The 72,089-nt window shown below is 30.4% G+C and overlaps 4 protein-coding genes and 1 long non-coding RNA gene across 8 annotated transcripts in view; 4 read left to right on the top strand and 1 right to left on the bottom strand.

Moving 5' to 3' along the window:
• Positions 1 to 33,006: 33,006 nt before the first annotated feature.
• Positions 33,007 to 42,445, top strand: LOC121124208 (facilitated trehalose transporter Tret1). Of its 4 annotated transcripts, none has more exons than XM_040719347.2 (7): positions 33,007 to 33,320; positions 35,976 to 36,141; positions 40,027 to 40,187; positions 40,247 to 40,558; positions 40,612 to 40,907; positions 41,256 to 41,555; positions 42,054 to 42,445. In XM_040719347.2, exons 1-7 carry the CDS (start codon positions 33,287 to 33,289, stop codon positions 42,381 to 42,383), a joined length of 1,599 nt encoding a protein of 532 aa, XP_040575281.1. In that variant the 5' UTR covers positions 33,007 to 33,286; the 3' UTR covers positions 42,384 to 42,445. The 4 variants fall into 4 exon arrangements, with proteins under 4 accessions (XP_040575281.1, XP_040575283.1, XP_040575282.1 ...); XM_040719349.2 differs by lacking the exon at positions 33,007 to 33,320 and adding an exon at positions 35,309 to 35,376; XM_040719348.2 differs by lacking the exon at positions 33,007 to 33,320 and adding an exon at positions 35,715 to 35,855.
• Positions 42,446 to 42,915: 470 nt separating this feature from the next.
• Positions 42,916 to 45,854, top strand: LOC121124207 (SET and MYND domain-containing protein 4). Its single transcript, XM_040719345.2, has 7 exons — positions 42,916 to 43,228; positions 43,288 to 43,551; positions 43,613 to 44,014; positions 44,072 to 44,320; positions 45,038 to 45,107; positions 45,171 to 45,370; positions 45,438 to 45,854. The coding sequence occupies exons 1-7, from the start codon at positions 42,998 to 43,000 to the stop codon at positions 45,747 to 45,749; spliced, it is 1,728 nt and encodes a 575-aa protein (XP_040575279.1). The 5' UTR covers positions 42,916 to 42,997; the 3' UTR covers positions 45,750 to 45,854.
• Positions 45,855 to 47,633: 1,779 nt separating this feature from the next.
• On the top strand, positions 47,634 to 50,688 carry ZnT86D (zinc transporter 86D). The gene is made up of 4 exons (XM_040718953.2): positions 47,634 to 48,060; positions 48,953 to 49,353; positions 49,439 to 49,663; positions 49,733 to 50,688. The coding sequence occupies exons 1-4, from the start codon at positions 47,877 to 47,879 to the stop codon at positions 49,964 to 49,966; spliced, it is 1,044 nt and encodes a 347-aa protein (XP_040574887.1). The 5' UTR covers positions 47,634 to 47,876; the 3' UTR covers positions 49,967 to 50,688.
• A 168-nt stretch (positions 50,689 to 50,856) lies between these two features.
• LOC121124397 (uncharacterized) lies at positions 50,857 to 58,493 on the bottom strand. The gene is made up of 5 exons (XM_071891173.1): positions 58,381 to 58,493; positions 54,380 to 54,825; positions 51,992 to 52,236; positions 51,186 to 51,339; positions 50,857 to 51,118 (listed from the first exon to the last, which is right to left on the bottom strand). The coding sequence occupies exons 1-5, from the start codon at positions 58,491 to 58,493 to the stop codon at positions 50,991 to 50,993; spliced, it is 1,086 nt and encodes a 361-aa protein (XP_071747274.1). The 3' UTR covers positions 50,857 to 50,990.
• Positions 58,494 to 63,331: 4,838 nt separating this feature from the next.
• The window catches only part of LOC139906429 (uncharacterized), a 17,912-nt gene continuing 9,154 nt past the window's right edge, over positions 63,332 to 72,089 (top strand). The window contains exon 1 of the long non-coding RNA XR_011781929.1: positions 63,332 to 63,505. This is a non-coding gene — a long non-coding RNA (uncharacterized lncRNA). The remainder of the gene's footprint in view (positions 63,506 to 72,089) is intronic.

Raw genomic sequence — 72,089 nt, 5'->3', positions numbered from 1 at the left:
GGCACTGGGCGATTAGGTTATCAAAATGATAGCGTACTTTTACCCCACCCATTATACGAGGGCCTCTTTTAATTTAAGACGAAATTAACAGGTTGAGGTTTCAACATAACCGAGGCCTACTGGGTCCAGAGAAGGTAGAAATTGGTGACTTGGTTAAAGCATGATGTGCGACAAGAAGTGATGCGGCGTCTTTACATCCAGGTTGGAGGCCCTAGTAGCAGTCAAGGGAAATCGTTTTCAAAAATGATACATATATCAATAAAGATGATACAGCCTCAAATTTGTACTCCTTTTCATTCTAGCAAAAGGTTACACAATTTGTTTGTTATCAAAAAGTCCATGATTTTACCTCGCAATCTGTAGAATTGAGTATCCATATTGGAGTAGTCCTGTCTATGTCCTCGCTAGATACAGAGTCGGGTTTGTAATAATTCACTTACTCCTATATTTTCTCGCTGTTCATCTTATAAAATGTCATGACAGCCAAGCTCTACTCCTCTCTAACATTCTTCAAATTGTGAGGGTTATTTTCGGGTTTTCTAATAAGTGCATATTTTATACAACTCTGACATTAAAAATAACGACTTCTTACTTATTATTCTTTATTATTCGTAAACCAGCGTAATTATAAAAAGTAGAATTATTTACATATCACACCACGCAATCGACTTCTCAATTATTTTACTCATCTAATTATAATTCCTAAACAAATTATGTTAATGACTAATAAACAAAAGAGGAAACGTAAGGTATTTATTAGTATATGAAAGTTATAGATTAGGGCGGTTTGACTGTCAACTTTTTAGTGTGGAAAAGTTGTCATATGCTATCAAAAATATTTATGGGAAAATACATTCCCCCATGAGGTCATTTTTAGGTCAAATGATCAAAAAAAGGCAAAACTCTTTATTTAATGAATATAGATACTAAGAAAATATTTTTAGTTTTTAATTTTAATAGATTTTATTTTAAAAGTTGTTTTTTTATGTTGAATTATGGAAGAAAAAAAGGGAGAAAAATCTATTTGATCTTATTCTCTCTTTTTTCTCCATAGGGTGCTTTAAAAAAACTATCTTAATATCTTGTATAGGTGAGAATAACGTCTATAAAAATTAATAAATCCAAAATAAAGATTATTATCGTATTTTAATCCTATTGGACGAAATAAATAACTTTTGTCTCCTTTTAAACTTTGAACTAGATGTGTTTTCTCAAGATTAAAGTTTCCATAGGTTATTTATTGACCACATGACAACTTTTCCTCAACATCCGTAATCAAAGTTTTTAAAAAGTTAAAAGACAAACCACCCTATTATGCATATATATAATCACAAATAACTTATAAGAGATACAAATCATTTTTATCTTCTATTCTCGTAGATTTGGAAGGAAAAAAAAAGTTTTTTTCTCTTATAGCTACGTTATGTATAAAGGGTTTTAATTTTTTAAACCCAATACACACAAAGATAAACACGGTTCATATATATTTTTTAAGGATAAAGAAATGTATCATAGATTGAATCTTAAATCCACATTAGTTTTCTTTTCCTTCTTTTCGTAAATGATTATTATAACAATTAATTCATTTTGAATCTTTCTCAAGAGGAGATTCATCCTCTTCAAATGTCTAAAAGCCTTCATGTCATTATACATCATCGTAAAAAGAATACCATAACAACGAAAAAAAAGCAAATGCGTCAAACTCTAAAGAAGAAGGTTATTATATATTTACACGTGTGCTTCACCTTGAAGATCTCTAATAAAATACAGATATATTCTATTAGTAGGACCTATAAAGTTGTATTAACATCTTCAATAAGACGGAAAGGATGACCCTATCACATTTATGTATGGTAGAATTTAATTTATGTTATCTATTGCTTCATAGAAAACCAATTAGAATGAAATAATATAATAAGAAAAGGAAGGATTCTTCCTTTTTTTCGGAATCACGCTGATAAAAATATATGAATTTGAGTTGTGTCAAATTTTGATTATTGAATTTAAGTTGTTCAACATTGAAAATGAACCTAGAATTTCAGCATTAATACAAAACAAAAATATTGAACGCTTGATAAAACCATTTGGTAGGGAAGACTAAGAGAGTTGCGACAGAGGACCATTTGATAAAAATAGTCTTAAATAATAAATTTAGCTAAATATATTGTTTTAACATATCATAGATTGGTTTTGAGTTGTCTGTTCCTGATGCTTTAAAAATTACACTTTTTTGCAAATTAATCATGCTACAAGTTTTGCTCCTCCCCCCTCCCCCTCCACTGTGTATAAAATGTCGTTGAGGTAAATCGGGACCATATTTAACTGCATCCTGATCCTTAAGGGAAACGAGTAGAGCTTTGAAATTTAATTTACAAGTTCTATTAAAAAATAAATTCATAAAGGGGCCTTCACAACGTCTGCAGGAGAGAATTTGGCTCGTACTTGATCATGGAGGCCTTTACGGATTCGATGCTGTTGTGTAAATTGGCAGATACCTTCCTCTCTAACTCCCCCTAAAAGAAGTAATCCGCGAGTTGTAAGTTTTTTCTTCAATGCCCCTGTCTCCTTCCAGCGGCTGTAGACATGGTAGACTATGCTATTTGGATACCCGAAAATCTTCTTGATATATGCTGTGCTATGTCACGTGCAAACCAATTCGATTATGGTGTACCCCTCCATCGTAAATACTTGTTTTGAATTCAAAGATGCGCAACAAACTTAAAGCTAACCTCTCACTTTAGTATTGAAATAACCGAGTTAAGGTCTTTACTTATTGTTGATGATGTAATTAAAGGTGGTCCGGATTTATCTGAACGACCCTGTATACGGTGTGGAATTTGTGTTATTTTCCTTCTCATTTAATGTAACGTCTTAATGACTAAGCTGTTCTCTTCCCAAACATTCTTCAAATTATCAGGGTTACCATGTTGATTTACGATTTCTTTTTTTAATAAGCCCCCAACAATTGCGATTTGCATCACTGAATCTGACTAATCTTATGGTTTATGGATATTTTTCCAATCTGCAGAAAGGCGATACTAAAATAACCCTCATAATTCCGCAAATATGGCTGACTTCTAACCTGCTTCCATGTGGTCCTCCTCCAGGCCTGACCTGGGAAACGAATGTCTGCCGCACCTCTATCTAAATATGTATTCACCCTGATCTGCTATCATGACAGCGTGGTACGTCATGGAAACGTCCTTCATCCTCAAGAACTGCCAAACAGAACTCTTTTCTTGAACATCAAAAAGAGACTCACACAAAGTATACTTTTAACAGTTGTATAATATTATGGAGATCAATTTTTCTTTGAGATATTGAGGAAGGACTGTTATAAAGGGCTATCGTTTTTCTTGTAAAAAATTATATCATTTGAGTTTTTGATTTTTTTCTTTTTAATTGTTATATTTAAATTCAAAACTCACTCAGTGGGGAGAAAATTGAAATATTCAATGTTTAGTACATAGGAGAGAGTTGCAATAATTTTCGCAATTTTATGATCCTATATGATAATTTAGTCTATTTTTCCAAATTTATAATTTAAATTCGACACTTTTGTATTTTGCAACCGTACCAAGCTACAAAGACAGTTTTAACATCTGACAAGCTGGATTCAAATCTGAATTAACCTTTAAATAGATTCATAGCAAAAATATATTGGCAATGTCTGAAAAAATTAGATGAATTAAAGTCATTCCAACTTAGAGTCATTGCAGCCAAAATAAAAAGTCTTTCAACTATCCCTGGCTTCCCTACCATGAAACGACCGTAAATTGATGGTTGAATACATAATATCCATTAGTTGGATTCCAAAAATATCTCAAATCAATCCTTTTTGTCTTTTAGGCATGCTAAATGGACTACAAAATCTTATAATGTAATAGTCAAATACTCATGAGGCAACAATCTGTGAAAAAAAAGGTGGCGGAAGAAATTAAAAAAAAAAAAAATATTGATTAGAGTCATAATTGTTCAATATTTATTTCCAAGGTTGATATCAATTAGTACATATAATATATATTTATATATTCTGACAGTTAATTATTATTTAACAAAGTAGGACATTCGATAATATTTTGAAATTTTTTTAACCAGTTTGAATACTCATATTTATTCAAAGATGAAAAATATTTAATGAGTCAACACTTGATGGAGTAATGTACACATTTGACCTTGGCTCAGAGTTGCATTGGGAATAGCCCTCATTTTAACAAACATATTTTGTGAGAAATTTAAGCGTTTTTTCACATACATATACGTATATTATGACCTTTGTCCAACTTATCCATTCAAAGGTAATAATTATGGAAGTCGTCTTCAAATAATTTTTGTACGGAGAGATCAGGGAATAATGTAAGAAATATATTTATAAAGAGAAATGGAAGTACTTCATTAAAAAAATAATAAACAATTGGATTATAGAAGATATTGAAAAAATGGGGGATCTGAGATAATTTATTATAAATAAAAGATACACGACTTAAAAGTGTATTTTTATTCGTTAATCGTTCACTTTTTTTGAATTCGTTCATTGTGTATCGTTCATGAACAATTGTTGGTTGAAGGATGGACAATTATCAACAAGCTTCCCAAAAAGTCACCACAGGCAACCTTCGTCATATAAAAATATTTGTAGAATTTGCCCGATTCTATCCACATATTTGGCATATAGAACTATATAATTCTTTGGACGAATATAAATTGTAAGAATATGTGTCTCTAGATATGATATGAATGAAGAACATAATATAATCTCACATTAAAGAATTTGGTATACGAAAAAATCTTCTTTGAACTGTAAAAATATCTTCTGGACATCATCCTACTTTGATTGATACACCTTTGCTTTCTACAATGATCTCCAACAAGTTTTCATTTAATCAAAGGGTTTATTATAACATTAACGGGAACATCAAATGTTTGACTGTTTGTTTATGACATTTATATATATTTATACATAAATTATGTGGGCATTAGAGACATGGTCGATATTGCAACTCTAATTAAAAGGTTATAAAAGAATATGTTAACATTTAATAAAAACTTTTGAATGATGATTTTTTTAGGTAGCCCATTTTTTGGGAATTGATAATTTACGGAATGAATTTTATTTTCCAAAGTTGTTGTTATTTTTATTTAACTCCTGAGTAGTGAACTTCCCTTTCTACCACATTCAATTATATTCAAAACCTGGCTAAACATTCATGTTTACTAATAAAAGACGGAGAGAGTAACCTTGAGGATTTGTAAAAGAGTTATAATTGTAAGTCCTTGTTGGACTCAGAATAGAATTGAGGATCGAGATCGGAGTCATTCTTGCCAATGGCATTGTTTATTTCCTCCTTCCCCTTCTTTTCTTGTCGCAGCTGATCTAAGTGAAACTAAGTGATACCTAAGCTCCTCTCCTCCAAAACATTCTTCAAATTGTTTTGGTTACAATGTTGATTTTTTTTTTAAAGAAATCTAAAAATTAATTTTTTTTGAAAAAATGATTTAAATTTCAAATATTAAGTTTTTTGCAAAAAAAAATCAAAAATCCACAGCTGTTGACAAAAAGTTAAATTTTTTGAAAAAACATAAACAAATATTAAATTTTTTGGTGAAAAATTTCAAAATCCAAAGCTATTCATAGGAAATTAAATTTGTTGGAGAATAATTTGTAATATTACATTTTTGGGTAAAACAATTTGATTACATTTCAAATATTAATTTAAAAAAATATATATATGTTAAATTTTCTAGTAAGAAGCAAAAAATGCTTAATTTTGGGCGGTCTACGGTTCCTCCGGACCACCCCCTGCGGACGCTCCTGTAGTTTGTTTGTAAGCCAGATTACAGAAAAAGTTACTAGACCGATTTTGATAATACTTTGTCTGAAGATTATATATGTTAACAGTAGGAGGCTTTAAAATTTTGAGATATTTAGGGGAAATAATTGTAGGCCGCTGTTTGCACTCACTTGAGTGCCCATTCTAATTCCCTCATAAAACAACTTGATCATAGCAACTATTCAACCCATGATTTTTATTAGGGTATTTTACAATTTGAATTTTTATTCACTCTGAAGTTATATGAATTTTCCTTAAATGAACCAGAATCTTGGTTAATATTTCTGATTGTGTCTCACTTTGTTTTATAATTTTTTAATAGATTTAAGCCAATATTTTGCAGAGATAAAAAAGTTTTGGGAAAAAAAATTATAATTTTAAATTTATCAGAAATTTTTTTTTTTAAATTTTGTAGCTATTCAGAGAAAATTAATTTTTTTGTAAAAAAAATTCAAAGCAAAATACAAAAAATTTAAAATATTAAATTTTCGGAAGAAAATTTCAAAAATCTATAGCTATTTTTTGCTCTGCTACTTATTGGGCCGAATGACCATTTTTTAAGAAAATAAATCTTAAAAAAAAAATTCTCCTATTTTAGCGTAATATTTTTTTATCATGACCAAAAAAAATCTTATAAAAAGAATTCCTTCATATGGGGAGCAATGTTTCAGCCCCTACACTCCACTCCACCCCCCTACAAACACCCCTGTAACGTTACGTTAGACTAGCTACAGTCAGCTGTGACAAGGGAGAAGGAAAGAAACAAGGACATTTGTAAGAATTACACCTATTTCGATCTTCAATTATATTCTAAGTCCAAAAAGGACAACTTCACAATACACCCTGAAGTTGACTCTCCGTCTTTTATGAAAATACAGGAAAGCTCATCAGGTTTTAAATGTAATTGAAGGTAGTAGGCAAGAATGTTCATTTCTTAGGAGTTAAATAATGATGACAACAGTTTAGTAAATTAAAATTCACTCTTGAGTATACCAACTCCAAAAAACTCCCGATTTGCATCACTAATTGTAACTATGGATTTGGAATACTTTCGAAATGAATCTGAGGACTCGAACTGGACTGTATTAAAATATTAGAGGGCTTGTAAGAAAAAACATGATGCTTAACTTCGACTTTTCCTCACATCAGACAAATACTATATCTACACGTATTAATTTGAAATAGTTCTTAGTTTTGAATATATTTTATCTCTAAGCCAATGAATTTCTGTTACAATGTACTTTTACATATACATAGTAAACAAAGGATTTTATCTTTTTAATATTTTGCAATTTATCACATCATCGTCCATTCAAATTTGAGATATAAGTACAATGCATGTCTGCAAAAGAAGCATAAATTAACAATGAATGAAACGATGACATATAATCATCATCCTTTAGTAATAAAGAATGTTGAATTTATGCTGCGTCATGGTGCGAAAAGATTTTTCTCTTATTTCAAAAGTTCATCAAATCAAAAATATTGTAGTGTCTCTAAACTAGATTAGATAGATAGACCTATTTATTCATATTTTTTTCAAAGTAACTGTCAGAAGGAATAAAATTTTTATGATAAATATAAACCTAAATTTTTCATAATAATGCTTGAGTAGTGTAGTACTATTTTAAGGATAGTTTAAACAATGAAATGTCAAAATGAATCGAATTATAAATACCTATTATTCTTTTTTTTCTTTTAACACTATAAAAATCACTATATGATCATATTTTTTTTTCATTTTTTGAAATTATAATCCTTGGTAATTTCTAAAAACAAAAGAGGTGGTTTTTTTTTGTTTTGTTCTGTTTTTTGAAAATTTGTCAAAATTAAAGATTTTTGATTTAATCAAGATTTTGAAGTTTAGGGTTTGAAAGTAAGAATTTTTTTAGTAATCGATGTAACTACTGATCTATAGAAGCCTTTATCTTTAAACAAAAAGAAACCAAGCTTTCAACTAGGTAGGAAAATACAATCCCAAGCATGCAAGACCCAAACCAATAATAAGTAGGAATGTAAAAATTCTCAAAATATTCGTGAGCTTACGTTTAAAAAAAAAAACACATAATATAAGGGCCCTTTGAAAAGTCCGTGCAAAAAATAAAACCTTTTTATTGTTTGGGATAAACCTTTTTCATCTTTCAACATAGTCTTCTTGTAGGCTCCCTCCATTTCCTCGTTTCAGAAATAGACTGATCTGGCAAAAATTGGGTGTGTGTTCTTCCAAGAGATGCTACTGATTAAACATAACCTCGATACGGGCCAGTAGTGCCATATCTCAGACTCCCCAAACGACCCTTGCATATGTTGGTAGCCTGCAAGTTATCTTGAAAATTTAAACATATTAGTGAGTAAGGAGTACTACAGTTTATATAGTGACGTGACTGAACAAATATGGAGTCTCTCAATGTTAGCTACATATAATTTTCTTTTTATTTACACTCAAAAGGATTTAAACAGTTCCCACATCTTTAATCATGATCTTTTTGAGTGTTTATCAGTAAGACTAGGGTGTAAGAATGAAAGACAATGATTAGATGAACCACAAATGATGTCAAATCTTCCTGGTCACAGGAACTCTTATTTGAACCCCTAAGATACTACTGTTTCCCTCCTTTTGGTGACATTATAACCAAGGTACTTAGAGTGGACCTAGCTAGGATTAAAGGAAATAGCGGACAGACAAAAATAAACACAACGACAAACATATAAGGGAAAGAAAAAAGTTTCTCATCTATGCATTCAGTGAGCACTTTTATAATTTATAATGAGTGATGTAAATCGTATAATTTTTTAGCTTGCTATTTTTTTCTTTAATTGGTAATCTGAAGCATGACTTTTCTTTTCCTTAGCAGGATGTATCACTATTTACAATAAAAAAAATGGAGAGTGGATGATTATACACTTAGTTGTATTTTTGAGATAGGAAAGATAAATTGAGAATCATTTTAAGATTTTTATCATTTAAACTTTCATCACCACTCTCAATCTTAGGCTCAAAAATTAACCTATCCATTTCTAATCAAGTATTTTAAGATCTATTGGAATCCTCATCATCAAATTTTGAGTGGCTTCCTTTCCCTAAATTATAAAATTATGTGTAGATTGTGAAAATCAAAAATAATGTCGATATCCTTCTCCATAATTTTTGGTAATATTATAAATGATTCAATAAATTTACTAAGTATAATTCAAGAGAATCTAAATCAAAAATGTTTTGAAATTTGCGAGAAATTATTACAACACTGATATTTCCTTACATTGGGCAAGGGATTAATGGTCTCTAATAGACATAGTATTCAGATTTCTTTAAGTTGTATGAAGAGAAAGTCTTGATAAATGTTCGTCTGTTGTCGTTGCCTTTATTTAGGAACCAAAAAGTAATCATTAAAAATCATCTTCATTTTTATGGGAATAAATGTTGGTCACTTTCCTGGAAACTCCTTGAAATGACTTAATGTCAAATTAAAAAAAAATCTTATTATAATTAAGACATGAGAAAATAAAAAATATATTTTATAATTTTTTTGAATTTGTCAGTAACTTTTTTGACTTTATTATTTAGGTTTTGTATATAAAAACTCATGAATAAATAATAATGGATTTTCTAATTATTCAGCTGTTTATATAATTAAATTTTTTCATGAACACGATACAAAAAATTCCATAAGCATATATAGTTTTTAAATTTTTGAATGATCAGGAAATTAATTAATGAAATTAGACTTTTGAAAGTTTTTATTCACTTTTGATCTTGAGTGATTTGTAACAATTAAATTATTTTTTTCTTTTCTCTTATGATATGTTTTCTAGGATTCGTTTGTTTTTGATGTTATTTTTTGATCCATGATAATTTTGAATTTGTGCAACTTTAAAAAATAGCGAACACTCTAATGGACTATATTCAGTCATATTCTTTTGAAAAATCCTGATCTATAACGATCTGAGCTCTTCGTTTTCTTTGTGAGTTATTCCCAAATAAATAGCTTCAGTTCACAAAAGCTTTGGTTTTTTAAATCTAATAATGTTGAAATAATACGATATAATTGTGTTATGTACCAAACTCCCCCGTTCATCTGGATACTTCTGCAGAAATATTGAGTCTTCAAAGTGAGCACAAATCAAATAATTAAAGTATTAATTATTAGAATAAGGAGCCCAGTGACATCCTTATAAAACAATCCATTAACTTAATTTTTACATCTCTTACATAGTAAAAAATAGTTATTTATTTTACTTGACAAACTCTTGAGCCTTTGGAAGTCCACAAAAAATAGTAAAATCTCTAAAATATAATATGTTTGCCACTATAGAGTGAAAAGGGTTTACCGTTATACAATGATTTAATCATTATCTGTCTAATTATTATATAATTCTATGTATTTCGAAATGAAGGAGGGTCAACTCTTAACACATTTTAAGTTGTCATGGTAATTAAGTCTGGAGAAGAAGTATGTTTGACCTTTAATTTTTAAAGTTATAGAAGGTTTAACACTTGCAATCCTTTGAAAAATATTGTACGTGCCATTAGAGATGTTACTTATAATGGGTACACGCTATAAGTTTTCCCGTACGTCCTACTTTTACTCTCTAAATTGGAGTTCGGCAGTAGAAAGTTGAAATTCAAATATCGAGACCTTTTAATAATAAAGAAATAACTTCGCTAAATGAAGCGACGCAAAAACTATATTATGGGAGGCGGAGGAGAGGAATTAGGAGTCAATCCGTGGACTAAGAATGAGGCCGGAGGAGATCACATTTCATTATGTAAAGTACCACTACGATGTGATCTTCTCTGGCCGGTTTCCTGAGTCTATGGATCGACTCCGAGTCCTACTTTTCCCTCCCCTCAACCCCTGTATACTCCCTAAGAGAGAAACTCATAACCTTCCCCATATAATGAGACCTTCCATCTACTTTCATGATCCTTCAAAGTACTAATAGTCCGAATATCTCGAAAAAAAGTCGAAGTCTCTCTTCTCCTACTCCAATGGCAATAATATATTCTTCAGTTCCCAAACTTATTTCCTTAGTATTTAAAGGTTGCGATTTCAAGATAGAAAGAGAAAATGTGACGTGTGGGCTCATGATTGCGTAGATAAAAAACTGATTTCCCTCATTGGAAGTAATAGATAAGAATTAGATGGTACTAGGATAACTGCCCTCGGGAAAATTGCCCGTGGAAGATTGCCCTGGAGGAAATTGCAACGAAGGAAAATTGCCCATATTTTGCTAAAACTTCATGATGAATAATAACACATTATAAATTTGTTTAATATTATTTATGACAAATATCTAAACATATTTGTTTGTTCCATCTCCCAATTGAGTACCTTGGGTGAGTAATATTATTGCAATACAATTTCCTTGAGAGGATTGGAAAGGAGGGGGGGATAAATAGCTGAGGGCCTCTTAAATTACGGATTGACTCGGGGATAATTTAGGATTGCTAAAAACCGCCACAAATTCATCCAATACCTCCGAGGAACACCCTATATTACAATAATATTACTCAAACTTGAAAGTACTCCCTTGGGGGATGGAACAAACAAATATGATGACGATTCTGTTCCCCGTCATTTTGATGCCAAAAACAGGGGCGTTCACATGGGATGGGCTGGAGTGGCTGGAGAATCCCCCCCAAAAAAAAAAAAAAAATAATAATAAGGGAATGTTGGCTTTTTACAAGAAAATTAAAATATTTGAAATTTAATTTAATTTTATAAATTGTTTTCCAAAATTTAATTTGAATTTCTTTTCTAAAAAATTTAATGTTTTATGAACTACTATGAATTTTTGAAATATTTCCGAAAAATTTTAATATTTGAAATTTCTTTTCCAAAATGTAATATTTGACTTTTTTTTTCTTTCTTTCCAAAAAATTTTAATCTTTCGATTTTTTTCAAAAACTTTCAAAAACAAAGCCCCCCCCCCCCTCTGATATATATTGTTGTAGACGCCCCTGAAAGGATGCATTACGCCCAGGAAAGCCAATTGTCGAAAATGGGGATAAAATAATGGAAATCGTTGTGTCCAACCGTCAAGTTAGCACTGTTTTGATTGCCAAGGAGATAAACATTACTGAAAAACAAATTAATAAATCCATTCAAAATAATGGATTTATTTGAACTACTTCCAATATAGTATCAAATATGTGGGTTTAGGGTTTCATAGATTAAGTTTATTGAGGATTTGCAAATGTGCAGTTCAATATATGCATATAGTTTTGAAAATTAACCCTTTTCTAATTTTATGGAAAGTGCATTTTAATACATGAAGAAGATCTTACCTTTTTATCAAAGATAAAAATAATTATAAACAAATACATTTGTATGTATGCACTGGGTGGAGACTTGAAACTGACACAATTGGAAAGAAAAAAGAAAAGACCTTGCCATTCTCGAATTATAGATTAAACAAAAATCATTATTCATCTTTTTCTGATACATAGCCAACGACAAATTGGGTTATTCTATTTTGCTGCTGATGGTGTCCCAAATGGCGACAAGTCTCTTGCGAAAAGAGTTGCAGGTATTGCGAATTAAGTTCGGGTCCCACTCCTCGTCGTTAGAGGCATGCATATCCTCAAGGTTCGGGTAACGGATGCTACATGCCCTCCTCTTGATGTGAGGCCAGAAAAAAAAATTGAGGGGATCGACATCCGGACTGTATGTTGGCCATCTTGTCCCAGAAAGCATTGTTTTTAGCTAAGAAGGTCTGAGTAATTTTGGCATTGTGAGCAGGAGGGTCCCACCTTGCTGAAAAACGACGTTTACTGTACCCAGAGGAGCATGTTGGTCTTGAAAATGTCGATATACAGGACTCCCTTGAGCCTGTTACCCTCTTAAGAGACATTCCCGTCAGGTTCCACCTCGATTGGAGTGTAACCTGCAGGAAGAAGAGTTCATGCCCTAAGCTTGCTGCGATGAGAATTCTCGTCCGATTTAAAAAAAAAAATCAAAAAGCAGCAGCTGTACGGCTACCTATACAATTACAGACAGTTCTAATTTCCTAACACAGAACCTCTTAAATTAATATAATACAATTCTGTAAGTTTTAAGTTTCCACCCGATAGGTATGTATATGTACAATTTCTTCTTCGCATGACCTTTCATACACTCGTTTATAAATTTAAGGGAAGAACCTTATGAAAGTCTTATGAAATCTAAATAAAGAAAGAGTTATAATTTATGCAAAAATCCTTACCCATTAAATTCTTGAATCTTATGCCTACAATTATTGTATTAGTATCATTACAAAAGCTTATCTGTACTTATCGAATAAGCGGGTGTATTTCTATAACTCTTTACTTTTATAGTATATTCAAAATTTAGTCCGAAAATGCATAACCATGGTGTGATAAAGGAGGTAAATTTCCAATTTCTAAGCATGTAGTTTGTATAAAAGGCAAATGTTGTAATCAGTCTTATAATAAATTTTTTAAGAAATTAATTTTCGTTGTTATTTTTTTTTAATGTTTTATTTTATAAAAAGAAAGAAATTTACATAATAAATGGTTGCAAAGTGAAATTATTTTGTCTAATTTTTCTTTTATTTGAAAATAAACAAATGAACAAAAAGTATACTTATAGAAAAAATGGTTCCAGGCTGTTTGCCCTGGGAACTTTTGCCGTCATATATATATATATTAAAGCAAAAATATATACAAGGGGAGTCTGAACCGATAGCAGATAAAAGCTAGTCACATCTGTCTAGCATCTATTTATAGTTACTTACCAAATTTTCAAGTCATTTTGGACGTGCAGTTGTTATGAGAGAGTTGATGTGGGTGTTTTTGTGAAAATGGACAAAATTGAGTATCAAGCTGGGATTAAATATATTTTTTTTTGAAAGGGTAACCTTTAAATAGATTCAAACAATAGCAGGCATATAAAGGGGGGTTGTGTTAAAATTTGACGCTTGTAAGTCTATCCAACTCGGAGTAATTGAGCCAAAAACAAAAATTTGTCTCGTTAACAATTATTTTTCAGAGAAAAACGCCGAGTAACATTTGGAAGGTTTAGAGACGTAGAGCATTGTTGGGATAAGAGTCTAGAGTTACAAGGAGACTATCTTAAAAAATAAAAATCAGAAGAAATGTATTGTACATATCTTTCCTAGGTTGAAAACTTTTCAGACCACCCCCATATTCTCACTGGAAGTAACGCAAAAGGACGATGTTTCTCCTATAATAACACTTAAATTGTAAAAAGCTGATAATATAAATGACATTGGAAGCCCAGTGCTTCTAATTAACGAGGTCGAGAATCCCACTTTCTGCTCCAAAAATTAATATTGATCCTCATCAAATTGTCCCCAGTCGAATAGCAAGAAACTCTCTCCTTTGGTTAGCAACTTATATTTAAAAAAAAAAAAAAAAAAAAAATACATAGGACTTCAAGTGAAGGAAGACCTACTTTAAGCCTGAAAAAATAAGCGCAAAGATACATTTATGCTATAATATATATATGAGGGCGAAACTTCCCAGGGTGTGAATCTTCTGTGTTACTAAAAAAAAGTAATTCAATAAATTCTACAAAAAAAATTGTGATAAAGTAATATTAAAGTAGTTTTATTTCATCAAAAAGTCTCAAATGTTGTATATAAAAAAAAAGTAATTAAAATTTCTATTGAAAAAAACGTTATCGAGTGATAACAATAATACGCTTGAGGGGGGGCAAAAGCAACCAATGAATACAAAGATACGTCAATCCATGATTCCTATTTTTTTAGCTTTAGCTTGAAATTGTCTCTTTGACAACTTCAGGCTTGTTGTATCAATACGTTTGTTTTATGGAGTTTGTATACTGAGTCATTTCTTTAAAAAAATGATTCATTTGTATGTATAACACTCTAATAATAAAATGTATTTCATATTGACAAAGGAGGCAAATAAATGTCATTCATAAAGTAATTTATAATCGCTTTGGAGTACAATAAATCCCCAATAAAATACATTATTTTAGCATATATCTGTACTTATGAGCATTTCTACAATGATATATAGTTTACGATATAGAATCTCGACGACTTGAGAATACTAAAGATTTGTTAACAATATTTTCATTTATTTTACTTATGTAATGAATATTAACATAAGTTGAAAGGGGGAGTTGAAATGATGAGACTTTGTAGATTATCTTACTTAACCGGATTGATATAGTGTCAAGAATCCAAGAGAATAAGAGTTATCAGGATCGTTTTCGACAACAACGAAACATTTATATCATAATTATTAGTATATAGGAGTATTTCTAAATATTTTTTTTATATTTTCAATTAATTTGACCACTTTCAATGTGATTTCCCTCTTTCTCTTTGGCGCAAGCAACCCCGGGTAATCCTTAGCTAGTATATATATATATATATGGAGATAATGATTTTTGTAATCTGTTAACAAAATAAAAACTTTAAATGGATAAATTGTGTAGACATTCTATTGACTTTCGGAACATAATTTAATTATTTCATGAACAACTTAACTTATTTGACAAAAAAAAATATTTTTTTAACTATTTGATATGAGTTTAAACATGATGATATTCACAATTCTGAGTAAGAAATCATTTTGTATGTTTTTCTTACATTTACAGCCGAAATACAACCTATGATCCTTTAATATCATCAAAAATACACATCAGTTGATAACAAAACAATAATTACATGGAAATGAAATGAAAAACAGAGATAAATACCAGTTGTAAAACCATAAAAAATCTTGTTTTTTCCCATACACTTTTCTGAAGTAAAATATATATATAAATAACATAAATTATGTATTATTTCCTTCTATTGAATCAAGCTCCCGACTGTGCCTATGTAATTTTTCACTTCCAAAATGAATGAAAAACTTGTTTTAAAACTGTGAATCGACAAAATTTCTTTGAGTACATTTCTATTTCAAGCATTTTGAAGGTTGTCCTCTCCACAAATACCTATTAAAGTATATACAAGGATGTCAAAAATGGATTAGAGTCAAATCCAGATAAGAGCAACTCCTTGCTTCGTGTAAAAAGCTCACTATTTTAAAGGGATCCTCTTCCAACATTATAATGGAATAAACAAATTAAGATAAGCAAAATAACTAATGGGAATTCTAAAAATGTAAGTCACTTTCTATTTGTGAATTTTTAAGAATTTTCAAATTAGAAATTCGTCAAAAATTAGACTTATCCGGATTTTTTTAAGAATCATATTTGTATTCTTCGAAGAATTATGGTCGATTTCTATATATAAATTTCCCTTATTAGCCCTTTGGGTGTTCCGCAAATTGCACACAAAGTAGTCAAAATTGATCTTCACAATAAAAAAATGCAAAATTGATAGGTTCTTTTTTGAAAGACCATATTGGGGACCATATAAGTCTTAGAAATCAAATAAAGATTCTAAGCGATTGCTAATATTTGGCTATTCTAACTCATTCCAGTAATTTGAATGCAGAGCCTTTAGTTGTCTCAAATATGTCAATGAAATAAAAAAAAATAAGTTGGGATTTTCTCCTTTTCCTGATTTCAAGATTGTTTTTAGTTGACGTACAGAACATGTACAATGGGCCCTTTGTATTAAATTTTCAAAGAAATGCACATAGTAAATATATTTCTTAGTATTCCCTCAGACAATGCTGCTTAATACTAGAAATCAAGGACGGAGTTGACAATAATTACAGATATCCTAAATCATAATTCTGAGAATTCGTTTCTATAAGAAAACTACACTCACTTTAATTTTTTTACAGTGAGAATACATACAAATTTAGTGAGTAAATATAAAAACAAATTTCAACAAAAATCAAGGAAAGGTAAAAACCCCATTTTAGTTTGTGAAAATTAAAAAAATAAAAATAAAATATCATCAAATTTGGAAAATTTAATTCATAAATACATCCAAAGGACATCTTATTTATATTCTCGATCAATATAGCCGTCTTTTGCCTCCGTGGCCATTGACCAATTCCGATCTGGTACAGAACTTTGCACAACAGTTCTTTACAAAGCTCTGCTCTAGGGTGGATCAAGCAGTGATGATGGTGTCCTTTGTTTGATCCTTTGTAGTGTATCGGACTCCCAGGAGCTTCCCTTGAGGTGTCAAAAACCAAAGTCAAGGGGGGCAGTCGCAGCTGTGGAGAGGCCAAGAGTCTTTTTTTCAAGATTGTCGAGGAGGATTTTGCACATCGTCACACATTTTACTCGATCCATAGGCTTCAAACTATGACGGAGAGTTCTTTTAAAACGCATTAAGGGTAGGGTTAAGTCTTGCTTCACCAAGCGGCACATGGTGGTCTGGCCACTCTAAAATTCATGAGCAAGTCCATTGACGGTCACATTGCCTATTCTGCATTCAATAGTACCTTTAACTACCTCAACCAATTATTTTTTCCTTGATTTGGACCTTGTGGAAGCTTTTGATACACCTCTCACAGTCACTTGGTGCACAGTAGTGTGGTTAAAGCCCAACTTCTCTAGCCCCTTCAAATATATCGAATTCTTAAGCAATACTAAATTCAATCCCCTTGTTTGTTTGTTTTTCGATAGTTTTGTGTAATGTTAAATAAGAGTTTTTATATATTAATAAAGGAGGGTTTAGCAATTATTTTTTGACATTTCGGTTCAGTCATCCTTTGTCGATAAACGAACTATAATAACCATTTCATCATCTCCCTATTATGAGTGAGGAAAAGCCAAAAAAACAACGCATCTTAATTTCCCTAGATACTGATATTGAGGTGCAAGGATTATGCACATTGTGAAGTGTTCCAGGAACCCAGTTTTCAAGGTGGCCCAGACGAACAATGATAGAGAATATATCTTCAGGAAAGCAGGAAGTGGAGGGCCCAATTTAAAGAGGGATTTGGAGTTCCTGGCCAGCTCGTAAAAGAAGATCAAGTATGACCCCACCAAATCTATGAATTGCCTGACTAAGAACTTCTCCATGGCTCCTAAGACCCTCAGGAGGGACGTGAAGGGCTACTTGGGATTGTTCTCGTACAGGAGGATCCCACACAACCTTCTGAAAATAAAAAAATATTGATGTATTTCTAATACGACCCCTCAAGTCTATGTCTTGCAGCACGACCCTGTACTTTAAATACATGAAAATAATTCATTTTTAACAGATGCCTTCAAATTATAGATATATTAGATTTGATAACCTTTGCAAAGCAAGCATTCGCTGGATACAAAATCAAAAATACATATAGGAATTTACCACATCCGCAGGAAATATGCCAGACTAATGTTCCTTCGGACACTTAGGGTCATGATTAAGGCTGAAAATTTCAACCACGCAACCATCATTCTGAACATATTTTCAAGATCCAGTTCCTCTCATCGCTGAAAAAAATTATTCCTTCACCATTGAGCTTCAATTGTTAAACACAATTTATATATATATATTTGCAATATTTGCAATTTGGTGTTAGTAGGTATATTTATAGGGGAATATTTGTCGGATTTATCATATCAACCCAAAATGTATCTACTTGATCAGACCGTTTGGAAAGAAAAATATATAAATATTTCTACATTTATTGTAAGAATAAGCAACTTTAATTATAATAGATGAATTTGCTAATATTATATTAGAATATTGTGGATTTATGAATTAATGACATAAATTACTCTTAATGAAAGTATTGATTTGCTTTGACATGATGGATTATGAAAAATCTTAAGAAATGTGACATTGTATGTACAGTTGATGGATGTACACTAGATTGTAGATATGCTTAGATTACAAAGAGGAATTCCCCATATCTACTGCATTCTTATTAGCTGCAATGCTTACAACTTATAATAAATTATGTGAAAACACATTACCTACGGAATAAAAGTTCATTTATCCAAGTATAAATGAACTTAACTAATTTATATTCACCTTCATAATATCCTGGAATAGGTATGTAATAATTTACTTCTTTTGGTTTGCTTGCCTCAATTTATCCTTCCATTGTTATGATCAATAGACCTTAAATGTTTTTACTTTCATGAAAGATCGTGATCTTTTTCGATTTTATTAAATTAAGAAAGTAATTGATTAATACTCATATGTTATAAATTGATAAATCCAATGATTGAAAAATCATTGATTAATTGATTTAATCAACAGTTTTCCTTTAATATCAACCTACATATTATTTCTGTTTATTGATATCAATCGTGTGCATTTTCTAGCTGGCCTTTTTTTAGAATTGGTAATCTGAAAAATGAATTTTCTTATTCTTAGCAGTTGTCATTATTATTTAACTCCTGATTAGTGAACTTAAATAGATTCAATTATATTCAAAACCTAATTGAACATAAAAGACGGAGATTCACTCTGAGGATGCGTTGAGGAGTTATAATTGTAAGTCCTTGTTAGACTCAGAGTAGGATTGAGGATCGAAATCAGAGTAATTCTTTTAAATATACTTCCCCCGTCCTTCCTTGCCATAGCTGATTGTGTCTCTTCTAATGAAGTGTCATGACAGCTAAGCTGCTTTTCTACAAAGTATTCTTCAAAGTGTGAGGGTTACCATGTTGATTTTCGGTCTTTTTTTAAATTTTAAATGCCCAAAATACAAACAATTTTCCTCACTATTTATATTATATACACAACGTTATCCCACTACCATAAATGCACAGTGTATCTTTTTGTCAGTTGTCGCTGCTTCTTTTTTCCTTATCAGTGCTCGGAATGTTGATTGGTTGAATAAGAATTAGCTCTAAGAAAAAAATCCCCTATATATAAAATACATAGAGTGGTCACACTGAGCCAAAGCAATGAAAATATTTTGAAGCTGAAATTGAGTTGATCAAAACAATAGAAAATATCGTAATTTATGCATGAATCACGCCAAATCTTGTCTCGAATCATTCTATACTTGCATAAAAACCGAAGAGTTGGATTGGAAAAAAATAATCAAATGTGAAATACGATGAGGATCAAATATTAAAATATTTGAAGCGCCCTTTATGTTGCTAACATACCCACTTATTACTTCTACAATTTAAATTTTTGGTCAGCTACAATGGTGTCAACTTTTTCTTTACATCATAAGTCTATGTTTTTTTTTATCTCTATAGCAATTCACATCAATAGTTGATAAATAATTCCATAGTTAGGAAAAATTGGATTATTTCAAACTGATGTTGGGTCTTTTTTGGGTTATTTATAAATAAAATGCTAAGTTATACAATAAAGTTAACGACGCGATAGTAGGGAAGAATGTGAAAACTAGTAACAAATTTATAGGGTTTTTTTTTTCAAGGGGATTGCGAATTATAATAATATTAACTACGTTTTATAGTTTAAATGATCAGTGCCAAGGGATGTATGGACCTGCAGCTTTCCGTGTCAGTAATAATACAAAATAGCAATTAACAAAGCAATGTTACGTAATACATTTTGATACGCTCCCCCCTTCTGAAAATATGTCCCTTGTCGTGTACGGAAAACTGCCCTTGAAAAAATGGATCATGGAAGATTGTTTGGAGAAAATTGCCCCTAAGGAAAATTTCCCTGGTGAAAATTGCCCGTATTTTGTTCAAACTTCATGATGAATAATAACAAGTTATACATTCGCTGAATATTATTTATGACAAACATCTAAACATATTTGTTTGTTCCATCCCCCAAGGGAGTAAAATTATTGGAATATAAGAGGAGGAGGAGGGCGGTTCTTTGGATGAATTGCCAGTGTTGTTTTTTTATATAAATCCACACTACCCCCAAGCCAATACGAAGATGAAGGGCATTCAACCATATTTTAAGAGGTCCTAAGCTATTTATACAAGCATTCCAAGCAGATTAGCGTCTCCAAGACCACCGCCTACGCCGTCACCAATTGCAAAACGTTAGAGAGGAAGAAGGCTCTGTCAAAAAGGCCAAACTAGACCTGAAGGAGTTAAATGAAAACAACCAGGTCAATCCCCTGAAGTCCATGAGGAGATCCAAGCAATCTTGGGGTTTCACACCAGACTGTCCAGAGAGGTATCAAAAAGTGTGTGAAAAGAGCCTTGTGAAGGTGGAGAGACCACTTTTGATACCAACAATGAAAGAAACCCATCTCCTCCGTTGCAAGACTCTTTTGAACTTCTTTTTGAAACTTTTGGCGGCCTCCCTACAGCCCTGATACCAACCCGCTCGACTAAACCTTTTGGATGCATGTTGAAGGGAAGGCCTGCAGTGTCCGTCATCAAATACCGAAACCCTCAAACCCACTCTCAGTCAGCACTGGAACACCATGATAGACGACTACATCCACAGCATGTGCAAACTCCGATAACCCCCCCCCTAGAAGTTATCGGTCCTCTAAGGCCTGCTACATTAATGGTTAAGGGAGCTCAGACACACATCTATTTATAGTGTTAATTTTGTTAAAATTATATTTTTAATTAATAAATAATATGTTATTGAATTTTTAAATTCAAATTGTTCAGAATTTAATGGATCACTCGGTATTTAAAATGGATTATGCTTTGCTAAGGTCAATATCTTGTAATAAAATCCATATCTTGTAATGTAGGGATAAAAGGTTGCCAAAGGAATACAATGGATGCAGAGTGGTATTATACGAACAGTAAATTGTCTGGTATTTTATTGTACAGATATTTCTACTTAAACAAGTAAAAATATAAGTATATATAAATATAATTTTTCAATGTGTGTAGCTTTAATCGAGTCCTTAAAGATATGGAAAGAATATGTTTTTAATAATAAAACCCCGTTGATCATGATACATTATATGAGTTGAATTTTTACCTATTGATAAATGAATTGCCTAATATTTATATATAAGAACTCAGGCAACTTTTCAAGGACCATCTTTATTGTTTTTATAATTATTATTAATGTCGATAGCATTTATTCACTCTAATGAGTTACGCAGTATGTGATGTGATATATTAGTAAATTTTGAAATCAAACCCTTGATGTGAAGGAGAGTTTTCTAATAAATATGTAAAAGGAAAGGTTAATGATACTTTGCCAAGCCCCTTTATTTCTTCATTCTTATAATATTTGTATCCCGCTTTTACTTACCCACTTCTATTTATATCCTCTTTGGTATATATACTGTATGCATACTCCTTCCTTTTTATCTTTACCTATATGGGTTTAATAGGCTTTATCATTGAGCAAAAAAAAAAAAAAAAAAAAGTAGTCATACTAAGGATATTCAACATCTTAATTTTCTTTGAACAAAATACCAAAATAGAATCTTTGATTGTTATTATTTAAGTAAAATCATGGAAGTAAATTAAAGTAACCTACAAAATATCCTTAGCTAATTAATGAAGCGATGCATAACAGAGGTAGGAGAAAAGGCCTACCACTCTATGCCCAAGTCGAGTTCCAAGTCTTTACTCACAAGTCCATCACTAGTCTAACTACTGGAATATTTTCGCCAAGTCTAGTACGAGTCCTTAAATCTTTTTGTTGAGCTCAATTCGAGCCCTTAAATTTCTTTTGAATGCATTTCAAGTTCCTTATTATACCATTCAAAATACATCCAGTCAAGTCACAATTCTTCAAAATATGAGCCCAAGTTCGTATTGAGTTGCAAGTTGGTGTTCGAGTTCAAATCCCAGACTTTGGTGAATAATAAAATGTCCCTAATTCACATTGGTTAAGTAAAAAGTTCTGAGCGTTCTTCGCTAGATGTCTTGACTGAGCTATGTTTTGTGATTAATACACTCCATCAAAAAAAGCTTAAATTATGTTTAAAGGTTAAGCGTATATTTAAAAAAAAGTCAATATACAGTTTTGGTAGAGCCAGTCCTGTGTTACAGCGTTCCAAAATGGCTCTAAAAAAAGTGAAAATTCGATACGTTCTTCAGTATCACTATGACCAAGGTGAAAAAGGGGATTAAGTGGCCAAAAAAAGAAAAATGTTGTGTTTATGGACCCAATACAGTATCAAATGCAACGACAAAGCGATTCAGTTCTGGTAATATGGATATCGATATAATAATGGAAATCGTCGAGTTGGACCGGCATGTGAGACTTAATCAATTGAAGATTAACCAAAAAACTGTTTGGAACCATCTAAATTGGATAATCCTAACTATGCTCATTTTATTGTCAAAATTAAGGTGAAGAAGCCCTCAAAACTTTTTACTTCAATTATTATTATTATTGATTTTATAAAAAGTAAAAGGTTTAGTGTCTTCATGTCATATATATGTTCCGGAAATATATTTATATTTACATTGTTAGTGTTGTGTCAGTCCTTACTTCGGACTGAACACTGTATCCAGTATTAGTCGGGTGCAGTTCAGTTCTAAAACTGATAAAGTTTGTTCCTTGATGGCATTTATCAAATTTATTTATTTTTTCTTTTAATCAGTACTGATACTGGCAGTCCAGAGGACCGAAAGTATTAAAGACAGGTCCTAAAAATGACTAGACCGAATAAATAAGGACTGCAACAACACTATACATTTCTAAATAATCCAGGACATGAGAGTTTGTTATTTAATAATAATAGTTTTTTTATAATTTTAAATTAGGATTTCTGCGCCCTCTTACACCTATGAAATTGAAACAAAATAATTATTAGTATAACCATAACTCAGTATATCTTTGCCATCTTATAGATATGAAAATTTTGTCACATAATTTAGTTATGTCCTATTAGTTTAACTAGACAACAGGTGAATAATTGAACTCTATAATTCTTTTGAGCATCCATCACTCCCATATCTTAAATATTATACATAAATATAAAATATAACATAACAATCATATCCCTTGTGATTTAAAAAAAAAATATTTCATACTTATTTTGAAATAAGTTACAGGTCTATGAAGAAAATGTATCCTGTTTATTAAAAAAAATAAAACCACACACATATATATTTCATGATATGATAATGATAGACCTAACATATTTAAGTATATCATTACTCGGCCATGTACAACTCCATGATGATTACAAAATAATATGTCCAATGAACTTAAGTTAAAAAATAAATAACAATTGGTTTAAATCACATAATTTTGTACCTTTATGCGTTTCGATTGGAATTCACATAATTTAGTGAGTATAAAAGATGTTAAATTGAGTTATAAAGATGATTAAATTAGAAGCAAAATATTTGACTTTTTTTCGTTTTATTTTTTATTACCTTATAATCAAACTAATCAATCATTTTCTTCATAAAACCTTCGTTAAATTACAGTGTTTAAACAGAACCCTATACTGCCATCAGTCATATCTTTCTTGCATTTCGAAGAATAACCAAAGGAACAAGAGCAAAAATAAGAAGTGCAGACGTATTTAATTACACTGACTATGTAATTAACATTATTCCTAATGAATGTATTTTACAAGAAGTGCAAGTATTTATCATAATTTTTGGGAACAATAAAACTCCACCTTGTATGGGGACTTTCTTAGTATTAAAATCTGTAAAAATGAGGAAATTGTGTTTCAAAAAATTTTCCTCTGTTTTTTTGTATGGTTAATACGATAACAACATTTTATTCATCATAAATTATTTAAAATCAGATATGCCCAGGGGCATGAGCTGAGCTGGAAGGGTTGTACCCTGCCCCTCCAAATGAAGTATTTTTTGAAAAAATGTCCGTTTTGAAAGAAATAATTTTAAACAAGGAGAAAAACTTTGTTTTTATGATTTATTTTCAAAAGAAAAAGGTCATTCCATCAAATTATGCAACAGAGCAAAACTATTTAAATGAATTACAAAATATATGTAATCCTACAGACGCCCTTAAAATAATTGTAAAATTATTTCTTAATTGGGTATTTACTTGATTTTTAATCCTACAATTTCAATACTGTGAAATTTAAACAATCGGAACATAAACAATATTTATTCAGCAACCTTTTTAATTGCAATTTTGTATTAAAAATATTAGCCAAAAGTTTTAAGAGATTAGGTATCACATCAAATACTTACAAGTATATACTTCGTATATGTGCAGTTATACATAATATAAAAAACTGCAATATAAGAGGAGTCAGAATAGTTCCAAACACTGCGTTATGCAGGGACCTCCTGTAGTTTACAAACTGAACTTAAAGTTCGCTAGATTAGCAATAATTCGGTCAACTTATATTTTTTTCAATGTTTTACAAAATCACAAAAGAAAAAATATATAATAGACATGATTGTAAAAAAGCAGTCACTTTAGATCCAAAATAGTATGTAAAAGTGATGTTTAAAAATAACCAAATTGTATATCCTGCCAAAAGAAAAAAAAAAAAATAATAATGGTTAACTCAAATATACACCGTTTCCTTATACACTGGTACGCCATCCTGCTAAAACACAAGTACCTAACGATCCTCATGGGCTACGAGATGACTTTGTCCTTAAGGATCTACATGTACACATCATTTCAGCTCAAAAAAGGGTTGCAACTTACAACCATTTACGTTCTTGTGCCGTAATAGATAAAAAAACGATAATATACGAATATATACAAAGTAATCAGCTATTTGAGAGGTTTTAAAATTTCCAAAAATGTGAGCGAAATTAAAATCGGACGAGCATATCAAATAAGCAGGGACCACTCAAATAAATACGGAACGTAATCATTTTTTGCATTTGACGGAAGTACAAAATAGTTTTCTCATATTAATAAAATAAATTGAAACTTTAACAGAAAATCAAATATGCTGCCAGTACTTATAAGAAGGGAATGTTATGACAACTAATGTAGAAAAATATTTTCTCTTTTTCTTATCCTTCTCATGGGTAATCAATCCAGTTTCAAGTCGTTACCTTTATCGTATCATACAATCTTTCATACGAAAAGAAACAAACAAAATTAGCTGTTGATTAGCCCATACAATAATTTTTGGAAATTATGATACAAGAGCTACGCTAATTCAACCAATCAACATTCGGAAACGCAAATTAGAAGAAAAATTTATACCTGACAAGAAAATACATACTATTTTTTGTTGTTTTAGTGAAGCCGTATTAGAAAGAGAGTAAGAAGCATTTAAATTTTGGCTTAGCAAATTCCATTATTATTATTTTTTTTTTTGGGGGTCGATATGCTGTACTTATTTAGTACATGGAAAACGGATCACACGTAAATTCAAAACATGTCTGAAAATTTTCATAATTAATATAAAGGTTACATTTCAGTGACATATTATTATTATTTTTTTTAAATGAAAAGGTAAGCAGAAATAACCACGTTCTTCCCTATACAATTTAGAAAAAAAAATCAAATGTCAAGGCAAAGATAACTACTAACAAAATAAGTCGCAATTTACAAGACATTAATTTGTTTTTATTCATTCTTAATTAATTAATGTTAAAGATGCATTTCTTTCATGTACGTAGATGAATACTGCAGCGTACTAAATATTATTACTTACTTCCTATATATGTAGTACTGATATTAACAATTTAGGTAAATAATCTCAAAAATATTTTTATTTTTGAGACGTGCCTTTCATATCCGATTTTTATGTAGTAAATAATTTATTTTTCCATTAAATATTTTGAAGAATAAATGTTTAAATAAATGGCAAGAAACTTATGAAAAATATAAAATAAAAAACGTTTCAATAAATGGTTTTCAATCCCTTCTTTCTTGGTAATTTTTCTGTACACTATTAAAAACGTAATATGAAACAAAGTTTCCCAAATTGTGTACAATTTGTATCCTATATTAGTTTAAAATAATATGCTTGTTAATTTATTTGATGTCATCTTTAAAGTCAGGTTCTACTTAATAAATGCACGTACATAATATGTTTAAATTATGTATCTATAAGAGCTTTAAATAACAGAAGTATGTTCTTGTGTTTTATACAACCTCATGAAATTAAATCTTTGACAACAATTACATTGCAAATAAACTACTTTAATGTGTTTTAACATATTATTATGTTGAATATATAAAAACGATTATATAATTTCATTGTTGACCTTGATGAAGGTTCTTATATAACATATATGTATTTACTTTTGTAAGTATGGTATTAAAAGTTGATACCTTGATGAACTTCACGATAAGATATTCAACATAAAACAATGCCTAATCAAAGATATTCAAGGGTAATATATTCTATAATTACACTATCTAACAAAATTTGAAATTTTTTGTTCTACATTTTTTTGTACTTATTACCTCCGTCAACGAAGTTGACTTGAGGCTATTTTTTGGCCTCTGTTTGTTTGTTAATCAGCAGGATTACACCAAAAGTTATGGATCTATTTTGATCGAACTTAGTAGGAAGAATATATATGGTTACAGTAAGAGGCCATTATTGAGACGTCAAGGTAACATATACATAAAACAGACATAATCGACCATGAATTTGGAACAAATTGAGATACATCACTCAATTTGATATTAGGCAGAGATTTAGCAGTCTTTTTAGGACACATTGTAGTTTTATATTTGCTTTTAAATAGAATAATACGGAATCAAAAAGTAAAAAATTTGCTTTTGAGGTATACAAATTGCATCTTTTAATGCTTTTTGTAGATTCGAACTCATTTTTCTAAAGGAAAATAAGATATAAATGAAAATTTGCAAACAATGAAAGCTATAAAACAATGTCCCCAGTGCAAAAAAATGTGTTTGTCATTTCTTCATCTTGTTCTGAAATTGATAAAATTGTTTTCAAGTGAGTAAAATTGAGAAAAAATTATTTACTTTTCTAGGTCCTAGGTTTTGAATTAAATAAGAACCATAAAAAAATAACACTTTCCAAAGTGTCTTACTATTGAAGTTATAAGAGATTTATTTGTGAACAAGTTTCAATATCATTGAGAATGTTGAGGTTTTACAGATTCAAAATTTAAAAATAATCCAAGGATTGAATTGGGCATGAGCACTGTTTACTTATATTCATTTGTAAATAGAGCAACAGAGAGTACGCCGTCTTCCAGCAAAATAATATAACTCCCTGATTGATAATATTATTTAATATAAAATATAGTTCAATGTTACTCACATAGAGGGTGCTGTGAAAAATTTATTCTACGTCCCCAAGCTACAGACTATCACTTCACTTTGTGGGGTAATATAATATTTTAAATTTGTTCATACCCTATTATTGAATCATTATTATAGTAATGAATTAATGATGTGTTTTACAATAATTTACATTGATATATTTACAAGCGGTAGGACTCGGCATTGGCCCAAGTAATAAAGCGTCGCTAAAAAACAAATGTTGCTTCAATAATATCAAAGATAACTTATCAAGAAATTTTCAGGGTATTCTTTTTTTTCAAGAAAAGGCTCACAATTAAATACTCACTAATGTTTCAATAATACGACTACATTAATTTTAACATAATAAAATATGTTAATAATAAACATCTTATACAGTGCAGCTGGTGACTCGTTTTCATATATTTAGATATTTATACATTCAGACAAACAAGTTTTGCTTTATTGATGTACATGATTCTACAAAACTTCACCGGTTATAACTACATAACTTGAACTTTTTTTTTTCAAAAACAATATCTGAAATAACTAAAAATAAGAAATTTTCTTCAAAATGAAAAAGATATATTCTTCTACTTTTATTTAAAGCCATATTCTAATCATTGACGACACCCAAAATAAGGAAATGATATGCCCCTAAAGAAAAAAGTCATTTTTTCTCAATTTTATTTACTAATTTGTCATTTTCTTCAATTCAAATTTAGATTTATAAATGTTGAAAATATTTACTTATACTCGAGATTTATTTTTCGTTTACTTTTTTCCAAATCATTTTCAAAATGAATATGAAAATACAATTAAAAATCAATCTTTTAATTTTTATTCTTAGAGTTATAATTAAAGTAATTATATAATAATAACCATGAAAATAGGTGCACAAAACTATTTTACATAGTAATATAATTAGCATTGTAAATCGTACGTATTTTGGTATGTAACAAAAATATAGCTCGAAAATGAATATGGTGATCCTAACCATTCCAATGATCTAGATGTAAGATGAAGGCAATAAATACAAGTCCCGCTCAATATCAAGTAAAAAAAAACATAGGCAGAAATTACTCTGTTTTTGATCTTCAATTCGACTCTCAATCCAACAAGGACTTGCATTTATAACTCCTGAACAAATCCTCAGCATTCATCTCCGTCATTTATGAGCACAAACATTCGTGGTTAGCCTGTATACTACTAAAGACTTGTTCAAGTTACCAACAAGAACCAAATTAGCCCGCTACAAAATGCTTAGGACTTACATCCTACTGATAATCGTTTATTTAACGAATGAAAATCAAAGTCAGTATTGCAGTTTAAAAATCAAAACTTCCTTTAAAAAATTATTTATATTACGTAGAGTCGAGTTATGATTTCAATAGTATTGAAACTAAGTATACGGTTGTCAAAATTTCATTTCATCCTTCTTTGAGTTGATCTTAATCAAAAATTAAATCATTATTTATGCAAAATATTTAAAAGTCATTCTATAAATGTATGTATTTATATTTGATGAGTAGGTACTTTAAAGTAATGCACTTCAGTTCTTTATTTTTGCAGAATAATATGCAAAAACATCTTGAGTAAGACGTTCACTAAGTATGAATTGAATAAGGACAAATAAATTTCAAATATTGTATAACCATAGGCTGATGATTGTTTAGAGGAGCAACTTCATTTTGTCGAAATTTAATATTCTGTATACATCTGTTGTTGTTTTTTTAGAAGGTACATTTTAATCTTACTTTCAGTGCAATGCCGATATTTGAAACTGCGGCGTAGTTCATTTTTTTAATGTTCCTGTAATTGGTTAGATAGAGTTACAGTGACTTAGTTATAAGTAAGCAGTTTTTATTATTTATAAAAATTAAATTTAGACAAAAAGTAATTCGCTTGTCCTTGATCCAACACTTGATTTTAGCTTTGGTTATGGTATAAAATATGCCATCGGATAACAATATAAAAGAGTGGCAAAATGAACGGCAAAAGGAAAGTCGTTCAAAGATTTTTCCCGTTAGTCATTCAATTTTGTTCCCCGCTCATGATCTCAAAAAACTAACAATAATAATATCCCAACCTTCTAATTCTTAACCATTTGTAGAGTTTTACATTTTGATGTCCTCTAAAATACTTATTCACAAATATAAATGATTAGTCAAAGCAATTTCAAGGAGACTAGAACAAGGAGTTTTGATGTTGTTGTTGTTTTTTTAAACAATATAAAACTTAAGCTCTGAAAACAGCAACAATTAACAGATAAATTTTGACTTAAAGTCAAGGGTTGAAATATGTATGTACAGGTAATTCCGGACCATCTCTAACTACATCCTGAAGTTGTAAGTTAGTTGCGCAACTTTTAATTCAAAACAGGTAGGAGGCACGGACCTACGCCAATATTGAATTTGCTTACACGGGACACAGCCCAGCGTATATCAAAAAGATTATCATAAATCTAAAGGGAACAGCCTACGACACTACAGCCACTGGAAGGAGGAAGGGCATATAATAGAAAAGCCCAGAAAGTTCAGGGGCTGATAAAAAATGCACTCCCATATTCCTCGTAGGTTTGAAACATTCCTTGAAGTTATCTCCTGGGACTCCGATTCACGCTCTTGCCAAAAAGCACAAAGTAAGCCGTGCAACAGTCTTCCGGACCATAAACACTCACCTGAGGATGAAGTCATACCGGTTCCACTAAAGACATATCCTTACAGAGAAAATGAAAGCCATCCGGTCTGCCCACAAGAAAATTGCAGAACGATTAATCACCCCCACGTCTTTAAAAACAAGTTTCTGGCCAGAATATTGAACCTTGGGATCATTGGGAGCAACAGCAGTGCCATGTCTTCCATCTTCTTTGAGTTAAATGTTTATATCTGGTAGATGCGGACAAGTTGAATGAAAGCTGAGGCCAATCGTGCCGAGTACCTATTTCAACAAGACTCGTCGCCCTCTCACAATGTACCCAACACCCAAAACTTGTTTTAAGAAGAGAAGGTGTCCTTTTGACACCCCACACCTCCCCTTTAACTCCCCCTATATGAATCCCATGGAGTACTTCTTTTAAGGAGAGTTAGAGAGGAAAGTCATCAACTACTGGAATAAAGCCTCCCCCGCGGACGTGGACAAGGCCTACAAATCCTTTACGGCTCGTATTGAGCGAATGATTGGCTATGATGGCAAACACATTCAATGAATTTTTTCTTTGATATTATTAGAACATGTAAATAAAATTTCAAATCTCTACTTGCTTCCTTATTGATCAGGATGCACTTAAAGGTAGTCTGGATTTACATGAACAACCCTGTATATTATGTAGAACAAAATATATTATTGATTATTAGAACTACTACTAAAAAAGATTCATTGAAGATGTTTACATCTTTAAATTCAATCCATCATGAAACTTGATTATTCCTTAAGAACCAAATATTTATCTCTGATAATATCTCATTGGATTGTACAATGTACTACTGTCTTTCAATATGAGATCATTTTTGTTCCAGGGGTTCCTCTATTTTTTTTAGTTTTCGTTTATAATGTCTGACACCTTTTTGTTTGTGAAGAACTTGGTACTTATATTTATTATCCCTTAGGTGATAACTGATAACCCAGTGTCACAAAGAAATCATTCTTACTTCTTATAGAAGTATACAGAGATTCTGTAGAAGATCTGGAACAATTTATGTATTCTTGAGCATAGAGGCAATGATTCACGAGATCAGAAGTCACTATTAAGAACCTTGATGTGAAGGGGTATCTGCACAATGAACGATCCTTTCATTTAAGGGGATGAGATCCACCGAGTGAGACACTAAGGGTCAAGATCCCTTCAACAGAAAATGAAGTTGAAGAGATAAGAGGGCGTATGGCAAGAAAAAATATTAAAAGGTTCCTCCCCTCTTCAGTGTCCCCTAACGTGTTTGATCAGAGGCAACACACAAAAAACAAGGATTTATTCGTCTGAAATTATAATAAGGATAACTGTAATAAGAAAATTAATCTTCTTCTATAATTATGACTATTAATATATATTTATGATGAAAGAAGGGGAGGTTGAAGGGAAAGGAATCCGGAGTGTACTCAGAAGCTCAGTCAGTATCTAATGATTTGAGTATGAACTTAAGAAATATAAAGTATTGTCCTTATCAAACGTGATTGAGCAAATCTGTATATACTTATAAAAAAGAGGAACATTTGTCCTTATTGCCCATCTGCTTCTAATTTCTATGATTATAATAACTAAAGGTTACTAATACTGCATTATTCCTAGGATCTATCTCAAATTTTGAAATTAGGTTAGGAAAAAGTAATTTCGTATTTCCCCAAAAAAAAACTAAGTAAATCTTGTTCATTATTGGTCACATCGAATCATGCGATACAGCGTTGTAAAGGTGTGATGATACACTCTAATTTTTTTTTAAGTATTTCGCTTGTCCGGTTCAGTCGTGAACTATCGTATGTGGACTATGGAGGTTTCAAAGGAAGAAATTCGACATATTTTACATTTTTACTTTCTGAAAGGGAAAAACGCGTCAAAAGGGAGCAAGAAAATTTTTGATGTATACGGGGCCGATACTCTTTCGGTTCTTGTTGGCCAACAGTGGTTCGATCGATTTTTTCCTTACTCAATTCTGCCCTCCGACCAACTCGACCTTTTGAAGCTGGGGATCAAACAGAAGCGGCCATCATTGGTGACTAAGAGACAACAAGGCATCATCAAGACAACACCAGGCCTCACAAATCTTTTATGACGCGCCCTAAGATCTGGGAGATCGGATGGGAAGTTATTATTCATCCACCCTACAGTCTGGACCTCGCACCAAGTGACTACTACCTGTTCCTGTCTATGGCCAACGCACTTGGGTGTACAAATTTGGGCTCAATAGAGGCCTGTGAAAATTGGTTGTCCGAGTTTTTGGCTAATAGGGACAATGGCTTCTACAAGAAGGGCATTATGAAGTTGGATTCTCGTTGGCAACAAGTTATCAAACAAAATGAGGCAAACTTGGCTTAAATTGGATGACTGTAACACTTCATATAAAGCATTGAAATAAATAGAAAATACGAAATTACTTTTTCCCCAACCTAATATATTCAAAGTACATGTAATATTTTTCAATATTTTCTTTCTCTAAACTTATAAACAGAGTTGAGGCTGATCTTAAGATTGACTCGTTCATAGCTTTTACCTACATTGAATTGCCTAAAGAAAATTTAACATATTATATAACTATTTATTTATGAAAATAATCTCAATCTTTTAAATACTGAATCTGTTTGTTCATTTCTGTTATTGATGTGAGTGTTTTTTTACCTGAAGCTACAAATTGAGCTACTTCTTGAATAGATACAAACAAAGGACTACAAAACACATGCAACAAAATGTATTCATTAACAAAAAATGTATGATAATTGACTTTTATCGGACAGAACGAAACAATTGCTTTCAGTCGAACAAATCAGCACTATATTTATTTCAAATAAACGGTTGAAGATTTTGAACTACCACTCTGAGTTTAATATCTGTTTAAAGAATGATGGAAGAGGATCTAGACACTAGTACACAGGGTAATTATCGTATGTATTTTAGAATTTGAATGATTTCCTTTGAAAAGTCGCAAAAAGTGCTCTTGCTTTTTTGTTTTTAAACAAGCTTTCCTTCAATGTTATTTTTGACAACTTTCTCTCACCTTCGTTAATCTTACTTGTTTCTCTATGACTATTAATATTATGACACTAAAAATTTGACATAGATATCTCAGAGACATTTCTATTCTCGCCTTATTATTTGTTTTTATGTTGTTGTTGTTAATGCTATTATTGTTTTTCAATAGTTGAATCAAAGTCAAAATTTTCATAACGCAAGGCAACGAAAGACTGCCGGTAAAGAAATTCCTACAGCAAATAAGAAATGCAAAATTAGATATTATAATGTATTTTTCTTACAACTTTTATACAGATTTGCGTTTTAATTGATAAAGTTTCGTAAACTGAAACTTACTATAATTCAAATTTAGATCAGAGCAAAATCCCACTTCTATCAAAATGTCGTGTAATTAATTGTATAAGACTCGTTCCGAGACATAATTTTTATCTGGTTGGGTCATTAATGATTAGTTATATAACACTATTTAGCCCAAATCGTGACTGCCTGAAACCACAGACCGAAATTTAAATAATTGACTAAAATTGAAGCTGCGGACCAGAATTTAATTAGTTGACGGAAATTAATTCAATTAAAAAAGTTACACATACCAGCTTTTTATTTTTTTGATGGGAACAGAATTATGACCGATATTTTTGTTGCCTAATTTTAATACAAGACTGGTCCAGACCAAAGTTGGCCCGAATCAGATAAAATAATAACGGTCTTCGACCGGTATAGGATTCCTAGCCCCAACCCCCGTAATAAAAATTAAAGAATTTTAACTTTTACTATTTTTTCGTCATTCGGTCAAATTATGCAGCAGAGAAAAAACTAAAATATTTGAAATTTTTCTCCAAAAAGTTTAATTTTTTGTAAACAGCTATGAATTTTTGAAATTTATTTGCAAAAATGTTATATTTGGTTTTTTTTCAAAAACTTTAATGTTTTTGAATTTTTTTTACAAAAAAATTAATATTTTTGTAAATAGTTATGGATTTTTGAAAAAAAATTCTAAAATGTTTAATTTTTTAGATTTTTTTTTTTTTTAAAAAACAAAAAAAAAAAATATATATATATACATATATATATAATCCTTCGGACGCTCCTTCCTTGAAACTACTTTTCCTATGAATCACTTCATCCTTGGAGTTATTTGTATGTGTTCTTGCGGATAAACTAAACGGATATTTTAGTGGTTCATTGAGAAAAATGCCTAAATAATTATAAATTATTGAATACCTTTTTTGTGCATTTGCTGAATTTTATATGTATAATATAATGTTCAAAATTAAAAAAAATTACGGGAAAAAGGGGCTTAATTGTTTTTAAATGTACTCTTTATAAATATTAAAACTGATATTGATTTTATATTTCAACTGTGAAAATCCTTTCTTTATTTTTATTGAAGTAGGTAAAAATGTTATCACTTGTATTATGGTAAATGGAATGTATCTAAATGTTATGTTTAATGTTGATGATGAATTAAATAATAATTCTAATTAACCTCTCGTAAATCCAAGATCGATGATTTCTAAATGTGGATCAAATTTTATTATTGTTTTAATAGATATATTTTACAAATAATTTAATACTAAATTATTTTATGATAAGTTGGAGATATTTAACTATATAAAATTAGGTAGACTCCTTCAAAAATTATTCATATAATATGCACAGAAATAATCTTAAACCAATGTTTTTACAACAACAAATAAATTAAATATAGTCCTTTAGTTTTTTATGAAGGTCCTTGATGAAGAGAGACAGAGCACATTTCAAATCTCCTTCGTTCCACTGAATAATTGCTCATGAGTCCAAAACTAAATAATAATAAAAAACGCACATTTAATTTGATATTTGTTTGAGATGTTCTCATAACATTTCCCTAATGCAAATGGATGTCGATTGGAATACTACATGAATAATTTATCTATTCATATTATAAGACTTGGTAGAATTACTCATATCAATTGGTTGGTAAGTCCGTTGTTGTTCCTTCATTACAATTTCAAAAAGTATTTCAAGATAAGGAATCAAACATTGACAGTTGAGAGTTAATCCTGACCATTCTTAAGGACACATTTGATTTTTTTGTGTGTATTTAGAGTGTAGAGCGTATATACAACTAGGTATAAGTACGTATATTTTTATATATCAAGACACGTAGCTGATGAATTACTCTTATCATCGTATACCGTAATTCGAAATAATAAGTAATAAAACGATTGTATAACCTGGAGTATCTTATTTCTTTTTTTGAACTATAAAAAGTCCCACAATTAATTTGTACTCTTAGGAACTAATTTTTTTATTCTCTTCCTCAAAAATGAAAAAAGCAAATATTCCTGCTAATTTCTTACAGGACATTAATTAATTATTCATTAGGCCTCTTGGTCATCTCCATAATTATCGAATACTTATTTTATCCTTTAAAAAAAACTTCCGCTATATATTGCGTGCGTACTCCTATTTCTGTCGTTTGGGAAGATTAATATATATTTATATGTAGATTTGTGTTATTCATTTTGGTTTGTTTATTTTTTATTTCATAAGTGTATGTGCTTTGTGTTTATTAGATGAGAATGGGACAGACATCAAGGATTCATCCAGTTCAATCAATAACGAAATGATTGAAGCTCTTCTACATAGAACTATTGCAAAAGTCAACCAGGGTGAGGCGAAGGAAGTAAATACCCTCACTATGCCTCCACAATCTCCATCAAAGGATACTCCAAAAAAGAAGTAAGGCCTACTTTAAAAAAAATTATATTAAACGCACATTTTATAGAAATTATTGTTCGAAAAAGTTTATTGGGGAATGAAATTTGAAGTGGCAAAAATATTTTTAATGATTAATTAAATTTACCACATTATCCATCAGGAATAATTAAATTCGATATGGTTCGTAAATACAGAGTATAATTTATTTGCAATTTCATTGTATACCATTATCTGCATTTAGGTATATTTTCAGAGACAACTGACTTTTTGACATTATAATCTTTGTCCAGTCTTAAGAACAAAAAAATTTGTACTTTTTTGTACAAAATTGTTCGAAATCAAAGATTTCCCATTTTTCTTCAAATTGGGATCTTCGCATTTCTGGTTATAGATTAACAACTTTATTTAATTCAACAGTCACTGATGTACTCTACTTACTAATCCTTATTTTTTTAAATGTATGATTTTTTCCATATATTAAATTTGTAATTTGTCAAAAACACGTGATATTTTTACACTTTTTCTATTACTCAATACGTTTACAGCATCGTTATGATTTTAAGTGGACCAAAACAAATCAGTCCTTTAAAGAAGTTCGATCTAGATCGATTCCAAAAAAAATAATTAAAATTTGATCGAAAATAACTTCATATGAAGCTTAATGTATTTCATAATTCATTTTTGTGCAACTCATAAATCCGAATAAAGGAGAAAATCGGTCCATAATTTGAGACTGAAAAATTGGTAGAATACAAAGACCAAAAAAATCGTTCCACGATTTGAAAACGATTAAACTTCGGTCTACAGTCTGAAATGGCGGTCAGGACCAAAAATATTGGTTCAAGAAAAGCTTAAGATCTAAAAAAAATAAAAATTACATCTTGGACGGAGGCTCCACTCATGTCAGTACTAAGGACTGACACTGAACTATCTATTTATGATCTCAAAGCTTGGTTATTTAACTTTTTGGCAGGTATAATCATGGATTACTTAACATGTTTCGAAATGTATATTTTAATTTACTATAACAATTGAAAGTCAATTTTATAGGATCGAGGGTGTAAGATATATTATTAAGTTTGGTTAAAATTAATTTTATACTTCCTAATTAAAGACACATAACCTCCATTTCCTTTCTTCTTTACTATATCGAATCGAGTGTTAATACATAAAATTTGATTTGATATAGTCAAAGCAAATGTTAGTACGTAATTAGAGTTAACACTCGCAATTTTTGAAGGGTATTTCATGTTTTTATGTAAATATAATCATAATCCAAGAAATGAAAGTGTGAGTAATAATTAAGATATAGTTAAACTCTGATATATTTTTTATGTGACTGAAGATGAGAAAAAGTAATTATGATTCGTGACATAATCAATAACCTATTGGTTCAAAAATTGGTTCTAAATAAGGGCAATAGAACTATCTTATAATATTATAATGTGAATATAGTTTAATAAAAATAATATCCCCTTTGATTTGAAGGTAGAGAAAATGTCCAATGGGGTATGAGCGTCGTTTACTTATATTATTTGTTAAATAAAGCAACAGAGCGTGGCACCGTCTTGCGTCAAAATAATAATACTCCCGGAATGATAATATTATTTAATAAAAATATTGTTGTATGTTATTAACATAAAAGGCGCTGTAAAAATTATTTTCACCATGTGCCATTTTTTTAAACAACAAACCACAGAATGTCACAGCACCTAACGGAAAATATATTATCTAAAGTTTGTTCATGCCCAACTGAGTTGCAAAATATGTTCTTGCCATTTCATCACCAATTTAAATTTTATTTATACTAATTGACGGATATATTTATTATAATTGAAATAAATTATGATATTTTATTATATAATTGTACCATTCAACCATAAAAAATGAAATGCCTACTGAAACTGCTTTGATTTTTTTTTTTTTTTATATTTTTTCAATAGAGATTAATCTATGATTAATAATGCACCAACACTGTGTTCTCTATAGTATAATTATAAATTTGAAATGAGCTCAAAATGAATATGAAGACTCAAACTGAACTTCATAAAAATATTCAATGACTTGGAGTAGTAAGTAAAGACTTGTGACTCGACTTGGACTTGCAGTATAAGTAAAGCGGGATTCACTGAGTGTATTTTGGTGTTTGGAGGCATGTCCCAAGAAATTGAGTAAACTTTTCGAATGTTTTATGTCTCCATGTTAGCATTACATGTCGTAGCTATCAATTTTATCTGAGCATCATTAATTTATTATTAAAAAATATTCTAGAAAATTTAAATTTAAGAAAAAAGGTCTGGTACAGCCATTTGACCCCATACATTTGGTCATATGTAGTGCTGTGTCGGTTTTTATTTATTCAGTCCTATAGATTCTTAGGATTGTCGATATTTGGGACCGGTTTTATAAAAATATCAATGGTTTATTAAGCCAAATAAGATGTATATATATTAAGGAAATGCACATATTTTGCAAAAAAAAATATTCATATAAAAAAAAAGAAAACCACTCTCAGTCCTTAAAGAAGGTAAGGACCTTCTTTAAGGACTGACAAGTGGGATTGGACAGAATGGGACTGGACTGGACCGCGGTCCTAAATAAGAATCCACACAACACTCATATGTCTCTAATTTTTCGTACATAATTAAAAAAATGATACTATAGAAAAAATTTCATTCACAATGTATGTTTTGATAATATAGCCATGTATCAATTTCATTTTACTTATTTTAACCCCGTTTGACCCCACGTTAGAAAAAGTGATTTCTTGGTTAACCCAAGGTTAATATAAGTTTTAATTTTAGACAATTATGTATTCGGGCTTGCTAGAATTTTCAATCTGATGTATTGTACCGACTGCACGGCGAGATTGGCAGATTTTGACAAAACAAGCAACCACACATAGTATATGACGTCACTATTGATATCATTTTTAATTTAATGTGTCGTACCGACTATTGGGCAAGAAAAACAGATTTTGACAAAACACGCAACCCCTCATCTACTATGAGGTCAATATTAAAAGGGTGGTGGAAGTCAAACATCAGTCTTACATGCGTTATGGTATAACTTTGTATATCTATTTAACTTGGGTTAACCTAATTTAGATAGGGAAAAAATCATTTTAGACCGTAAAACTTTTTAACTTAAAGTACTGAATTTTCTACATAAAAAGTTATAACTTATTTTTTTCTTTTAGTTTCAGGAACTTTAATCCGTATGATTTTCTGCGTAAATATTTTTAAAGCATATAATGCCCAAAATATACAATCAATTATATAAATTTGGTAAAACTTATACAGTTTGATAGCTCATAGTATGGGCTACATTTAAGTAATTTAATGAGTATTTTATAACTTTAGAAACTGAAGAGTTATTAATCGAAAATTAAAATGCACCCATTTGAATACACATCTTAAGGACTTTTTTCCACCTCTGAAATATCACCAAAAAATCCTTCAGATCTATTTTGATCAGGCTTTATATTTCATTCACAATTCTTTTTCTTATCATCTACACTGCCTAATTAAATAATTAATCGAAATAATAATATACGAACTCTAGGATTTAGTTAAAATATGATTAAATAAAAACAAGTAATAAAAAAATCAGATCAAATTTATCTCATCAAAATTAATTCGTGATGAATCTCAAAGTGGAACTAAGAAGTTTATGAACTTTTTGAAAAATTGTTTTTGATATGAAAATTTTAATTTGGTTCAATGTTATTAAAGTCATATGTACATAGACTTTAGAAAATCCTGTTTGAAGTTACTTGGCTCTAAAGTTATGAAAATTATGCACAAAAAATTGCAATTATGTTTTATGTGAATATAATGATTATTAATAATGTCTTACATACAGAGTCCTTATATGAAAGAATAATTATATAATTGATTTTCGTAGGAAATTTAAGCGCGCAATAGTTCAAATACTATCAGTAATTGCCATATCATTGGGGCATTTTTTGGATGGGTCAGCTCTTGCATTTACATCTCCTTTACTTCCTCAGTTGATGAGTAGTAATTCAACAATTCCAATCAATGGTCAACAACGAAATTTCATATGTAAGTTGAGCGATTCAGTCAGGAATTACGAGTTGATTAATTTTTTACCTTTTCTATAGCAAGTATGCATTCTCTGGGAGCGACAATTGGGTGTTTAGTTGCGGGAATGGCTTCAAGAAAATTTGGCCGAAGAGGAAGTGTTCTCATTTTTAACATTCCAGCTTACTTTATTGGATATACGTCTTTGGCATTTGCAAGAAGTGTTATTTATATATATTTTGGACGTTTACTCTGTGGATTTGGTATAGGCTTTACATTATCTGTACCAACAGTTTATATAGTAGAAATTACATCTCCAGAAATAAGGGGTATACTCGGAGTTCTGACAAACTTTTTCTGTCAAATTGGAATTTTATGCACTTATGTAGCAGGTAAAAGACAATGTAAAGCAATGTTAATCAAAAATAACTCCTTTTTATATTAGGATATTTCATTGATTGGCGTATGATAGCTATAACCATGATGATTTTTTGTATTCCGACAATTGTTTTTATATGGTTTATTCCGGAATCTCCTGTCTATTATGCATCTATTGGAAAAGATGATCTAGCAAGAGATACTTTGGAAGCATTGGGATTGGACTCCAGTCCAAACGCAATTAAAGCATTGCACGAAAGAGTTTTAGGCGAATACAATGCACTCACTATTTTAAGAGAATTGAAGAAACCAAGTGTATATAAGCCCTTTTTAAATAGTATTGTACTATTTTTTTTCTTTCAGGTAAATATTCATTTTAAAAAAATCCATTTCAAATATGGAGATAGACATTAAGATTTTCCCTATTTGTGAGTGGTGACATATTTACATTAAAAAAATGTAAATATGAGTATTGAGAAATAACATGACATTCTCAATCATGTAATTAAGTACATACTTGAAAAAATATGTACTGTTTTAATGTAACGAAAAAAATGATAGAATCATCCACATTATGTACATTTAATTATGAGCAATTAGTAATTACTCATAATAAATCTGATAATGTTATGATATATTTCAACCTAGGGAAAATCATTATTGTCATACTCAGTCATATTTAATCTAACTAATGCACATTTTAAATTGTAGTGTACGGCATATCCCCTATTGGTTGCATATGCCAAGCATATATTTATTGAATCCGGCATTGAAATCGAAGAAAATCTAGCGAGTATTATCGTTGGTATTGTAATAGTTATTGGATCTATTTTCTCCGTTCCTCTTGCTAAGACTCTACCTAGGAAATTCTTACTTTTGATCTCTGGAGGAGGAGTTGCAGTTTCTTTGGCAGTTCTTTCTATATTTTTTTACTTGAGAGACGCAAAATTAGCTGACAATATCCCGTCTTTACCAATCGTGTTCTTCATTATTTATCTTTTATTCTTTATGGTAAGTCAAAACTATTTTAGTTAAAGTATGTTGGATTGGGGACCAGATGGAGCATTTGCCCCTCCTTTAATACAGTACCATAATCAACGCAATTTCAAGGGTACCATAGTCTCCCAATATATTTTTTATTGATCGACTCAATTAGTAGGGAGCCAAACTCCTGCAAACTTTGCATATAATAATTACTCCAATCAGTCCCCCTCCCTATAACAACCCCCTAATTACAGTGATGATAAAATGCGCAGTAGCAGTGGGACCCACGAGGTCTATGCCCCCCATGAAATTAAATAAAAGACCCGAATACTAAATGTCCTCAAATTTACACCTAGCCTTTATTATGAAAGTTGTGCCACTCCACCACAGATAAAGTGCCCCTCTTTTAGCTTAAAAGTTCAAATTTATGTTATTTGCCCCTTCAGGAGCATAATTTCCCTCTTTAATGTGTTAGATATATAATAAAATATGCATTTACTAATTTATAATTGTATGAACATATAGATGGGTTTTGGTTCAATCTCTTGGCTATTCATCGCAGAAATTCTTCCTCCAACAATAAGAAGTACTACCTATCCACTTTGTATTGCTTGGAATTGGATTTGGAATTTTGGATTCGCTCATTCGTTTTTGACTCTACTAGCCAATTTACAAATGAGTGGAACATTTTGTTTATATGCTATTCTCTCGTTCATTGGTTTTATTTTTATTGGATTTTTCCTACCGGAAACGCGCCATAAAACATCGGAAGAAATTGCAAAATTCTTCGATAGTTCCATTTTTGACAAAAAAGAATCGGAAATACAAAAGAACACAGAAAAAGACATTCCATAGACTGTATTTGTTTTTCAATTATTTATTTATCGAAACAAAATATACCATTATATTTCCCATGATTCGTCTTTTTTCTCATCATTCTTAAGTTTAACGACTGGCAAAGGTTGTTGTACATTTTCTCTTGAATTTATAAACTTATTGCTGCATGTATATAAGTTGACTCATTTTGAATGGATTTTATGAAAAGACATAAAAGATGATTAAATAATCCTATAGATATATGTAAGTTTAATTCAATATTATACGGATACATAATACACTCGAAAGAAATTAACAAGTCCATTTGTATAGATAAATAGTGAAAAATATAACTTATTAACTCAATAAGTTGAGAGATTTATAATGTTAATTAGAATAAGTTCCGCTTTTTTTTTGTTCATGTGAGTGCGGCTGAATTAAGTTTTTAATTGTCAATATTCCCAAAAATTATCTGTTGAAATGATAATAGTAAAGAAAATGTATATGTACGTGTTGATAAACAATTTAACTGATCTATAAAAATGTGGATATGTATTTGTACATTTATACAAATTTGGAAACGTGCCAAAATCCTCAACTTCCATTATGAGTTTAAAACATCAAATTAAGTGTTTTTCAAGTGCATTATTAGCATGGAGGTGATAGCAAATTTATTTTCTTCAATACAAAGTGCATTTATTGATGAGAGTGAAATATCTTTTGAACTTATTAAAAAAATAAGAACATTAGCAGAAAATCTTGGAGAACCGTTTATCAACTTTGGAAAACATATACCGGTAATTAATGAAAACATTAGTCAAAATGAGGACATTGAACAGGTTAAAGACATTGGAAATATACTTTTTCAAGAAAAACGTTATTTGGTAAGAAAAAAATGGTAGATTTGTCAGCTAACACTTCAATTTACAAAATATATAAATAGGAAAGTTGTGAAGCATTTACAAGATTAATATATCAATCTTCACTATGTGGAGAAATCAAAGGCTTCTGGAATCGTTCTGCATCTTTAGAAAAATTGAATAAATATCACGAATGTCTGGATAACTTAGATGCTTCTATTAGATATGAGAGTGAATTTGTCCCTGCCCACCAGCTGTATGATCGGAGAGGAAGATGTTTCCTAAAACTTGAAATGAAAGATACTGCCTTAGAAAATTTCAGAATTGCTAAAGAACATTTAGAAAAGGTACATAAATATTGATTTCTAATGATTTTTTATTTTTGAAACTGACATCACAATTTTTCAGTCAGACATACCAGAAAAAATAAAATCTCTATTTTTGAATCATTTGAGAAAAAGCGAAGTAGAAGCAAAGTCTTTAAAGAATACAAAATATTTTGAGAGAGAGTGTGAAGAAAATAATCTGAGCTCTAAAGTTGAAACAAAGTTCTCAAAATCCCTTGGCCGATACTTGGTAGCAAAAGAAAACTTTAAACCTGGAGAAATTATTCTCACTCAAAGTCCAATTTCCATGTATGGCAATAAAAAAGGATTCTGCCATCATTGTCTAAAGGAAGTTGGAATTGCTCCATTTCCTTCATTATTCATAGAGAGTCTTGAGTTTTGCAGTTACTTCTGTTTCTCTTATGCTCATCAGCAATACCATTCGTATGAATCACGATTATTGTTAAACAATGGAAATAAAGAGGTATTTTAGTAATTAATCTGAAAGTACATTTCAAATACTTATAACATGCATCACTAGTTAGAAATTCCTGCGAATGTGTTATTAGCCATTCGAATAATATCAAAATTAAAAGAATCAATTTTAGATGACAATATGAAAGATATTTGCGATGATTATGCTATAATGAATGGTTTAGTTAGTCATGAAAGAGGTCATGATCGTGGAGAAGTGATTACAACAGCAATTCGATCTGTAATAATAGGTAAAATATTATTGGAGGCCGATTTTTATGGAGATAGAATTATCAATGAAACGCATTTAATCAAAGTAAAGTTCATATGAATGTACAGTAGACTGTTCCATTTATTTTTTTCCCTGTAAGAAAACTTTCTCTGTTGGATACCATAAAAAATTTATTTGGCAAAGCCCTCCCAGGCCATTTTAATATGAAAAAACCATGGGATTTTGGGATTGAAACTAGGCATTTTTAGGCCTCTTGTCCCGTCCCAAATATGTTTTTTTAGTATGTGGTTTATTAGTAAAAAATATCGTACGGCTTGTTTTTAATAATTTAAGGGATATAAAATGTAATCAATGATTTGCTGTTTCCCTATTCTATCGAACATAACATATCAAAACTTAACCCTAGTCGAAGTTATAGTTGTTGAATAAAAAAGGAGAAACATTATTTTTGATAAAACAGGAAAACCGCATAACATTGAGAATGTTTTAAATCCCATAAATTATTCGACACAATGTGCACAACATTTATAATTAATAAGCCGAATACTGCGAGATATAAAAAGTCTAATTTTAAACTCGCAGCATTATCATATTTGGTACGGTACAAAAGTACTAATAATGATCAATCTCCACTTAAAAATCACATTTAAAAAAAAAAAAAAAATGGCTTGGGAGGCCTCAATCTTTGGAAAAGTAAGTTTTGATTGCCTCCATCGGACAAAAATATATTCACCCGAAAACGGAACAGTCTAATATACTTTTTTGAATTTAAATTTAGTGAATTTGATTTCATTTCTTTAGATTGATAAATTTATACACTTTCTTCAACTTGCTCTTCCTCATAACATTCACTCCATTTATCAATTGAATGGTAAGTTGTTTGTATTTTAAAATTAACTTGTCTGTTCTATAATATGAGGATATAACATATAAGGGGACAAACGTGATGACATCGTCTTGGATAAAATTGGTCGAGGGATTTATGAATGTGCTCTTTACCTAAACCATTCTTGTTGTGCAAATACATTAAGATTCAACAATGGTAACCAACTAGTCTTGATATCAAATCGAAGTATCAAAAAAGGAGATATCATAAGTGATTGCTATGGAAGCCATCACTTTACCTCTCCCAAAGTAAGGAATACTAAATTTGTATTTGATTAATTATAATATTTATGCTTGTTACCTATTTCATTTAAAGAATAATCGAAGGATGAACCTTATGGCAGAATACAAATTTGAATGCAATTGTGTTGCTTGCAAAAATAACTATCCATCAATAAAGGATCTTATGAAGCAAGAGCCTTCACTTATGTCAAAGGAAAATAAAAATATTCAAAAAATATTCAAAAAGTATCAAGAACAGTACACGTTTCAAAATTACAGGAAAGCTATTTCATACTGCCAAAAGTACATAGAAGAGTTGGAAAAAATTAAGAAATATCCACATCCCAACTATGAAATTGGAGCAGTTGCTTTAAAGAGTTGCTTTTGGAATTTATACCACAATTAGTAGAACACTACAAAATTTAATATATAAATTCAAATTTTCTATATATTTGACGGTTACGATCAATTGTAATTAGTTATCATTAAATAAATAACTATTCAATTGTTATTTGTATACCTAAAACATTAATTTATTAATTATCAAACTATTTAGTCCGACAAGAAAAGTAATTGTCTATATCTATCTAAAACTCCACCACGATCGTTTGAATATGTGAAAATGAAAATACATAAACTGATGCATCCGGGGAATTTTCTCGTATACGCTTAGCTAAATTATAAAATTTACCCACATGACTCGACAAAGGAAGACTACAATAAGTTGTCTCAAGTGCAATATTCAATAAATATCTAATCATTTTAAGGTTATATTTATCTCCCTTTGCCTTTCAAGTATTATAATTCAATTCTATTTTCAATACTCTCTGTGTGATCGGTAATCAACCAAAAAATCAATTTTTATGCCATAATATATAGAATGTCATTTATACATGATATGGTCGTGTTATCCACGAATTTTGGATGCTACAAACTTTCTTATATATATCGTTTAACTTTCTCAATTTGATTACCACTATTAATGATTATATATGAGATCATCAAACTTATTTCAAAGGAGCATATGTGGCAAGACGAATGAAAAAATAACAAGCACGCGTCTGATAATTTGTATTCCGCTAAAATTTATAAACATAAGTATTATCTGCGATAAATTGTTGTCAGGATACCAAAATTGATATCGGTATTTATAGTATTTAACTGAAAAGAAAACAAAGAATTAGTCATTACGATAATATATTGTAAAACAATCCCTAAATCAACCATTTCAGCATAAATATGATTATCATAATCAAATCTAAATAGTAGTAGGACAAATTAAAACCCATCAGTCAAGTGAAGCTAAAAGTCACACTGTTTAATTTCTGGCCCAAATAACAGGAAATATCAAAGGAAATATAAGGAAATGAGAAAGATATTATGACTAGCGATGTGAAAATGGTCTAAATCATCGAGTGTATATCAAAAATAAAATTAGATGTTAAAGACGACATAATATCTGCTGATTAGTGCTGGATCTGTCTCAAAAGACTGCAGTCATATCACTCCGATCCTAATGAAATTAGTGAGTTCAAGGACCGGACATTATTGGTCTTTTATGGTCTACAACTGCTGAAATGACGTAGTACTAATTATGCCAAATGTTATTAGAACAATGTCCACGTCATTCAGCTCTTGAAGATTTAAACTCCATCATTCATAACCTCTTTCAGACAGGAATCAAGATATACCTTGAAGTTATAAGTGTGTGTGGCTAGAACTTCTTATATACATTCTAGCTATAATTAATTATTATTTTTTTGTTTTTATATTCTTCAATCCTAGCTAGCTAAAGAAAATAAAAGATAGCTAGAATCGTAGGCTGGAAAGGGAGAGACTGATTAGAAAATTAGTCCTAGGGCCGATCTCAAACAAATAAAGCTCATAGAAATATCATTAAAAAATATAGTGCTCCTTCCTCGCTAATAAGTTTGAATTTTCAAAATAGAGGGTAATAATTAAACAGAACACTTAACATTTTGTAGATTTAAAATTATTTACCAACTTAGTTAGGCCTTTTTTTATGCGAGTATTTCCACAATTTTCACATCCCTAATTAATAATTATGACAACCTGCTCGAGAAATCCATGCTCTACCTCAATCCCCTAGCTAAATAAAGATATGTGACGTTACGTGACGTATTATGATTGCGTCAATGATGAGGAAGCAGTTCCTTCTATTAACCTTGCTTATAATAAACTAAGACTGACGTCATCGATGTTAATGTAGTGGAAAATAAATAAATAAATAGCTGCCGTTGAAGGGCGACTTATGCAGAAGCAGCCTAGCAGTGTCATGATGAAGCTGATTCCAGCTAGGAGGAGGAAAGAGAGAGAAGTAAAAGAAGAAGTAGAAAATAATATGAGGTAAATTTTGTGATAAAGAGCAGCTGCAGCACTAAAGAGCAACGGCAGGAGCAAAGCCGTATTATTTATTATTGAGTGTGTATGCGTGTCTTGACGGCTGCTTCGTTGGAGCTCTTCTTCATATTTTCTGTCAAATACCAAGACATAAAATAACCGCTACAGGATCATGCTCCCTATCTATCGGGATGAAAAACCAACATCGTTCACGAGTCGGATTTACCAGAAAATCAAAAACGTCATTCGTCTCATTCTCAGTGATCGCAATTCCAAAAATCTACTGGGTTTCCTCTTCTTGAATCTATCTTTTGCATTTGTAGAGCTTTTCTATGGGATATGGACCAATTCGCTAGGCAAGAACTCTTTCCTATTAATTATTCAAAAGAAACCCTCTTACAAATATTACGGAGATTTAACGAAATAGTCAATATCTACTCCAAATGTAGAAATCGTGAATTACTAGGGTTTCCTTGAGCACATGATAATTATGCCTATATCAAAAATGATATGAACTAGCTCAAGTTCACAATAAATGATACTTAAATATAGGATTGTCTTTCGAGAGTTATTTCTATGGAGGGACTCCGATGATTATTATAATTCATTCTCTATATCTATATTTTTCTACTTTTAACCGGATTCCGTAACAACGTATTTTTGTTTTTATAAATAAAGAGCATTTTATGATCGACACCTTGTTATTGAACTGAACTCGTTAGGATCCCGATCAGAAAATGATATTTTAGAAAAATCCTAGTCACGACCCTGATTTAGAGATAATTAAATCATGTTCTTAATGATTTTTTATAGAATCATATGTACACTAACTACTTTTATTCTCAAATATATTTTTATAAAGTATGATGTTCACCCTTTGGGATACCATAATGGTCCATCTAAGTATTCATCTTTATCAAAATAATAAGACTGAGACTTTTCCTCAATGCGTCACGGAGTTATTGAATGTATTCAAAATACAATTTGATTTATGATTCAATGTTAACAAAGCTCAAATATCCCTCTTTTTGTTTTTTTAGAGTTTCTTCACTTTCAACATTTGAATCCTTTTTTCTTAATTTAAATGCTTTTAATATGTCGAATTAGACTCTCAATCATGATAATGCAACCTTTAAATTTATTATGGAGATTGGAATTTATGCCTTTCTCTTTTATTGTAAGGGTATTCTAATATTGTTGTAAGATTTAATTTTGATGCTTTAAAATAGTTTGAAATTTTTTTCTCAGGTTTAATATCAGACGCATTTCACATGTTTTTTGATTGTACCGGACTATTAGCTGGCTTAGCAGCAAGTGTGGTATCGAAATGGAAAGCAAATGAGCGGTTTTCGTACGGATATGGTAGAGCTGAGGTCCTGGGTGGCTTTATCAACGGACTTTTCCTCCTCTTTATTTCATTTTTTATATTAAGTGAGGCCGTAGAGAGATTAGTCGAGCCACCTGAAGTCAAACATGAACGACTTTTTGTCGTTTCCGTTCTTGGACTTTTTGTAAATTTAATCGGAATTTTTATATTTCAACATGGTGGAGCTAACCACGGTCATTCTCATGATCATGGACACGGACATTCTCATGATCATGGCCATGGGCACTCACATGGTGGGTCTAATGCTGTTATAATGAAAGGGGTAAGATTGAACATTGAAATTTATTATGTTTTGTTATTTTTCTATATGATTTTAATACTTAAATCACTAATGACGTATTTTTTAGGTGTTTCTTCATATTTTAGCCGATACTTTGGGTAGCGTTGGAGTGATAATTTCAAGTGTGTTAATGTATATGTTCGATTGGATGATAGCAGATCCCATTTGCTCCATCTTTATTGCTGTATTAATAGCTTTAAGTGTTGGAAGTTTAATATCGGAATCTGTGGTTATTTTAATGCAAAGACAGCCTCGACAATTAGATGACTCTTTACCTCATGCTTATAACAAAGTAAATTATCTAAAGCCTTATTTGATAAGATACGACTCCATTCATATATGATTTATTTTATGTTTATAGGTTCTGGCGTTAGAGGGAGTTCAGAATGTTCAAGAAACACATTTTTGGACACTATCTAGTGACTTCTTTGCTGGAGGTCTTAAACTAGAAGTTACGGCCCAGGCAGATCAGAAATATATTGTAAGCCATACGCAGATGATCTTTAAATCTATTGGTGTTAGTCAAGTCTTCGTTCAATTAGACTATGAATTTAACAAAAACACTTATATGAATTTACAAAAGCAACCACTTTGAAAAATATTAATTAATGAAGAAAATACACACGCAGTTCTATCTATTTGAAAATATTGTAGATTCAATACGAGATGTCTCTGCTAGTAACATCACAACATGTATTTTGGGGATTTGTATCTCGAAATTTTATCCTACTTTTGCTTTTTTTTTAAAGATTCAATTAATAAAATTAATTTTTTACGCGTTCATTCTGTAAGTATTATAATGTTATAAATAAAACTATGTTGAGATGTTATTCCATATATTATCAAGTGATCATGAAAAAAGTAGGATAATATTGTGTTTAATGATGATACGTTGTATTCCCTCTCTTTGATTCCAAAACACTCCTTTCATTACATTCTGAGAAAATTCATAAATGTTGTCAAGATAAAACACTACTGAAACAAAGTTATTCATTCTTTAATTTGCATGGACTTCGTAGTTCTTTTACGGAGTTATAAAAACTACTGAAAATGTATCCATTTTTGTTTTACATCTTTTAACATTTGTTGTTAACTTTTCATTGGCTCCTTGAAATTATTTTTTTGTTGATTTTTTATCTCTAATATGATGTGCACCTCGTTACACTTTGTATTAAAAAAATTATAAATAAATTAGTAGTTTGAAGTATTAGTTGATTCATTTACATCACTCAACATCACTGATAAATGTCATTTTATATGTTATAACTGATCTTTTTATACGAATATATTTATTTCTGTTTCTTTTTAAGATAAAAATGAGTTGAGTTTTCTTTGCCAGAGAACACACACAAATTTTAGTTTATAAACGTTACAAGTTATTTTTTAAGAACATGTTAATATTTTGAATTTATATAGTTTATTATTTACATCATGCTAAATACATGCTTAAACAATGAACTCTCCTAAAAAATAAGTATGAATGACTTATAGTGTTGAAAATTTATTCTTTTGTTGTCTGATAAAAGGTATATATATATAAAAGGTATAAGTGTATTTATATTCGTTTTATTTTTATGAAAAGTGGAACTCTTTTTATGGTATCGTTGGAGCGTTGTATCTCATCCTCGTAGGTCAAAGGCAGTTTGACCAGACAAATTTTTGATCTTCGCATCTGCTCCAGCGCTTATAAACATATTTGCAATTTGGTTGTGTGATGTGTGAATGGCAGTGTGTAAGGGTGTATTTCCTAAGTGAAGGATTAGAGTCATTAATATCCCACTTTATAAGGAAAGGAAATATTAAGTAATCTTTACCTATAAGGTCCTTGTAGTTGTAGTCACCTCCGTTGTCGATCAAGAGCTTGGACAAAGCGAGGTGGCCATTTTGCGCTGAGAGATGAAGAGGTATATGTTTATGCGAATTGACTGGGTTAATATCTGCTCCAGCCTCGATTAATGCTTCAACTACCTATTTATGAAAATTTAATATATTATTATAAGTCTTTCCGAATTGTATAGCATGAAAGGAAAAACTGTTTTCATCATTGTAGATGTGACGTATGCTAATTAGTGAATTGAACCTATGTATTTTATTTGAATTTTTGTGGCTGATATTTAATAAACTTAATTATTAACTATCATTGAAGTTATATTTGTGGTGTGAAACTATGTATGTGCATTTCAAATTTTTCAACCTTCCGTGAGATAAATGTAAGTTAAAAAAATATTATATGAGGAAATAGTTAAGAGTCGTAATGAAAATGAGAAAAATACTACTTTGTAGTTTTAAATGTATAACTTAGTTGATAAATTAATTACTACTCAAAATAGACCAAAAATATTATGATTTTTGTAAAAAATGTATTGCATATATAAATTTACTTATTGTTTAAAGCTTGAAATAATATTAACTCCACTTCTATGTACATACTTTTAGAGGGGAACCCCTTTTGGTTCCCTCAAGGGTCCTAAAAGGTTTAATACTAATTACTTTTATTTACATATATATATTCAATCTTTAATTTACTAATCTACATATAGATTATGATTATATCACAGAAAATATAGTTTTGTTCCATAATGGATCAGTGAAAAATAATAATATTAAATAAGTTACTCACTCCTATTTGGCCATTTTGTGCTGCTAAATGAAGGGCTGTATTTTTATGTAAATCGAATTTATTTATGTCAATCTTTTTGGCAGTCAAAAGAAGTTTGGCAATATCTGTCCATCCGTTTTGTGCTGCAAGTTGGAGCGGGGTATTTTTGTGGTTATTTTCAGCATTGACGTTGGCTCCTCCAAGAAGGATAGCTCTAATGACATCCAACCTTCCGTTTTGTGCAGCTATGTGTAGCACCGAATTTCCTAATTAATTAATTACGAATAAGTGAATATATTTTCTATATGAATATGCATTATATATAATTAACTGATCAATGTTCTAGCATTGTATTTTAGAATATTTCTCATTTATCTAAAATCATAAAGATATGATTTTTTCAAGGCTCAATAACTATTTAATCATTTGAGAGTATAATTTAATCATTTAATACGTTAAGTCCACCCTCACAGTTTTATTATGAATAGATGCAAAATGAATTGTCCCCCCTTCCCAAAAAAAAAGCATTTTTTTAATAATAAAAAAAGTATAATTCAAAGCCAATATCATGGAGACAAGCTACAACAATATTAATATCTCTTATAACATGGTAATGCACAGATGTTATATAAAATGTAATATAAACATGTGGACTATTGTCAAGAGTAGAGAAAAAACTACTTTTCTATGAAGAATAAATCACAGAATATAAAAGTAATAATCTAATCTTCATATCCTTAAAGTGATAGTTCATTATAAATCCTTGAATACTATTCAATTATTGTATTTTATTCTTTTAATATAAAATATAGCTAAGAAGTTTATTATGGTAGACATTCATGTAGGCCTAATCCTTATATTGGAGGCTCTGCACATTGTTTTTGAAAATAACTTTTTTTTTTTGCTACTGTAGGATAAATGATAATTGTAGATTCTCAGAAAGCGGGGACGTAGCCCTCTGGCCCCTTTCCCTTGATCTGCTGCCACTCTATATACTATTTGATAATCATTGGTAATTGACCAGAGTTGTCGAATAATTATTGTTCTTTAAAGGTAGATATTAATCACTTGAAGCATTAGATTATATGAATTGAATAACAAAGGACATTACATTACGTAATCAGATAAAAGATCCTTCATTCTAGAAGCGGTGCAAGTGTTATACATATTATTGCTATGTCCTAATTCATTGTTTGAGAACGAAACTTTTTAACTGCACATACTGAACTGATGACAAAATTGCTTGATTATTTTCTCGATATGTAATGACTTGACACAAGTATTTTATTCATACGAGATATATGTGTAATGATGAATGTTTTAGCAAATATTTATCAACCAGGATCAAATATAAATAGCATGTACACGTATCAATTTCTACAAAGACTGAATTATTTTCATATCGTATAATAGTGCATATTTGAGGCACGTACAGTAAGCCGGATCTCAAGAGACCAAAAAAATTGCTGAATAAAAAAATCCACCTTATTACAGTTATTAGAGCTACAGTCCCTCCAGCCCTCCCCTTGCGGACACCCCTGTAAATACTTATGTACGTTTATTATATAATATAAGTTTTCTATATGTACAAACTGCAATTACTTTTAATACGTAATATGTATGTTGCTTGGGCAAAACTCCTAATCAAATCATCTTATCATAAATCATATATTTCTTTCTTTTCACTTCTACGTCTAGACCCATTTGTATGATTTATCCAAACATTTTTCTTAGTTCTCAAAAGAAATTTCTGTTATTCGGGCAAAAGTTTACTTTGAGTATCTTGTTAGTTTGACTACACATATTAGGGGCGTCCGCAGGATTATATATATATATAGTGATATAAAATATATATAAAGAGGGCTTGGTTTTTGGAATTTTTTGAAAAAAAATCCAAAAATAAAATTTTAAATTTTCTAAAAAATATAAAAAATCCACAACTATTCACAAAATAATTTTAAAAATCTACAGTTGTTCATAAAAAAATTATTTTTTTTGAAAAAAAATCAAAAATCCACAGCTGTTCACCAAAAAATTCAATTTTTGGAAAAACATTACTATGATACCACAGATGACGTTACTTTATCGATTTCCTTTATAACATTTGTTATTATTTCTTTAATTGAAGGGGCAAATTCATGGAGGCTGAGTAATTGGCTATAAAGTAATATTCAAAGTCCCTATTGTAGAAAGAATTGTACTCTTCGTTTCGCCACTTGGATTGAATTTTCAAAATAGGGAGGAATAATATAATTCATCTTGCAGGTTACCAACATATGTATTGATTGTTTTCAAATGACACTCGCGATTATTTTTACTATTTTCACACCTACCTCTACACGTAACTAATATTATCTCAAGAAATTATTTCACAGTGAACAAAATATAATAAATGGTTCTATCTCTTACCGTAAGTGTCCTCCGTCGTAACATCAGCTCCATCTTCAATTAGTTGTAAAGCCTCGTCTGCATGGCCATTTAACACTTCTTTGATCAAAGATCCTGAACTGCTACTTCCAGCTTCAAAAACAAACGAAGGAGCTGTTTTCGTTCTTGTAGATACTGTAGTCGTTCTAACTGATGGACCTCTACTACCTTTTGATAAAACACAGAGAGGAAGACCAAAACATCCGTCATTTTCGTCGCTTTTTTCATCATCATGTTCTGTTTTTCTGAAGCGATTTCTGACCGAAAAGGATCTTTCAGTTGTGGATCTCTCAACTTTTTCTGATTCTGTTGTTTGGTCAAGAGATATCTCGGGGATTCTGTAGTTGTTGGGCGTTTGAAAAGAGATGGCCTTGGTCGACGAAGGAAGGATCTTATTCTTGGAGCTGAAGAGGAGGATGAAGAAGAGGCTTCAGAGCTTCCAGTGACATCCTTTTTTAGTTTACATAGGGGTAACCCTTCAAAGAAAAACAAAACTCACTATCAATTTAGGATATTATTTAAATCTATGAATACATAGCCGGGTATTTAACCACAATAAGCGTTAGAATATAAATTCTTCTTTAAAGAGTTGGGAAAAAGTCCCTGTACTGAAATTCTTTGCTGACACGTCTAACTCCTTGAACATTTTCATTGAGCCCTCAAATTTCTTTTGAGTTCATTTCAAGCCCATAGTTAGAATATACGGTCTATAGTGCAAAGTCTCTTTTTGACTTAAGTATAAGCTAGCTTTTGAGTCCAAGTTGAGTGGTATGTCTTCAAAATATAAACTCAAGTCCAAGTTGAGTCACAAGTCTCTAATCCAATTATCTCCTCTGCTTATTTACAACTATTTTATATTGAGTATATTACAAATAATTATTACATATTATGCAATGAACACATCATACAATAATTGACAATTTAGTATGTAGGTAGGCATAATATTCATTGATCTATACTAAATAATTGACCAAATCTATAAACAATAGCATTGTAGCTAGTCAGCAAAGATTACTACAATATTTTTGTTTATTTATGACATCTTCTCAATAAGCTGTTTTAATCATATTTTATGTTAAAATGCACCCTTGCAGTAAGTTTTTAAATAAATAAATTAGGAGTATAATTAAGCTATATTTTTAATGTTAGAGTCAGAGCCTGAGAATTGAAATGAACATCATGCCAATGTAAGTTCATAAGTTAATGAGTAGTGATCAGAGATCAGCAATGCCCTTTAGTGGAGTTGTGAGCGGCACGACTTTCATAGAGGAGGCCATGTGTAGGGTTGTAATTATCGAAGGGGAGCCTGGGCCCTCATTATTTTTGTATTATTGATTAGCCCTATTAATGATGAGTCATGTATAGTTACTCCAATCGGCACCTTGACTAACAAAAAAAAATTCAATTTGTTAGCCCATATAATATTCATTGCCTTGTCGTTCATAAGATTTTAAACTATTTAGGCCCTCTTTTTGGGAGGGGGCTAGCACCAATATTTTAATATATATAAGGAGAATATTTTTGCGGGAACTAACTCGTATAATTCATAATAACATAATTTCTTCTTCCTTAATCTCCCCCTTTAGGACATTGCTATTAGTTTATCGCTATGCAAATAAATTATGTGATTATTGTAGATTCGGTTTTTCATTTTAGGTGAAGTTAACTTGATAAACAGGGATAAAAGATAAAGTCTCGGGAGTATACGAGTATATGGTATATTGTAAATCGGTCCATATATTTTCTTGAAAATGTAAAGAAACATACGAACAAATAATCGACTAATATATATATATATATATACTAAACACAGTACATATTTATTAATTTTTTATTACCAACTAGCAGTAATACCAGGCATTTCCCGGAGTTATTAGACGTCATTTAAACGACAATTTTTTTAATAATATACATAGAATAGAATTCCCCGAGAAATCTTCAGAGTTACTCTCAATTTTTAATGCGCACACTCACCCGTAACTACTCAATACTTATATCAATTTATGTGTCTTTTCTTCTCAAAAATGAAAGAAAAATTATTGAGTACTTTAGTATTTAAAGAGCTCACTAATAAAACAAACACACCAGTGCTCCCAGTATGCTACATACAAAAAAACGCCTGCGAAAGTTAATTCATTTCAAATAGTAGCGTTTATATTTTATTCAAATCTTAACATATTGTGAAAATGCATATGAATTATGATATACCTACATAAGAGAGCAATATAAAAAACAAACAGAAACAGTGCTCTTTGTATACATGCACACGCCTCTAATATTTCATCAATACGACTACATTGTTAATTCTTAGATCAAAAATTTCTATGTGATATACATCAGAGATCACTATGTACTGTGTAGCCTGTGTACACGTTCGATGCTATATGCACACACCTACAATGTTTAATTAATACGACTACATTGTTATTTCTTAGTACAAAATATGCTAATGATATACATCAGGGAACAGTATATACAATGCACCATGTGATTTTTTTAATGCATTCAGAATTATATACAGATAAACTTTGCTTTATTAATAAGATAAACAATATTCTTTGATTCATTACCGTCAATAATATTGAGCGTACATACCTAAGTACAAGATTTTCTTATTTTACGTAAAATTGTCAATGAGAGGGACCACGGGAAATATCAAAATACCGTTGGTAAAAAATAAATATAGTGAAAAAGAAGTATTTATTTGTATATTTTTTGATGAATAAATAAATTTTTGGTGAGACATATATTCTTAATTATCATTTTCTTCATTTAATAATTATCACAAATAATACGCGGATTGTTTTTTTAGGGACCCCAAGGGCTCTACTTTTTTGAATTCTGGAACCCAATCTGATTGGCAACAAAAAAAAACTTTAATTCTAAGCGATGGAAGAGCAAATTTTGGTGGAGCTAAGAGTTATATAATTGTGAAATACAGAATTCCACCCGTAGGTTAAAGGTCAATATAGCCAGGCTCATATAGAGTGCTCGAGTTATATCAACGCAGTTGTAAAAGGCCACTCTTAATATAGCTGTAGCTGTTAGTACTACATATCACATCAACAAAATATTTATATAAGTGGGTAAAACCAATTGAATTTAAACACAAAATGAATCATAAGACTTTTCAAATAAAAAAAATAATCCTACTTTTGTACTTTAATATTAAAATCCTTTCTTTTCATACACTCAACAGCTGTTTTTCGTTACTATGTGAAATATGTTCACAATCAATCTAAAAATAAGTAAAAGAAGTTGTCTATTGCAGTTCGAATCCAAACTTTTTTTAGTTTTGTCGTTAGGTTCCAGGACCCGCATGTTTATATATATATATGATTTCAATTTATAAAGATTTCCAGATATACACTGGAACTTGCCTAACCAAACATTGATTCATACAAGTAGAGTATATATGCTTTATAGAGTAAATATTTAAATAGTGAATATTATTTAAATAATTTTTTATTATTTAAAAGAATGAGATTTTGTCTTTCATTCTTAAACTACGTTTCTTAAAAAAATATTCACAAAGTTCTGGAAAAAGGTTTTTTTTTAAATTTACATATTTGGTAAATAGGTAAATATATATAGAGGGTTGTCCAGATATAAATATTTAAAGACTTATAACGAACGAACTGGATAGGGGATAACCATATTGTTATTATTATGTGGAAGCTATCTTTCATTACAGTCATTTATTTATAACGATATCTGCCTCTCTTGATAACCTCGGCCACACGGTGCCTCAAGCTTTGGAAGGCCTGGACGCCCTAGTGCGGATCCAGCCTTCCCATTGTACTAGTTCTGCTTCTGCATTTTTAATTTACATTCCCTGGATGGATGTAGTAGCCAAAGGAAGGAATTACACCTACCAACAAGACAGTGATCCGGCCCACAATGCAGCAAAAGTGAAGGTTGTCTTGGCCAAAAAATGTCCTCACTTTTGGAGCCCTAATTTTTGGTCTAAAAACAGCCCCAACCTGAGCCCATGCGGTTTATATCTTTGGGAGAGGGTTGAGCATGAGGCATGTTTATTCTTAACACAAAGATTCGAACGGGCCATGGTAAAATCGGGCTTGCACAAAAGTGTCATATTTATACGTATTCTTAAAAGTTTTATATTCTCTTATTGACTCAAAGCAATGTTCCTTTGAAAATTAAGATGAACAATTTTCAAAAATGAATAAATCCTTAATCTATTTCCTATTCATTTTATAATCGATATCTCAGTTACTTTCTTCGCTCAAATGAATGGTGCAATTTTTTTTTTTAATGTTGTGGATTCCTAAATTCTATTTACATTTTAGAAAACTGGGTATTTGTAAGAGGTCTCTCCCCACTGGAATGGATTATTTGAGTCGGAAAAAATTGATTTTGAAAAATCCAGTGTTGGCCCTGTATGTATCTACATGTATACACTTAAGATTACTTAATTGACATCAAGGTCGTCATTTCATGGGAATCTTTTTATTTTGTTATTATATTAATCTTGAAATATCATGGTCATAGGTCTATAATCTCACTTTTAGAATATAGAAGTGGGCTGCATTTTGTACAGTTACTAAGAACGACTTTTTGATAAATGAAATCAATATTTTACAAGTCAAGAGTAACAAAGAATTAAAAAAGATTCTTATATGTATGTATATTGTATATATAAATCGTCATATTGTACAATCCATGTTACTATGTAATGGATCGGTGAATGTATTATTTGTTGGAAAGAAATAGTTGTTTGAATTCTTTTCAATGTCACTGATGACTAGGTAATCTATGGTTTGACGTACCACATAGAGTAGATATTTCTAGTTATTTATGTTTAAAATTTTATCTCTTAGGTATACATATATTTCTAGTTTGTCAATGGAATTATAAAACACTATATTTAGATTTTGAGTTCCGTTTTTTTAGTATGTACTTTTCCTAGTAAGTTAATAAGCGGATTTTGCATTATTTGTTACCTTCTGATTTACCACACTGTTTTATTCAAGAGTCATTGGCATGATCTTTGAAATTATGTGAAAGTTTTTCTTCTTACCTTGATTCATTCATAACACTCTAGGATGAATAAAAGTATGTATGCTTATAGGTCTATTTTTGATGCAACAAAGAATTCCTACGGCTGTTCATTCATATCTTTATGTATCTCGTCTCTTAAATGGTCTTTTTGACATGTAAATGGTTGTAATGTGTGTTGAAACTCAGTCTCAAAACCATTTTTTGGGTTTGGTCTTCATTATTTTTTATTATGTCGATTTGGACCCGTATTTCGGTCCAGACCGTAGGCTGTAATTTGATCGTTTTCAAATCGGTAAGCAATTTTTTTTGGTCTCAGTATGAAAAATAATTTTCATACCTATCTGAATTTATGAATTACAATCATATGGTTTATGCAACAGATTTAACTTCATATGACGTCATTGTAGGTCGAACTTCATAATTTTGAAACACCACTGACGTCATCAAAAATTCATAAATAATTGGTCTACAGCTAATTTTAAATGATAACTTTTTTTTTTTTTTTTAAATAGATCCAGATTGAATTTTTCTTTGAGACTGCTCCAAACCGAACTTCTTTATATGACGAAACGAGTTCGATCCACTAAAATAAATAATGGTCTCAAACAGGTTTTAGTATGTTCAGACCAAACCTAATACTAGTTTTAATCAAATTTATATTTAAAAAAACGCCAATTATTCAAAAATGGAATAATGGCTGTAAATACTTTGAAATGTGTGGACGTGTATTTTTGAAATTTTTTTCAATAAATTTTAATTTTTGGATTTTTTTTTCCCAAACAAATTCCAAAAACCAAGCCGTCCCTAAAATGAAATCCTACGGCCGCCTCTGACGTGTCAGGGGGTGTTTCTCATTCCCCCATTTTTGTTTTTTTTTGTCTAGATTCCTGTACGAAAATAATATATAGCTACTATGAAATTTCAGCATTTCTTTTTATATTTAATGAAGAAATAATAAATTTTAAGCTAGTCTTACACCTATATTTTCAATTATAATCATTATTAATAATAGTGCGCAGGTTGTTTTTTAGAGACTACGGGTCAGATTTTTTGAAATCTGTAACCCGACCCGCAACAAAAAAATAATTAATTAGTAAGTGATGAAAAAACTAATTATTGGGGGACTATCAAATGATATGATACTATACAATTATTCAATGATAGATTTATCATAGGTGTAAAACCCGAGAAATACTGGGAAACGAGAATGACAAGAGATAAACCCTATATTAGGGGGATGACTATTTTCATTTTTTCTGCATGTCACAAATGAAACCCTTGAAAGTCGAAAAACATTTATGCGAAACTTAAGAATATTCAATGTGTTTTTGTAATATAAAAAATTATTAATTTTTTTCTTCTCTGTTGATTTATAAAAAATTATAAAAAAAAAATTGTTAAGTGCATTTACATAAATTTACAACTAACATAACAAGATGATCTAATTCCAATTCGACCAATCAACATTCATAATACTAGCTCGGTTCGAGTCCCAAAATATCTGCTAACATGTGTCAAGTGTGTATAAAAGTACAAAAAAAAACAAAAAACTATATATAAGATACAGTCTTAATTAAAAAAATTTAGAAGATTGCACTGTAGCCAATATATTTAACTTACTAAAATTTAGGGCAAAAAATTCTATAATTAATACAATTCTTCCATAAAAAAAAGTGTCGTGTTTCGTCCACACAAAAACAAGATAGAAGGATTACCTCTAAAAAAGAATATCTCCTACATTTGTATTCGTTGACAAATTATCGCCAATTATTATTATTAATCTTCTGGAAGCGTTGTAAATTGCACATAAAATGGGGGAAAAAAATATAATGGATAGATTAAATTTGGAAGGAGTCATATCGGGGCCAAATTAAGTATTATAAATACTATCTCAATTCATCCCAGAAATTTGACTACAAAGTCTATATTTGACTCAAATATGTGTGTGAAATATTAGGATGTATGTTTATATGAAGTAAAAAATGAATTGGGATTTTCTCCTTTTCTTAATTTTTGTTCAAGATTGTTTTTTGTTGATGAACCTCATATTGATTTACTAAATAAAAATAAGTGTCTATGAGGTATTTAGTTGGTTCTATTGTTATATGATGTAAAAAATGTACTGGACAATTCTCTTTTTCTTGATTATTTTTTTCAAGGTTGATACTATGTTGACGCACCATATAATATGTAGGTACCTATGTCTTCATAGTTTTACTTCTAATTACATAGACATTATGTTAATATCCAACTAATTTTAATGAATTCCCGGAAAACCCCCGAGTAGACTTTTTGTGGTTGGAAAATTAAATGAATTGCATTCACAAATTAGTTATGTATGCCGATTGTTGATATTTTAATGTATTTATTTATTAAGAATCTTGGGGATGCACACGTTTGTAAGAATTTTTTTAAATAATAAAATATATTTGAGGTATTAATGTAACAGATTTGGCAAAGTTGCAGACAGTGACTACACTGAGATAATTATAATCATAGATAAAGTTAAAAAAAACACCAAACTCTACCAAAATTGCAACGCATGACCCTAGTCCCCACTCGTTGTTATCCATCATTTTTAGTAATCAAAGGAGTATGCTGTGTAATAATTGCAAGACTCTAGGGGTGATAGGGATGTAAATCTTGGCTAAATCGCAGTGAGCATTAAAGCCACGCCAGAGAGAATGTCATACAAAATATGACAACTTTAAGAGACAAAATATTTGCTAACAGAGATCACTCTAAACTATAGTGCTACGAATACGTTTGAATTTTCCAAATAAGGTGTTTTCATTAATAAGATCATAAAATAATTCTCTCAAAATTTAAGCTCACTGCAATTTAGTCAATATTCACATCCTTCCTAACACAACAGATCAAAGAGAGTTAATAGGGAGAAAATGTGATTGAAATTGAATTATTACATTTCGTAAACTTTATATAATCTTTTAATTCGTATTTAAAAAAGATATTTTCTCACTTATTTCTTGTATTGTTTTTTCTTTGGTTATAAGGGATACAATTTTATTGTAAATTAACATAAAAAATAGCGTTGTAGAAACGTAACCGTTGTGCTTCTTAACCAGAAGCACGGGCCCAACACTTGTGATTAGTCACGCAATCAAAGACACTAGATTTGACTTGAACTCCATGAAAATATTCAAGAGCTCAAAAGTGCAGTATAAGGACTTTTCCCCACCTCTGCTCTTAACGGATTATAATAAGATCGATCGAAATAACAAAACTGATGTTTAGATGTATAGCAAACAATATCCATGATGGAGTAATTTACCATTATCACAGATTTAAAAATGATGTTTTAAACACGATATTCAAAATATCTACTTATATTTTCCCCATACTACTGCGTAGAGGAACTTCGTGGTAAGAGCAATAAATAAAGGCTTTTATCCCTACTTTCATGCTCAATGAGACATGGAATGTGTGAGACTCCAAGTCTGTTATATATACATATGTACATTCAAAAGCACAATTGTATTTGACTATTTCCCAAGAAGAAAGAAGATGCAATACCTACAACTGCCAAGGAGGAATATATGCAATAAAAACTGCGTTTTTTGCAATCTATAATGTGTACTTCAAATAAAAGGACATGCACTTTGTGCTAATGTACAAAGAATAAAGAAAAAAGGTGGCTTTAAGAGTTGAACGTACATAGTCTAGTTGATTTGTTGCTTCAAGTTTGGCCTTGAAATCTAGGGGAGGGGACTATACACATCTCCTTATTTCAACCATTACACTCTTCTACTCTACATAAGCAGTAAGTAAGTACAATGATATACTTTAATATACATATGTACTACAAAAGTCTATTCAACCCTGGATAGAACCGGAAATAACATACATACAAAGAATCAACTAAATTTAGAATTTATTTTTTTTACTCACCAGCACAAGGATTATCCCCATTGGATGAGTTGATCGTAGATGAAAATACGAGTAGTGCACCAATATATAAATAGGAAACTATCATGTTTCAAGATGTTAAAAATACGACTGAAGCGCTGGCGCAAGAAATAAAATTAAAACCTTGTGTATCATTTTTTTTTCTCGGATGAAATACAGGTAGGGCTCGTTTTGTATACCATACATACATTATTATTAGTCCAGATTTGGATTTTTTTTTAAAAAAAACATTCTAATGTGATGCAAATAAAAAAAAAAGATCTGACGGATTAATTATTTTTAGAATTTGTGGAAGTATTATACGTAGTGAACAAAGATGATTTTCTAAGAACGTATTTCTTAGGAAATGTGATTATTTGATCCTAATTTACGAAATACAAACCTTTCCTGCATGTGGTCTATGGGCGTTCTCTTACTGTGTGCATATTTTTTATTCCATACACACCTTCTTTACTGCTTAGTGTTTGAGAGAATCAACAGTATCTACTTACATACTATTGTTGAAATGGGTTTGGTATGCCTTTAAGTATATAGGGGAAAAGAAAGGCTAGATGACACACACTTAGGTTGACACACTTCAATTGTCTACCACAACTTGAAGTAATATAGGAGACATATAAACGAGATATTTTCAAAAAGTAAAATGACTTTTCAAATTTTGTGGCCAAGGTTCATTTGTTATGCTCCATATATATTTTTTTATCTTAGTGCACTCGCCACGAACATATTTTTATTGCTTCAAGCATATAATATGTTAAGTTTGCTTTGTGGATTGAAATATTTTGTGTGTTTGGCGATTTTTTGCTATTGAAAATATGGATCAAAGAATTTGCATTAAATTTTGTGTATAAAATGAAATGAAGAGGTCCAAAACATTTGAAATGTTGACCATGGCATACGGTTAAACTGTTCTGAGTAAAAAAGAGGTTTACATGTGGTACAAACTCTTCCAAGATGGCCGGGAAGATGCCAATGACACACCTCGCTATCGACGCTCAAGCACGTCAGCAACAGATGAAACAGTGAAGAAAATTGTTTTTGAAACTGTCGAATCACTATCAGAGAAGATGCTGTGGATATTAACATATCGGTTAGCTTGTGCCATAATTTCTTTTCAAACGTTTTGGGAATGAAACGAAAGTCAGCGAAGTTTGTTTCCGAAACTAGTTCATTTTGACCAAAAGATTCGTCGCATTTTTTTTTGTTTTTGCAAAAAACAACAACACAATCATGCCTAAGCCACCATATTTGGCCCCATGTGACTTTTTATTATTCCCAAAACTGAAAAGACCTATGACAGGACCTTACTTTTTTGAACACACGTCCAATGTATATATAAAGTAAAAAAAATATATTGGGATTTTTAAATTTTCTTGATTTCTGTTTAATATTGTTTTTATATTGCCCCTCCACATATGTATATAGTTAAATAAATACAAATAAAAGGACCTTATTATGTACAAGCTCCGTAATAGAGGAAAAGTGTCGAGCTTAGAAGTTTATAGCAACCGGGGCTGTCACTTTTTGATTAATTTGTCTAATTAATTTTTTTTTAAAAGGATTTATCTTATTTTTGGAAAAGATTTGACAAGAAATTTTGTAACAATGCTTAAAAAAATTTAAATATAAATTTTATACTTAAGGTATTATATTTTATGTTCTTACATTTGTAACTTTATAATATTGGTTGTCGCAGTTGCCAAACAAATATATGTATGTAGAACAATAGTTGCCAACCTTTCTTGCCCTTACTTAATATATCTTTTTCATCCATCAGATATAAAAAATAATTACTTTTTAGAAAAACAATTTTTTCAAACACCGATATTGAAAAAAAAAAAAACTGTCACTAAGGGATGAGGAGATTGAGTCAAAAAGACTAATTAAATTCATATTTTGCAGTGATACTTCGAACGGTCTGAGTAATTAGTTCAAGATAATATATAGTATAATGATAGAAACTTAACCCTTACCTTGCCACAAACTAATAGCGAATTCTTTCTGGGAGTAAATTGTAGATTTTATTACTTAATGGTCTTAAAATGAAACACTGTACTATAACAATACACAGACTGATTGAACAAGGATTCAATGGGGTATGACTGTCTATATAAGTATGTTACTCAAGTAAAGGGGCTTTGAGAATTCTTCTCATTGAGTATAATTATTTTTTTACTCAATTTTACATCGAAATTTTGAGAATTATATTTATTTCTTTCAAAAAAGAAAGTTATTGATACATTTTATAATTTTTGAATTTAATTTGATTTAAAGCTTTACTATTGAAAGTTTTTGTAGTTAACTAATCACACATTACCGATGATTGAAGCTACAAACAATAAATTGGATGTAATTATCAAGTTATAAGTTATATATGAATCTTATTTTAAAGTTTAATTTATTCTAACCATATTAACAAAGTTGTATAATGCCAAAAGTATGATTATAAAAACCAGTTTTTGATGAATGAAGAAATCTATATTAATAAATCAAAGTTTAATTTTATATGTCCATGAATGCACCTAGGTACTACGTAAAGTCATTTTTGAGTGTATTTTAGGAATGCATAGATATTAGATCTAAGAAGTATCAATCCAATCGAGCCTACATGTTATATATATTGAAAAAAAAGAACTATATAGGTATAGAGTACTTTAGTCTCGAGAGACTTAAGTACTCACTAGTTTCAAATATTGATAAAAAAAAATCCTCAAGCTGTGATTATCATTCATTCAATCATAAGGAGATATCGTCTAAGTATTGAGTAACAACGTGTAAGTGTGTTCATGAAAAATGGACAGCCACACCAATGATTTCTTGGGGAGTTATCTTACATATTATTAAAGCAATTTTTTTTTATGTTCGTTGACTTCTAATAACTCCGAACAATGCTGTGAATAAAATAATAAAACCAAGGTAATATGTCATTAAAACAATTATTTTTCTATTAAATGAAGAATAATGTTTATTTAGAAAAACTTTGACGGTACCATCTATATTAAACATTGATAGAAAGGAGAAAGCTACGATTACTCTTAGGAAAGCCAAGATTTTTTCACTAGTATATAACAGATACCGGTTGGTCCATTAAAATCTAAACATTTTGAACTTTTTATAATTTGTTAATGGAATTTCAACAAAATTAATACAATAAATAGATGTGTGTCTGAGCTCTCTTAATCATTAATGTAGCCTCCTTTAGTGGTAATGACGGCCTTTGTGTTTGGATGACAGCACTGCAGGCCTTCTCCTCGATATGTATCGAAAAGGTGTAGTCAAAGGAGTTGGCATCAGGGATGGATGCAGGGGGGAAGGGGGCTGAAAGTGTCCGAAAAGAATTTAAAAGACTCATTCAAGACTTATTCTAAAGAGTCTTCCAACGGAGTAGATGGAGTTCTTTCATTTGCTGGTGTCAAAAGGTGTCTCTCCACCCTCACAAGGCTCTTTCCATCCACTTTTTTGACAACTTTATGGACAGTCTGATGTGAAAGCCCTAGATCTCTTGCATGGACCCTCATAGACTTGAGGAATCGGCCTGGCTGTTTTCTTTAAATCCTCCGGATCTAGTTTGGCCTTTTTGATAGAGCCCTTCTTCCATTTCAACGTTTCAAACTTGCTAACGGCGATTGTTTTCTTTCTAACTGTTTATACTTTAATATATAGAAATATGAATTAATTTAAATCAATCAACCTTTATTAATTATTGAATTCTTAAGTGTTCATATTTCAATGCACCACCCGGTACATTACTCTATTTTTGGGATATCATTTGGAAACTGTAAAACAAATTACAGACCTATCATTGAATGTTTTTATTCCAAGGAACATACTTAGTCTATATTTAATTAGTTATTTGTAATTGATTAATAAGCTTTGAGCGAACTAAAAAAATATATTACTTGCAAGGTGGTATGTAGTTTGGGGCCACAAGATAAATAAATTAAAAGGGTATTTATGTCTTGTTAATTTGTTTTTCTTGCACTCGAATTACGATTTTGTATTTGAATTTATAAATAATAAATATTTTAAATAATATTATCATTCAAGTATTATTTATAAAATGTAATAGTTTAGTGTTTCAAAATATTAACCATTCTAATTAAAATAAATTTTTTGTGTGTGAGTGTGTGTGGGATGTATGTCTCACTTAGTAACAGAAAAAGGAAGAACGTATTTTAAATACGAATTAAAAAATGGAATTAGGAAGAAGATGAGCGATTTAGTTTTCTTTGTAAGTATCTTCATTATATTTATGGTTGAAGAAGGAACATGGCTAGTTAGCTATGACAATGACAATAAATAAATCACAGGGTCAAACATTTGAAAAATTCCTTTATATTTACCAAAATCAGTATTTTCACATATGTTGAATTTTCAAAAGTGTCAAAAGAATGTGTGGATTTGATTATACTTACATAAAATGGACTGAAGAAACAGAAAATGTTGTATGCAAGGAGGTTTTACAATAGAAATGTACCTATTATATATTTATAGTAAATCGTTTTAGTTTAAAATTTTAACATAAAAAAGTTTTTTTCATTGGCTATTTTTAAGATTGCATGTTCCTGTTAGTTTTGTTTAAATTAGTTTTTAGCGTCCAATAGGAGATAATCACATCTCTAGTCCACTAACTAATCTTAATTCCAATCGATTAGAAGTTTAATAAAATTGTAGGTACTTACCATAGAGTTAGAATTACATAGATGTAATTAAAGATGCGCGAAGGATTGAGGAAGTATATTACCTATTATAAGGGGTATTATATGAATATGTTGCATTTGTTCGTTAGTTAATTGTCCCTGATGATGGGATAATAGAAAGTTTACCAATCAACTTCTTTCTTTTATTTGACGACCTCGAAATTATAATACACCTTTATGCTCAGAGATAAAATAATATACGCTACTACCTTGACAAAAGAGATTAATTCGTTCCTGGACCGGAGTTTGTAAGTCAAAACATTTTATACCTAAATAAGTATCTTTAAAAAATAAACATAAAACTGTAAGTGATTCTCTAGTCCCTTCATCAACTCTCAAATAGCTCGTATCTTAATAATAATTTACATGTTGGGGTACTCGTATCTCAGAGTATAACAGTATATTTGTTTTCTATTCTTTGCCATAGCTGATGTTCACTGCTTCAGACTGAATATTTACCTCCGCCAACGAAGTTGAACGGAGGTTATGATTTTTCCTCTGTTCATTTATTGGTCACCAGGACTACGACAACAGTTACGAATATATTTCGATCTTACTTGGTACAAAGATTACATCATGCAACAGCATTTTGCCCTTACCTTTATGATTGTTATTTAAGCCGTAGAACACGAAAATGACCATTAAAACTTTTGAGCTTTAAAGATTTGGCCTTTAAAGCCTTTTTTTGAAGTCAAGTTGTTAACCTATAATTACGTTTTAAAGCCATATTTCGACATGAAAGAACTATTTTGATGAAAATCGAAGTAAATAACAAATTGATACAAATATTGTATCATTTGAAAAATGGCTTGTTTATTACTTTATCTTGATATAACTGAATAAATAATGTATATAACCACCAAAAAATTGAGTAAAATGAAGACCAAACCTTTAAAAGTTGGAAGTTTTAATGGTCATTTTAATGTTCTACGGCTTAAATAATAACAATAAATATGGGTTTCAGCCGGTGGGCTCTCCAAGACCTTCATTTTGTTACATAGTTCTATATATGGTCAGAGTAAGAGGTCAAGTCTAAGGATCATGGTAAAACAAAACGTTCATAATACATAAGCGACCATAACTTTGGAAAACATTTAGGTCTCCATATTTAGGCTTATTAATGATGCTCTGTACGGCAAAAAATCCAATTTAGGAAAAACGAATTTAAGCAGAGGTTTGCACTATACCAAGTGCTAATTTTAATTTAATCCACTACAACACCTTATTATGACCTTGTATTTTTTTCTTTAAAGTACCCAATCATAACAAATTGATAACTACAATCTTCTTGATGTTCATTTTGATTACATTCGCTTAATAGATGTAAGTTTCAAACAAACAAAAACAAAAAACTTTTTTTTATAGTGACAAATGTTGACCTAGTTATTGCTAATCATTAATTATTAAAATACCAACTTTTTCCAAATAAACATAAAACATACCTTGTTTCTATACTAAAAAAAGTATAAAATATGCAATTTATTATAAATCCGTGGACAATAATTTGTTGAATTGGAGTTTTTCATATAATTTGTTTGGGTTTCGTTATTATTTTCAAACTATTGTGTAGAATAATTATTAAAAATAACACACAGAAACACCAAAAATATATAATTAATTATATTGGTGCTGTATGTATTTACAAATACATAGATATAAATTAGATTCTCGTAATAAAAAAAGTAGTCAAATTATGACTATTTTATGGAAATTAATAAAATAGACTTGCCAAATAATAGTGTTTGGTTGAACCCTGATAAAAATAAAAACAAGGGAATATATTAGGTATATCTTGTATTAAAATCCCTTAATAATGTAATTTTTTTCTTAGATTATGGTCCGGAATGGTTATTTCTTGCTTTTATGAGCAAATACATTTACAGGGTGAAGAATAAGTTTGAGAGGATATGTTTTAGCTTATATATTCTTTATAAGTTTATTAATTAGCACAAACTTTTTTGAAAATCATCAAATTGTAATATATATATTATCTTAAAAAAAAAAACTTTGCTTCGAAATAGCCCGGATTACATGGTGGAGACGAAGAGGCACTTGGGCAGAAGCAGCACAAACAAACTTGCTCACCGTTGAGGGCATCAACAATGGCCAACGGACTGTTTTAGGCAAGACCATTCATAGTATCCATTGGGAGCACCGTATCATCACCAGGTACCAGAAGCCGCCAAGAGTCATGATCTGGGTCGGTGTTATGCCAGACGGTAAGAAGATTGCCCTCATTTTCATTCAGGAGAATGTGAAGATCAACCAACACAGGGACATGTTGGTCGAAATGATCCTTCCCTGGATTCAGGTCACATATTTTGATGCCCCTTACATCTTCAACTAAAACTTCAAAAGGTGTACTGAACTGGTGAGAAGCAAATTTCAAGGGTTTTTGGGACAAGAGTATGTTGCCTCCTAGCAGCCCTGACCTGAATCCCATGTACTTTTCTATGTGAGCCATCCTTCAGATAAGGGCTTGTAGCAAGCACGCACCCCCCTACCAAAGACACCCTTAAGCGTAAATTAATCCAGGAATGGGCGAATATCTTTGAAAAAACTGTCCGTCCTCCCTCTGCCCAAAAGCTGTGTCCGGGGAAAGGGTGTCTATTTCGAAAAAAAAGTTTTTTTTTAATTCATTAATTTTTTTATTCCTCTCAGTCCAGTCCTGATTAATTATGTTAGCCTTAGGACTACGTCATTTCTGCTATTGAAGTTTCATTAATTGCTGCAATCCTAAACCATTATTCATAACAAGGACATTGATTCATGATAAGGTCTTGAATTAGTTTTGCGTCTACCTAGGCATATAATATTCTTCTATTATTAATTTTATGCAGAATATTTAGCTATCATATAAAATACAAACCTATAAATACGCTTTTAATACAATATTATAAACTATGATACAGTATCAAATAAAATATAACATGTGTAGGATTTTAATATTATGAAATGTATATGGTATTCATTAAGAAATGGTAGGCTGGGAGTTCCTAAGAAATAAGTAGCAGTTGGCATGCTTGACTTATTTAGCTAACTACCAGATGAAAGAAGCAACAATAAAAAAAAGCAAAAAAAAAGACAACCTATTTAATACTTCCTTATTTAACTTTGACCTTAAAGTTAATGGATAATTATTTATTAAATCTCAAGGGATATGCCAAATGAATTAGTAGCTACTGGATTGAAAATCAAATTTGAGCATTAAAATTTCTGTTTAATAGCAGCAACTCCCCCATGTTATAAGGTTAATAAAAATACAAGTTTATACCATAACGCGTCTACGACTGATGTTTGACTTGCACCACGCTTTTAATATTGACGTCATAGTAGATGAGTAGTTACGTGTTTTGTCAAAATCTGTTTTTCTTCCCTAGTAGTCGGAACTATATATCAAATTGAAAATTCTAGCAAGCCCGATTATATGATGGTCTACCCTTGTATCTTTAAACTATAAAAGTATGCTACTTTTTCAATATTGAAATCATTTGTTGTCCAATTTTGATGAATTTTTAATATGTTACTCACATGAGTAAATTGTGTCGTGGATTTTAATTAAATGACTGGTAAATCTAAACCCCTGTTTACCTGATGTATTAATGCAATATTTTTTTAGTAAACTACCTTTTATTATTTTACCTTTTTGCGTATGTACCCGTTTGTGTTAAAACTATTGTCTTGTAGAGCTCAAGTGAATATAGTCACCTTTTATCTTTATCCTTCCTTTACTCCTCACTGCCACCTCATCTAGGCGACGAGACATAATAGTAATATTATTCTCTTTAAGTTAATTGTAGTACATCACAGATTGTAAGATAATACAATTCATGATTTTTTTGTGCATCCAGTTTAGTGTTTAAAATTACTTCGGTACGAAATCCTCCCATAACGCTAATATTCTAATTATAAATTGTTACTAAAAAAAAAATACATGAAAAAATTGATTTCCTTAAAATACTTAGTATTGGTAATAATATTAGAGTATAGTAGTATTAAGCAGAACCAGTCAAAAATAAACGTCTAAGACCTTCGAAAAATTT

This window comes from Lepeophtheirus salmonis, chromosome 9, assembly GCF_016086655.4.
Source record: "Lepeophtheirus salmonis chromosome 9, UVic_Lsal_1.4, whole genome shotgun sequence".
Classification (NCBI taxonomy): domain Eukaryota; kingdom Metazoa; phylum Arthropoda; class Copepoda; order Siphonostomatoida; family Caligidae; genus Lepeophtheirus; species Lepeophtheirus salmonis.
This window is presented reverse-complemented; position numbering and strand designations above follow the sequence as displayed.

Excerpts from the sequence above, each read along its gene's own strand:
- LOC121124207 (XM_040719345.2), top strand. The coding sequence starts at position 42,998 with ATGGAGGTGATAGCAAATTTATTTTCTTCAATACAAAGTGCATTTATT. Across the intron at positions 44,321-45,037 it reads ATGAAACGCATTTAATCAAA|ATTGATAAATTTATACACTT; the intron begins GTAAAGTTCATA and ends TCATTTCTTTAG. Across the intron at positions 45,108-45,170 it reads CTCCATTTATCAATTGAATG|GGGACAAACGTGATGACATC; the intron begins GTAAGTTGTTTG and ends ATAACATATAAG.
- LOC121124208 (XM_040719347.2), top strand. The coding sequence starts at position 33,287 with ATGATGGAAGAGGATCTAGACACTAGTACACAGG. Across the intron at positions 40,188-40,246 it reads TCAACAACGAAATTTCATAT|CAAGTATGCATTCTCTGGGA; the intron begins GTAAGTTGAGCG and ends CCTTTTCTATAG. Across the intron at positions 40,559-40,611 it reads TTTATGCACTTATGTAGCAG|GATATTTCATTGATTGGCGT; the intron begins GTAAAAGACAAT and ends TTTTTATATTAG.
- LOC121124397 (XM_071891173.1), bottom strand. The coding sequence starts at position 58,493 with ATGACACTTTTGTGCAAGCCCGATTTTACCATGGCCCGTTCGAATCTT. Across the intron at positions 54,826-58,380 it reads TATAAACCGCATGGGCTCAG|CCTCTTCTTCATCCTCCTCT; the intron begins GTTGGGGCTGTT and ends GAAGCTCTGAAG. Across the intron at positions 51,119-51,185 it reads CAACTACAAGGACCTTATAG|GAAATACACCCTTACACACT; the intron begins GTAAAGATTACT and ends TCCTTCACTTAG.
- ZnT86D (XM_040718953.2), top strand. The coding sequence starts at position 47,877 with ATGCTCCCTATCTATCGGGATGAAAAACCAACATCGTTCACGAGTCGG. Across the intron at positions 49,354-49,438 it reads ATGCTGTTATAATGAAAGGG|GTGTTTCTTCATATTTTAGC; the intron begins GTAAGATTGAAC and ends CGTATTTTTTAG. Across the intron at positions 49,664-49,732 it reads TACCTCATGCTTATAACAAA|GTTCTGGCGTTAGAGGGAGT; the intron begins GTAAATTATCTA and ends TTATGTTTATAG.